This window comes from Lactuca serriola, chromosome 4, assembly GCF_051521515.1.
Source record: "Lactuca serriola cultivar US96UC23 chromosome 4, Lser_US96UC23_V15, whole genome shotgun sequence".
NCBI lineage: Eukaryota > Viridiplantae > Streptophyta > Magnoliopsida > Asterales > Asteraceae > Lactuca > Lactuca serriola.
The window spans coordinates 199,959,623-200,011,679 of record NC_136411.1 but is presented as its reverse complement, the minus strand read 5'-3'; the positions used below and the strand labels follow the sequence as shown (position 1 = coordinate 200,011,679).

At 40.2% G+C, this 52,057-nt stretch overlaps 1 pseudogene; it reads right to left on the bottom strand.

Moving 5' to 3' along the window:
- Positions 1-3,293: 3,293 nt before the first annotated feature.
- Positions 3,294-40,944, bottom strand: LOC145099116 (phosphatidylinositol 4-kinase alpha 1 pseudogene; annotated as a pseudogene).
- Positions 40,945-52,057: the final 11,113 nt, after the last annotated feature.

Genomic DNA, 52,057 nt, shown 5'->3' with positions numbered 1-52,057 from the left:
GATAATACTTTATCTTGATTTAATGACATGCTTATTTCTGTTAGTAGTGAAGCTGAAAAATCAAAATCTTTACTACTAGAATCTCATAAAAGACTGGAGTCGAAGCGCAGTATAGTAGATCATTTAGAATTGGAGCTTAAAAATGTTATTTGTGATAAGGATGGTTTGAGAATTGACAATTGTATTCTGCTTAAACAAAGAACCATATATTCTAATTCAGCTAAGACTTTATGCTAAGTTGACTGCATTACATCATTCGTCGGATATAAGCAAAGAACATCATAGGAAACTTTTACCTTTCTTGACTTTCGAAAGGGAAAAGATAGATTCGACCACCTGTGACTGTGAGAAAAAGATTTCTGAGTTTGACAAGGTCTTGAATGACTCATATGCATATGGTATTGTTAAGATAGATGAATGTTTAAATGCAAATGATCTGGTTAATATTTTGAAAAATACCTTGACCAAAAACGAATAAATGAAAATTTTACAAAAGACTTAGCATTCGACATCTGACTCTCAAAACAATTTTGCTGATATCGAAGATGATCCTGACAATATTAGTGAAACTGAGGAGGAGGAAACTATTGATTGTTCTCAACTATTTGTCATTAATGTCACTTTAATGGTTAAGGGTAAAAAAATTTGTGATGATTATTTGGTTAAAGTTAACCCTAATCAACCCTCAACATTGAAAGTTCGTGACTATGATCATGTAAGATAGTCAAACAGATAGTGATGATGACGAAAATGTTTCTAGTGAAACAACTATTCTAAGAGTTGTTGTTGATCAAGTGTATGAGGATACATAAACATTCAAAAAGGTAATGAAGGAAAAAGGTCCTCATTATCTTGAATCGAACTCTGTTCTTTATCCAAACTTCAAATATACATATGATATTGTCTTTCCAAATCAAGTGTTTGTTACCTCAGGAAATGGTGACAAAGTTAAACCGGAGATCAAAAAAATTGTTGTTGAAGACAACAAAGCAGTTTCGAAAGAAGGATTTTTCTCAACTCAAAGTACCATAGACAACAATCTTAACAAAATCTCGTCCACTTTTCAAAGGCAAAAAACAAAAAGAATTTGAGAAGTTAAGAAAGATAAAGTCAATGATGACAAACCTTCAAATGAATCAGTTTCTCAAAATACTAAAGCTCAAATGTTTTATGAACAAATTCAAAAGATTTCAAATGATGAAGGAATTTCGATGACTAAAGCAAGGAAAAAGGTTTATTGGCAAAAGGTCGAGTCTCGTAAGAAACAAAAAGTTTTGTTAACAAAATCATCCGAACAGAAAAAGGATGAAAAAGTTAAGAATTCTTCTCAAAATAAGTCTTTTGTTCAGAATAAACCCGCTCAAAAACAAAATGATTTATCCAAAAGTCATTCCAAAGTTCAAAAGCCAAGTTAAAAACCGGTTGTTCAAAAACCAAGAAATGAGAATTTTGTTAAAAACCAACAACAAAGGACTTTTGTTCCTAATCAACAAAATGAAAGGTTTTCACACAATAATTTTCAAAGAAATGGTTTTCCACAAAATAAAAAAAGATTTTTTCCTCAAGTTCAAAATCAAAGAAGATTGTCCAATGCACAACAAGTTTTTAATCGAACAAGTTTCGGTTATAATAAACTTTTTCAAAATCGTTCCTAACCACATGCACAATCGACATTTCCAAAACGAAACTTTAATAAGTTGGAAGTCAGTAGGAAGTGAAAGGAACCTTTCAAACCAAAACAACCTCACTTTCCTAATCCTGTTTCGTAGCAACAAGTTAGAGCTTTGTTTGCCAAAGGTAAATCTGATGTGAAGAATATTAATCATTGGCTCGAAGGAAAAGGAAAACCTTATCAATCTGGGAAGTTTTCTCAAGAGGAAATCCGATATGCTTATGAAAGCTACTTAAATGTATCCCAAACTCGTAGTTCTTCGTCAAGGGAATCAAATCCCTCTGTTTAAAATTGGAAAGAAGTTCTTGAAGCGAAAGTAGAGTCATAACGCGCTATGGTTGGAAAAGGGAAAGTCAATATCGACTCTAAACCATTGAATGATTTCATTTCGATACCGAAGTCTGTGGAAGTTGACTTAATCGATAGTTTGAAATCTAAAGTTCATAATTAGATTTTAGGATCCTCATTTCATAATGCATTCAGCTTTAATAACCAAGGACCCAAAAAGCCTTGGGGACCTAAATTCTTAATTGATTATAGGTGTTGAGTGATGACTAATACGATGAACAGTGGTATATCGATAGGGGTTGCTCTCGCCGCATGACAGGTCAAAAGGAAAATCTGTGAGGTTATAGAAGTTTAGACAATGTTGGTGTTGTGAAGTTTGGGAATAAAAATAAATTCAAAGTTAAAGGTTATGGAAAAGTAACAAATGGAAAGATCACGGTTAATCGAGTGGCATATGTCGAAGGCAATCCCGAGTGATTGAATGTACCCCAAGAATTGATGATAACTAAGAAGTGACTCCGATAGATATTAGCCAACATGATTAATAGAATCAATAGACATATAACAAACACAAATAAGTTAACATCAGTAATGAGATTACAAGAGAAACATCCTCGGAACAATAGGGACGCATATTGACCACACCAGATTTACTTGCACCAAATCAGAAGGGCAGGGAGGAATTAACATTGGTGGCAGAAGAACAGGCTTACTATAGCATATTTCCTTTCATGACTACCAAGGAGAACAAACTGGAGACAAAGAAAACCGAGAGAAATTAGTAATTTTTGAATTAACACATACATTACAATTCAAAGTCCTATAAAGTCAATGACTCATACCTGTGAAATTGGCAATGTGATACCAAAAATTGTGCTGCGTACAAGAAAAAGAAGCCCTAAAATCGTCGGTCGATATCGTGAGGGTGAGTAACAGTGGCAATGGTGAGGCGGATGGTGGAGTTAGTTTTTTGAGGTCCTAAGCATGATACTAAAGGTGGAGAAACCCTAATGCTGATGGATTACTCTGTTCTTCACGATTAATTACTATGAGAGGAGTAACCCTAAATCGATGAAGAAGGAATTCAGAAATAAAAAACCAACATCAATTTTATTTAAGACTACGGGCAAAAAAAATGTTGCGTGCATGTATATTTTGTTTCAGTTTTACTGTTTTAGACAATAAAATAGACGTATATTTAAGAATATTTATAAATAATGAAAAAATTAAGGCATATAATTATATGCCAGTTGTAAATCATTGAACTTTTATTGAAGTCTTTCGTAAACTATATGTGCGTTGTAATTTGTTTGTCATAGAAAGTTTTTTTTTTCTAGTAGTGAGGAAATAGATAAAGATCGAGTCCAACTTCTTCAAATATGTCTTTCAGAAGCGAAATCACTTGTAAAGCAAGTACATCTTGTCTGCAGTCGTCTCCAACCTTGAAAATACAAGCTTGTTGATCATTAGGGTCACCATTTCGATCAGCCACATCAAATGTGATCATAATTGGCACTTTTGCAGTCGACTGTAATGGTATTCCACTATTCACCTGAATACCCTTCACTAGCTTATTAGGAGTTGTAGGTAGATAAAGATCATCCCCATCCAACTGAATCTTTTCCAACTCTCTCGTTATTTCAGCTCTTCTTTCTTCTTTTGGAATAGGATAAAGAACACCCGATATAGACGTCACTTTTTCAAAAAAGTCAATCTCTCTTTAAAATATGTCACGAGCTTTTGTACCGAAACCATCGATGATGTGTTGTCTAACAAGAGGCAGCAGACCCAAAAAGGTGGTAGTCTTTGCTGACACACCTTCTTTCCCCACTTGCTCTGGTGTACATGTCTCTCCCTGTAAATGCCAAATGAAAATATGAGAGAATACATCACTTCTTTAAGCAGCTCTAATCAGGTATCCCTCAACCAATTTCTTATAGTCATATGTTAGAGCTTGAATCAGCTTATAAGCGACACACAATCTCCATAGATAGGAAGTGTATCATTCAGAATATGTATATATCAATCATATAGGTTTACCATATATACCTCCTGTAATCACTCAATTTCCTTGTTGTAAGTTGTCAATAAAAGGGTTAGCCATCTCTGTAAGAAATACACATAATTCAATTACCCATTCTCTAGTACTTTACATGGTGTCAGAGTCACTTACGCTCCTCTGAGCCTTCACGATCCTAAATTCAAGAAATTATCAACAAATCCCTAACCATGACTACCATTGTCGAAATTACCACTCATACACACTTCCCCATCAAACTTACTTCAACCAATTTCCCTGTTTGGAGAAAACAGGTCCTCTCCACACTCATCGGCCTTGATCTTGACAAATTTGTCAAAGATGGAACAGAGACACCACCATAAAAAAATCGAAAATAAACCAAATCCTCTGTATCAACAATGATATCGCCAAGATCAAATCCTACTTGGTGCTCTCCATGGCAGTTGTTCTGAAACCATTCAACCAATTGTATCTTCTGCAGAGACATCCAGTGATGCCTTCAAATGCCTCACTAAGAGTTATGCAAGTGTCTCTCGATCTCGTATCATCTCTCTGAAATCGAAAATTGCACAGAACCGAAAGGTTCTAAATCCATGGCATAACTCCTTCATGAGATGAAAGCTATTTCGGATGAACTTGCCCTAGCCCAGTCACCGGTCACTGAAGAAGACCTAATTGTGCATATCCTCACTCAATTAGGTGAAGATTACAAGCACATCACCGCTGTCCTCAAAGTGCGAGACACACCGCTTACCTTCTCGGATCTATTTGCAAAATTAATCGACTATGAAAGATCTCTCCAGGAACAAATCGCAACACCTACAATCGTTACTGTAAACTATACCCACAAGAAAACTGCATGACCCCCTGGACATGACTCACGCAATAATGCACGACCCAACACCTTTGGGCCACGAAACCCCAGATCATCAAACACTGGGCCCCACTTTAGCAATAACCGTAACTACATGTTTTGTCAATATTGTTCTATTGCAGGTTACGAAACAAAAGAATGCAGGAAATTGGCTAGGTTTCTCAAAGAAAACAACATCACTATTGCCCAGACATCCCAGCCGTCTCCAACCATAAACCACCCAGTAGCTACTCCGGCTTCCACAACCCCACCTTGGATGTTTGACAGTGGTGCATCCCATCACATAGCATCCGACTGGTCCTCATTGCACACTCTATCAGACTATGGAGGGCCTGAGGAAATCGTCCTTGGTAATGCTACTACTCTACCCAGCTCTCACTCCGGTTAATCCTCAATTTCAACTCAATCTCGATCCTTACAATTACAAAATGTTCTCTTTGTTCTCCCATTACGAAACAATCTTATCTCTGTGGCAAAACTCTATAAATCTAACAATGTTTCGGTTGAATTTTTTTCCCATCATTTTTTGGTCAAGGATCTTCGCACGGGGGCGCCAATCATGTGGGGAACGAACATAAATGATGTTTACTATGTTGCCATCACTTATCTTCGCTGTTTGTCACAAATAAACTCCACTACAACTTCCACCAGATCACTTCTCTACTGGCATCACACCTTTCGTCATCCATCTATCAAAGTTCTCAAGAATTTACTTTATATTTTAGGCATTCCTTACAATAAAATGTCCAGTACTTTATTTCATTGTGATGCATGTTCTCTTAATAAAAGTCATAAACAGGCTTTTGGTGCAAACTCCTTTCATGTATCCAAACCTCTAGAACTTATATACTCTGATGTTTGGGGACCGGTTCAAACATCCAACGATGGATACACTTACTATGTTATATTTGTAGATTTCTATTCGAAATACACTTGGTTGTATCCCATGAAACACAAGTCAGACGTTTCGGTCCTCTTCCCCCAGTTTAAAACATTAGTCGAAAAATATTTTCATACCCCTCTTGTGTCACTCTTCTTAGACAATGGTGGAGAATATATAGGTCTTCGCTCATACCTTCAACAAAATGGTATTTCTCACTTTACTACTCCTCCCCATAAACCGGAACAAAACGGTGTCGCTGAAAGACGTCATCGACACATCGTTAAAACCGGTCTCTCTCTTCTTCACCACACAAAATTGCCTCTCTAATTCTTGTCTCATGCTTTTGAAACAACAGTCCACTTAATAAATCGCCTTCCCACTAAAATTCTCGATTCTTACTCCCCATACACCAAACTTTACAGCACAACACCCACCTATACCAAACTCAAACCATTTGGCTGCCTATGCTTTCCATGGTTGAGACCCTATGCTGCCTCCAAACTCCATCCACGATCAGCCAAGTGTCTTTTCCTTGGCTACTCCAATGCCAAATCAACTTACAAGTGTTATGATCCAACTACACAACGCCTATACCATTCCCGACATGTTGAGTTTGTCAAACATGAATTTCCCTCCATATCAGAACTTGCAGACATCACTAACCTACCATCAGCAGACTCCTTCATATGTACCATCTCGGTTTCCCAACTAGCCTCTACTCCTTCATCTCCACCATCCACTACTCAACGTCCCACCACCATTAGCTTCTCGTCCCAAACTTTCATACATCAGCTTAATCCCTCACAATCATCTTCATTACATCCTAGTCCACCCAACACAATACCAACACCCTCCCCAACTCCACCCTCACCAGAGATTCCCTCATCAGATCCTCCCACACCAGACCCCCCTTCACCACACGTTGCTAACCCCCCACATCCATCGCCATACAACCTCTGTCCTCACCGCAACCACAAACAAAATTCAAAGTATTTCAATCCAAACCTCATTAACACCACCACCCTTCACCCTTTACCATCAACACTTGAACCCACTACTCCAACTCAAGCTCTTAAAAACCCAAAATGGAGAAATGCCATGGATACAGAATTCAACGCACTCATTCAAAATCAAACTTGGGAACTTGTCCCACCGCACACCCACACTCCTATTGGTTGTAAATGGATATTTGGTATCAAACAGAATCCCGATGGTTCTATTTCAAAATACAAAGCACGTCTTGTAGCTAAAGGCTTCCTTCAACAATATGGAAAAGACTACTTTGACACCTTTAGTCCTGTCACCAAACCAGTCACCATTTGAACCCTTCTCTCTATTGCTCTATCCAACAACTGGTAGTTACGACAACTAGATGTCAAAAATGTCTTTCTTCATGGGACACTTCATGAGGATGTCTTCATGACTCAACCACCTCGATACATCGACCCCAAATTTCCTCATCATATCTATAAACTTAAAAAATCTATCTATTGCCTGAAGCAAGCACCGCGTACTTGGTACATAGAACTTACCACATTCCTACTTCAATTTGGATTCCGCAAGTCTCTCGCCGATGCATCTCTCTTCATCTATCAACATAACACTATCACATGCTACTTCCTAGTTTAGGTTGATGACATAGTTCTCACAGGAAACGATACGAAATTTCTAAATCACTTTACTCAATCCCTGAGCAACAAGTTCAGTGTCAAAGATCTAGGCATGCTTCATCATTTTCTTGGTGTTGAAGTCTTTCCTACCCTTATTGGCCTATTTCTCTCCTAACACCGTCACATCCAAGACATTCTCCAGCAATTCAACATGGATGGTGCTGAGGATGTTCTCACACCTCTTAGCACCACAAAACCGTTGTATCTAAATAATCCCTCTCCATCCATAGATGCCACTCCTTACCGAAAACTTATCGGCTCCCTTTAATATCTTGCCTTCACCCGACCAGATATATCCTTTGCTGTCAACAAACTCTCTCAGTTTATGCATGCTCCTAGACAGACTCACTTAGGGTTGTTCACTATTCGGATAAAACTGAATTATCCAATTGGACAATTTGGATTGTACTATTTGGTTCAGGTATTCTGATTTTTGTATTAGTTTTCAATAAAACCGAATTATTATTTTGGATTTCGGATTGGTTTTGGTTTATAAAATAAGAACCGAATAGTCCAAAAAAACCGAATAAATATTTATTATTTATCTATTTATAATATATATCTATAATTATTTATTAATTTTGTAATTTATTTTTTCAAATACGCTCAAAACGTTTCACCCGATAAAAAAACATTAATATGCATTTTCTCTCGAAAGTTTTGTATCTATAAAATATTGAACTATAATATATATCTTCTTATTAGTTGTTTATAAATTTCAAATCACAACTAAATTATTTGTTTTTCTTCTTGTGTAAAGTTGGGTAATATTATAATTATATGTCGGTTTAAAATGTTTCGGTTTTTGAAAACCAAATTATAAAAACCGATCCAACCAAATTGTAATTGGATCGGATTAGATCGGATTTGAATTTAGTTTGGACAATTCGGATCCATGTTTTGAAAACCGAAATCAATTTGGATTTACTTGATTGGATCAGATCAAACTGATCCATTCAAACGAACACCACTAGACTCACTTCCAAGCCTGAAAGCGTGTCCTACGGTACCTAAAAGGAACTATTCATCATGGTCTATTTCTCAAACGAAACTCTCCTCTCATCCTCTCAGCCTTCTCTGATTCAAATTGGGGTGGAGTCAATGATGCCGGTCGGTCAACTACAGCTTATGTTCTTCATGTAACATCCCAAAGTCAGAATCAAGAGTTCAGGGGGTAAAAGTGTAAGTTGGAAGAAAGGAACTCGGCGAGTAGGAGCTACAACTCGTCGAGTCTAAGCGGGTACCGGGCACATGTTAAGTGACCGGACTCGCCGAGTCAGAGGCTGGACTCAACGAGTCCATGCTGGAATGAGAAACCCTAATTCCCGGGGTTTGCACCCTATATAAGGAACCTTAAGCCCCACCCCAACCTCTTTAGCACCCCCTTTGATGTCCAGAAGCTTTCCCCATCGTTTCCAAACCCTAATTTGAGAGTGAGAGGGATTTAAGTGTTTTGTGGAGCTTGGAGAAGAAGGATACTTGAAGCAAGAGTTGGTGGGATCATAGAGGAGCGAAGTGGATCTAATTTCCTTGCTTGTTGGCATCAGATTAAAGGTAAAAAGCTGTTGCCTAGGCTTGGTTGTGCTTAGATTGTTCATGAATGAAGTTTTAGGGCCAAATTGTCATATATGAGTCTATTTTCGAGTTTTGGGTTTAGATCTGTGGTTGCTACTACAGATCTAGACTGGTCATGACTCATGAATCTGGAAAGTGATAGCTTTGGGGCTTGTTTGAGGGTATCATTGCCTTAAACCTTCATTTTAGCTTGTTTAAAGCTTGTTGAACGTTGCATGCATGTAAAGTTGGAAACTTTACGTGTGAATCAGGCCCTTGGAGTCCAGATCTATGTATTGGAAGCATTGGAATGGCCTGAAATCGTCTGGTGAAGATGTCACGTCTGGACTTGGCGAGTCACATGGGTGCACTCGAAGAGTTGTATGAATATGTGCATGGACTCGGTGAGTTGGAAGAACAACTCGGTGAGTCTATTGAAGATTTCCTTGGACTCGGCGAGTCTGTTCTTGGATTCGGCGAGTCTGGTCGTAAGGTCGTAACCTTTTTGGTTGAGCGGTGAATCGGTGAGTCGAGGGACGACTCGGTGAGTTAAGCAGGAAGTGACTCAGAGTTGGTTGGTCTCGGCGAGTCTTGGGGCGACTTGGAGAGTTGAGTCGTGGATTAGGAGTTTCTGAGTATTGGGACTCGACGAGTCAGCGGGTTGACTCGGCGAGTAGAATCAGTCAGGAAGGTTGACTTTGATTGATGACTTTGACTTTGACCAAGAGTTGGCCAGTTGACTTCCAGGGGTATTTTGGTAATTATTGATATTGATTGAGTTCAGAATTTTGGTATTGATCAGTGGTGGAGTCGTGTCGGAGGTTGGAGCAGCGTTATCTTATCTTTTCAGTCAGCAGTTGCGAGGTGAGTTATCCTCACTATATCAATAGGGTCTAAGGCATTAAGGCCGGCCCTTTATCGGATGGAAATCCGGGTAGTTGTTTGTTATGTTATTGCTTTGTTATGTTTGCATCCTGGTAGTTAGGATGGTGTATCTTAGAGACCTGGTAGGGTCGGTATCCAGGTTTATAGGATGATGCTATGCTAGTGACCGGTTAGGTCGGAATCCTGGTAGGGATGTGCTATGTATGTGATCTGCTAAGATCGGTTTGATTAGTTGTGATTTGATATATGATTATATGTTTATGTGCACATGGTTGTTGGACTGGGGTTGGGTTGAGGCGGGTCCTGCTTTGTGCTGTAGGCCAACATACCCAGGGCGGACCGGTTATCCCGAAGGCCCAGCGAGTGGTCCAGATAGACTGTAGGCCCAAAGAGGGCAGACCAGACGTGCCGAGGCTCGGGAGTGGACCAGGCCGACTGAAGGCCCGGTGCAGGCGGACCAGTCATACTGTAGACTCAGAGAGTGGACCAGGTGGATTGAAGGCCCAGTGCGGGCGGACCAATCACACTGTAGACTCGATGTATATGGTTAGACTCGGAGGGTGGACCAGGTAGACTGTAGGCCCGGTGCGGCGGACCAATCACACAGTAGACCCAAAGTGCATGGCTGTTCTGTTATGTTATGTTGTGATATGTTATGCGTATGGTATATGTGGTTGGTATTTTGGGGGTATCTCACTAAGCTTTCGGGCTTACAGTTGTGGTTTAATGTTTCTAGTTCTTCAGGAGACCGTGGCAAGGCAAAGGCGTGATCGTACCGCTCCTCATGTTTATGTTTTATGATATGGTTTTGGGAATACTCTGATAATAAATGTATTAAAAACCTTTTTGTAATAGCTTGATGATATTGGGTTGCTTTTGAAAAGTTTAAATTGGTTGGGAATTTTAGAGCGTTCCAAGTTGGTATCAGAGACTTGGTTTGAGTGAATCGGAGGAACATTCGTGTGAATCCAGTCTCAAATCAAGGAGAGTTTTCAAAAGAGAATTTAAAATGGTTTTCCAAAAATGAGTAAAGGAGGACGTGGAGGTACTATTTGTCGGAGCCAATAAGTAACCCCAAAATACCATACAAGTTATTTGTTTATGAGATATGATAGAGCAACATGCTAGTACTAGGCTAGGGATCTTCAGGAATTGCATGATAGAGTTGCCTGATTTATGATTCATGCTAGCCTAGGGTTTCTTTCTGTATGAGATTTCCAGTGTTCCTCTAGGAGTGAGGGTTGAGTGTTTGTTATGCATGCTCTTCACTAGGGTGCTGTGGTGATACTTGATATAAATATGGGTAGGTGTGGAAGGTAGTATGGGCCCGTACTACTGAAAGCACAGGACCCATACGTGTATCAAGGAAGTCACAACCCCTAGGGCTGGGTTGGGAGTTGGTTCCCGGAATAGTGAGAAGCATCTAATGTTTTGCAGTAATTTTCAGTATGGTGGTTACGAGGCATGCTGGGAGCAGATCCGGGTTAGGATCGGGAACAGGAGGGGGCGGTCAGGGTGGATTAACACCACCCGAGGTTATCGGTCAGATGAGCACAGGTGAGTTGGATGCTAGGATTCGTGAGATCCTGCATGATGAGGTTGCTTCTATGTTCCAGGCCGAGTTGCCGGAGCTGTTTGGGTCGATCAAGACCGCCATGGTCGAGTATTTTGATGAGTGCTATGCAACTCTTACAGAGACGGCTGTCGTGGCGGCTACAACGGCTGTAGCAGCGGCAGGGGGAGGAGCCGGTAGAGGCTTTCAGTATCGGGACTTCGATAATACGAAGCCCCCTACATTTGATGGAGTTCAGGATCCGATTATTGCTATGCAATGGTTGTCAGATGTGGAGGGATGTTTCTTCACATGTTCATGCCCTGCTGATCAGAGGGTGAGGTGTGCTCTGAACCTGTTGAGGCTCGGGGCGAAGGATTGGTGGAGGTTGACTACGGGGTCATATTCGGATGCACAGAGGGCTGCGGTTTGTTGGGTTCAGTTTCGGGAGATGTTCAGCACTCGCTATGTTCCACGAGTTGAGAGAGAGGTTGGCTCAGGAGTTCCAGGAGCTGAAGCAGGATTCAGAGTCGGTGTCGGAGATCACCAGGATGTTCACTGAGAGGACAATGTTTTGCCCGAAGTTTGCTTCGGAGCAGGCTCAGATGTCCCGATATCTGAGTATGCTTAAGAGGGATATCAGGCAGTTTGTATCTACGCAGAGGTGCGAGACCCTGCTGGAGTTGCAGGAGGCCACTCGACGGTGTGAGTTGGAGATTGAGTTGCAGTTGAGAGAGTAGAGGCAGGCCCTGGTGCAGTCGTAGCCGGCGCCGAAATGGTCCGAGACCGTTAATTCCAGGTTGGGAGATCAGAGCAGCCGCACATGTGGGAAGTGCGGGAAGGGTCACACCGGAGTTTGTAGGTCCGACGGTGCATGTCGCAAGTGCGGGGAGAGGGATATTATGCGAGGGATTGCAGTCAGTCAGCCCCATTTTAGGATATGAGGATTTGTTATCAGTGCCATCAGGTTGGTCACATGAGGGCCAACTCTCCACAGCTTATTGAAGGACCGGTGCAGGGTCCAGCATTTGCTACTTTGAGGATTACGGGTGGAGGTTAGAGTGGAGCAGAGCCCCCAAGGGCTCAAGGACGTGCTTTTCAGCTTACAGCAGAGGAGGTCAGGGCAGAGCCGGATACAGTTGTGGATATGTTTTCGTTTTGTTGTGTCACAACTATGAATTTTGATGCCTTGTAAACATTGAAAAATGATAACAAATGTGAACCAACAATGTGAAAACATGTAAGATGCTTATTCAATAACAACAGAATTTCAATCAAACACTTCATATAAGCACTGAAAATAGTCAACAAATAATTGGAAACCCTAGAAATCCTTGTTTAAGTCCATTTTGGACTAGGCTTTCCTTATTGGGCCCAATGGACCAATAAGCTTCCAATTGGACTATCTTGGGCTTAGAACTCTTGAATGGGCTCTAATTGGACCCAATTTCATTTATTTTAATATTTTGGGCCATATTGGGCCTAGAATGAAATAAAATATTTAAATGGACCTTATTGGGCCATAACTAATCTAATTTAGCCCTAATAGGCCATAAAAATCATATTTATATTTATTTGGGCCAAAAATCACTCAACATAACCATAAAATAGACTTAATCATTTAAAGCCCAAATATTCTTTCTTTCATCTCCATTCTCGGCCCAAGCCCAAACCAAGAAGAGGAGTTGACTCTTAGGTGCCACCTCACAATTGTTCAAAGGAATTCCATGCAAAATGACTCATACTTCCATGCACCATCCAATCACTCACTCTCTTTTCTCTCCTCTCTTTCTTGCTCTCGGACGAATCCAAACCCACACACACACACTTCATTCAAAAATCCTCTCAAGAAAACTCTCTCCACTCCTCTCCATACTTTCGAGATCTAGAAGGCTTTCAAGGAAATTCTCCACAAAAATTCATCATCTAAGGTAAGATATTGCTTAGATCCATAATCTAGCTACTTCTTTTCGTCAAAAATCATCTCTTAATCCATTCAAGTTCATGATCTTGCATCTTAGAACCCTCTAAGTTTGAGATCCATCCAAGGAATTTGCTAGGGCCGAAAATAGCACCAAACTTCTCCGAATCTTCTTCAAAACCGAAACCACAACTCAAGGTGAGCTTCATACCCCTTTCTTTTCAGTTTTATGAGTTTTATGGGGGATAATACAAGAAAATGTGTAGATCTATGTGTATATGTATGCTATGTGTGATTTGATGCATGTATGTGTGTGATTTCATGCGTATTGTGATGAATATGTTACCAAAAAGGGTGTAAACCCGAGATCTAAGACATGAGAAAGGAAATAAACATAAATTAAGCTATCTTACACTAAACAAGTCAAGAAAAATAGTTTATAAGGTTATGATGAACATACTCTCACATAAAACCCATTTTTGGGCTTAAATTGTCAAAAATACAAACTTGGGGTAAAAATCAACAAGTCACGGTTTCTTGAAGGTTAAAAGGGTCAAAAGAGTTTCTATAAATATTTTTCTGAATATTAGAAATTTCAAGGGACTTGAAATGTAATTTTTTAGCATATTGGGCTAATTATGCGCTTCTCGGCCCCATAAGCCTCAAAATGCGAAATTCACAAGTTTGAGGGGCTGGAAATGTAACTTTTTGTAAAATAGGGGGTAATTAGCATAACAAAATGTTTATAAGGGTCCAAAATGCTTTTCATTATAAAAAAGGACCAAAAATGCAAACTTTTTAGATTTTGGGCCAAAACTGTAAAAGTTGTGAAAAATGGGTCCTTAACCGAGAATCACTATTCTAGAGAGGCTGAAGCTGTCAACTAAGTAAACTTTGGGTTAAAATTATGTTTTCATCAAATAAATTATACAAAAGTGTCAAGAAAAGTGTTTTAAGGACTAAGAATGAAATTCTTTTATATAAAAGGACCAAAAGTGTTATTTTTATAAAAGGAGGGTAATGAAAAGGACCAAACTCCATTTTCAAACAAATTAAGTCATTAATACAAAATACAAGATCCACGACTACCGACGAAACGGAAAAACAAATACACTCTCAACAACAAATATCGTTACAAAACGAATTGATTCGGTCTCGAATCAATAACAAAACAAAATCGATAAACCAAAGCATTTCAATAAACACGCGATAACTATGATGAACTAACTTACAAACTTTGGGCTTAGAAGTTTCAAATCATGCTTGTTGGGCCTTGCTAGCCCATTAACATGATCTTTGGGCCTAAAGGGAATATGCTTACGTGATATTGGGCCTTCTATGACCCAATTCCACGTAAAAGGACTTTCAAAAGCTCTAATGCGCTATTGGGCCCTAGTGGCCCATTAGTACTGCTAGTGAGGTCGAGAAGTCAAATGCGAGTGGGGCCAAGTGTCTTTCGCATTCCCGATAGCCTTGAATAACTCATGGAAATAAAAGGGCTTCGTACTCTCCTATCTCCTCGGTTGTTGGGCTTATGAGAAATCAAAGTAAACAGATTCAGGATGATAAACAAGACTAATCATGGTGGGTGGATTAAGTGAGTAGTAATGGCCAACGCCTTTAAGGATCGTTCATAAACTATAGTTATAAACTAGTTATTTTCTGCAATGCGTGATTATAACAACTCACAACCCTAATTAATCCAATGCCACTCGGGTAATCAAAATCATTCGACGTATTGGTATAACAATAGACAAGTCACTGTATTTTATGTGTTGGGAAAACATCGGGTTTTCCTGGGAAGTTCAACATTTTCACTTGCGTAATTTATACAAAAGTTCAATAATTATACATGTTTTGAAAATCAACAAGCATATATTCACTGATCTTCACACTTTTTATAAACAATGATCTTTTCAGAAAATATCGGATTTTCTGGGTTTTACAAACTACACCAAATCATTTTACCCCAACATTACTTATGAACTGACCAACATTTCATATTTTGACGTTTTTTTTCAAAATAACTTGTCTTCTCAGGTAACAGGTAAGCCGAAGAATAAGTACCAAGTAATGTCATGGTGTTTTGCTTAGATTATCTATCGGACAGTTTATGTTATGAAATTGTAATGTCTAAAAGAATGTACTGGATGTAAACAATATTTGTTGTAATATTTCAATGCATGGTGATGAATTATGTTATGATTCATGTATATTCATTGTGATGGTATTCAATTCAAGTCACAAGAGCCCTCGGACGTTTCTGCCGTCTGGTTCGGGGGTATGACAGGTTGGTATCAGAGCTCTGTTTATAGTGAACTAGCATATCTAACCACCCATTGATATGCAACTATAAAATAAAAGAGGGACTAACACAAATCTGAAGAAAACAAGTAAAACATAACGATAAAAACATCTTTGCTTGTATTAGGAAAAAGAACATAATACCGAACCAAACAAGATAATGCTAGCATCTCAGTTAAACCAGGACTGTTCCTAGTCGTATCAAGGAGTGGATGTAGCCTGATCAACTACATTTCCTCCAAGGTACAACTATCACATGTCCCGAGGAAATCGTGATGACTAGGGAACCTAAAAACATACCCCTTTATCACCAAGAAGAGAACATCAGCTCAATCTATACAATAATTGTAGAGTCATAGGAGTAATGATAGTTATTCGTATACCTCCTCTCAGTCGCTATGGAAGGGGAGCAGCAGGGCATTCAGTTTCATTAGGTCTTAGTGGCTCACGGGATGATTGCAGATGAGCCTGAAGAAGATCAAGGGGGAGCACACGATGTTGGGCCGGACGAGTACACAGGCACTGACTACGAGTTCGATGAGGCCGAGGATGACATGGAGGAAGGGCAAGACTTAGGTGAGGACTCCACCACATCACCTGACAGCGAGGCACAGCAAGACCATCCCACCCCACTAGTGAATCCCGCAAGGGAGAATCGCTCCCCCGAAGCTGAGATTGCCGCCCTGCGGCAACAGCTATTCGCCATGGAAGCACGTGCAGTGCGAGCTGAGCATGAGAGGGATGAGGTCATTAGAGAAATGACTGAGATGGCTCAGTTGTTGGCTCAGCACTTCGGCATATGATCTCGCTACTGTCATAGGGCGCTCCATAAAGTATTAAGAATAGACTTATCTTACTAGTACTATGATCTATGCTATGTACCATCAACTCTATGTTTAAGTGATTACACTACTCATAGAGCCGTTATGCTGCCGAACTTGTACTGCTTATGTATGCTCTTTCGAGCAAAATTTTCATGTATCAAAGTGCGGGTAATAGTAATGAAAGATTTTATATGTTTTACTGTGACGTTATAATCTGCTATGTGTTACATATCTATGATTGTATGCTAAATTGTGAAATTACTTAAGTTTGTGCCACACACCTAGATTATAGGATCACAACCTCACAAAAACCACAGATACTCAACATCTTTCCGTTCCATGACAGAAAGATGCCTCAACGACCCACCCGCAGAAACCCTGGGCCAACCCCACCCGAAGTTGACTCAGCTGCATTCCAAGCAACTGTATCTGCTGCGGTCACCGCAGCAATGGCACAAATTCATCAAGGGAACAATGGAGGAGTCAACGGACAAGGGGTTGGAAGTTCAAACAACGGGATGAATCAAGGACCTACCAAAACATGTTCCTACAAAGACTTCACCAATGCCAAACCACGGACCTTTAACGGCACTAGAGGAATGATCACCCTGAAACGATGGATCGAGAAGGTGGAATCGATGTTTGAGATATGTGATTGCCCTGAGGAGACGAAGGTGAAGTTTGCCGCATGCACTTTCGTTGACCAAGCGCTCACTTGGTGGAAAGGACACGTGGAAACCATGACACTCCCCGTAGCCAATTCCATGCCATGGGCAGAGATGAAAGAAATGTTGATGGCCGAGTATTTCCCCCGAGGCGAAATTCAGAAAATAGAACAAGATGGAATCTCACTGTCCGGAACGCTGATATAGATGCGTACATATCAAGGTTTAGCGAACTGTCTCTGCTGTGCCTTGGCATGATCACCTCAGAAGAAAAGAAGATCGAACGATTCATCTGGGGACTGACCTCCCCGATCCAAGGGAACGTGATAGCTGCAAATCCCGAAACTTTCGACAGTGCCAAGAGATTGGCCAAGAAGCTGTATGACCACAACAACAAGAAGGGTGAGAAGCCAGTGGAGGCTGAAGGTAAAAAGGAAAATGATAACAAAAAGGGGAAGAACAACAAGAGGAAGGGACGTCAAGGCTCTGAATCATCCAATAAGCAGCAAACAATGGCAGTTAATGCTGCAACCACTCAAGTTCCATCCACACTGTTGGGGTGCAAAGTTATTTATTCATGACTTTGTAAATGTTTGACTTTTGTAAAACCCACTTGCATGTGGTGCTTTAGCCTTTAGACCCATTTGTTAGAGAGTGAGAGAGAGAGACATGTAAACATCTCTATAAATAGTGGGTTCATACCACTTGTAGAGGTGTGCTTGAGAGATGTAAAAGTGAGTGTGTAAGTGTGTGTTAATTATGTAGTCTAGATCTAGTCCTTTTTTGTAACACCATATACATTCAATATATCTCTTAAACACCCAAATCACCATGTTCAATTATGCAAGCTTTAATTCCGCATGTCAAACCATGTTCTTTGTCACTACAATTGGTATCAGAGCGGGTCTTCAAGATCAAGGTGATTTTTGAAGAACGATTCTCGGTTTGGCAACTTTTGTCGCAATTTGATCAATTTTGGTGAGTCTCTCTCTATGATCTCTCTTAATTTCGTTGAAATCGTGCGTTGCATTTATGATTTTTGATCGTTTTGCCTCGGATTGGATCGAGTTTGTTTCAAGCCTAATTGGAGATCCAATCTATTTTCTTTATAGATCAATTTCTAACCAAAATCAATATCAAATTCATATTATAATTCTTAATCTCAAAATCGATATCTGATCATTGTTTACTATTCATTGTTCAAATGTCCAAGTCCAATCAAAAATCAAATTACTGTTCATGATCTCGGTTTGAAGCCCAAATGATAATAATCGAATACTGTTCATCAATTGCAAGCCCAGTTCTACGATTGTTTTAATGTTCATCGGATAAATTGGCCCAAAGTTAAATTGTATCTGAATTCATTCCGATTCCTAATATTCACTGATTGAGTACACTTTATCATACGCTTATCTTACTTGTACCTTCAGCTTCTGTGTCTTCTTTATCGTAGATTCTTGAGTTCTAATCTCAGTTTGATAAATCTGAACAATCGATTTGTTTTGAATGTTAAATTGAGTCATCTCAACTTGTGAATCAATTAGGTTAATTGTGTTCAATCACAATAATCGATTATGATCAAGTAAAAATTGAAAAATCAAAAATTGAGTTTTTGATTTGGATGAACTTGCTCAAGAACAATTGAAGAATGTTTGAAGAACAGATGAAAATTGTTTCGTATTCAGTTTTTGATCTGAAAATCGAATTGAGAAAACAGATTTTGGTGTTTGTTGATAGTCGATTTTGGAACTGGAAAATGAAATTAATTCTAGTTCATTTCTCGATTGAGAATCGAGTATTGAGAATCGATTGGATGTTGTTTGGGTGGATGAAGAACGAACAGATGAAGAGAACAGATTGTTGATTTCAAATATTTGGAGTCTGTGTTCATTGATTGTCGATTTTGGAATACGTCTCATTCATAAAAAGCGAAGAGCAAAGGATTGATTTTGGGAGTCGATAAAGATTGGTTAAGGATGAACTGATAAAAGATTTTGGAACTCGATTTTGATTGAGTATTGTTCGCATTATGATTGAAGTCGATTTTTGGAATCGGTTGGTGAATCGAATAAATTTGGAAGCTGATGTTCGCAAGTTTAATATTTGTGAGTTCAAATAGATGATGATTTGAGTTCAATAGTCGATGGTGGACGATTGATGATCATCTGATATTCGCAAGTCGATTACGAGTGTGTACACGAATTAAGGATTAATGTTCGCATGATTGAAATCAATCGATTGTTCTTAATATCAAAGGCTTGATGTGTGAAAGAATGGTTCCACTGTGATCGATGATTTGGGAAGAGGGCTGATTAAAATCAATTTCGCATATTGATCGATAAAATGTGAATGATAAATTTTTTTTTATCAAAGACGAGTTCGCATATGTGATCAAAGACAGTTCGCATATTTTGATTGCATTTGATCTTGATGGGTTCGCATTTGTGTAACTGCAGTGTACATCTTGTGTTTAATTCACATTTGGAGTTTTGTATTGGAATCAAAATGCGAATTCATCTCATTATGATTCGCATTTTGGTGATTAAAACATGCGAAGGCATGCGAAGGGTATAAGAATGAAAATGCGAAGCCTGTTATTACCAGTTCAATGAAGAAGAAAGCCAAGAGTTTCGCATTTGGTCCCTGCTCTTTTCAAGAAATGACAAAAATAATCCAACTTCGCAAGTTTGAATAACATGCAGAAATTGTCAAAACGAATACTTGTAGTTTCGCATTTTTGACAGTTTATACCCAACTTCGCAAACGGGGTCATAAAATGCTGAAATTGCAGAATTTTCAAATCTGGTTCATGCAGTTTGTGCGAATTTACACATTTTACACAGTTTTGCAAATGGGAGTGTGTTTCGCATATTTGGCTGTTTTGGGCGCAACGGGTCACTGCAGAATTTTGAAATTGACAATTTCTACCCATTTTTGAGAAATTTTGTCAAAGGCGATTCGTGAACGAAGCTAAAAATTCAATATTTTTTGGATTTTTCGGATTGAAGCAAAATGTTTATGCCACATGTTAAGGGGGAGTTTTGGCATGAAAAATTCCGAATAGAGCACGTTCTTTTTCCTTTGGAGTTTTATAATCAAATTTTGATTATAAAAAGGGGGAGAAGTTTTATATGGAAATTCGAACTTGAATTTTTCATATTACGCGGATTTGAAGACCGAAGTGATCTTGAATTTTTAAAGCTCACGAGATGATGCAATTGGAAGTTCGGAAGTGATGTATTCGAAATGGGTTTGGTATTATTGAAGATTTTTGGGGTGTGTTTTTATGCGCAACTTTGGGGTGATTATTTGAAGTTAATCATTCGTTGCTGCTCGGTTTGTATGGTCTCACATCCTAGAGCCCAAATTGAAGAGTCATGGAAGAATTGAAGATTGAAGTTCGTTTCGACATGTGTCACCTTTGAGGCTCGAACCACGTAGTGCTTGATTTTGGAAGATTTGAAGTGGGTCATTCATTCCTAACTTTGAGGGGGAGAATGTTGGGGTGCAAAGTTATTTATTCATGACTTTGTAAATGTTTGACTTTTGTAAAACCCACTTGCATGTGGTGCTTTAGCCTTTAGACCCATTTGTTAGAGAGTGAGAGGGAGAGACATGTAAACACCTCTATAAATAGTGGGTTTGTCCACTTGTAGAGGTGTGCTTGAGAGATGTAAAAGTGAGTGTGTAAGTGTGTGTTAAATATGTAGTCTAGATCTAGTCCTTTTTTGTAACACCATATACATTCAATATATCTCTTAAACACCCAAATCACCATGTTCAATTGTGCAAGCTTTAATTCCGCATGCCAAACCATGTTCTTTGTCACTACACACACCACATGCTCCAGCCTCAGCTGCTCCAAGTGCTCCTAGGCCTTATTCCACTAATCTTCCTAAGTGCAACAAGTGAGGTCTCCATCACAATGGAGAGTGCAGAGAAATGCAGTGCACCAGTTGCAATCGGAAGGGGCACACGGCAAAGTACTACAGGACCTATCCTCCTTAGAACAAACAACAGGGAAACAACAACAACAATAACCGCAACAACAACAACACCAACAATGGTGGAAACAATGAAGGACCTAGCCACACCTGCTATGGATGTGGAAGGACTGGGCATTTCCGTCGAAACTGCCCTAACAACAACAATCCCGAAAATGGAGGAACAGGAAGGGTGCTGACCATGGGTCAGGGAGAAGCGGTTCAGGATTCCGCTGTCGTAACCGGTACGTTCCTCCTAAACCACACTTATACATGCATCCTATTTGATACCGGAGCGGAACGAAGTTTTGTGAGCAATAAGTTTAAACATTTGTTAAAACAACAACCCCAGAAGCTCAGTGAAACCTTTACGGTGGAAATGGCCAATGGGAAAACAGAATCCACTGGGGAAATCTATATCGGATGTACCCTAGCTCTAAATCAACACGTCTTTCAAATAAACTTAATGCCTGTTTCCATTAGGAGTTTTGATGTGATTATTGGCATGGACTGGTTAAGCCCCCACCATGCTGAAATTATGTGTCACGAGAAGGCCGTTCGCCTTCACCTTCCAAATCATGAAACCCTAGTTATTTACGGAGACAAACCTAGCACGAACCTTTGTCTCATCTCGTGCGTCCAGGCACAGAAGCATCTACGAAAGAACGATTTGACGTTCCTGGCACACATAGTGGATAAAACCAAGGAAGAGGTTAACGTTCAAGACATTCATGTAGCACGTGAATTCCCAGACATATTTCCTGAAGATCTTCCTGGAGTACCCCCAGAAAGACAAGTTGAATTTCGAATTGATCTTGTTCCAGGAGATACTCCCATCGCTAAATCTCCTTACCGATTGGCTCCTGCTGAGATATAGGAATTGTCCAGCCAACTTAGTGAACTCCTGGGCAAAGGATTCATCCGACCCAGCTTCTCACCATGGGAGCTCCAGTCCTCTTTGTCAAGAAGAAGGACGGATCTTTTAGGATGTGCATTGATTATAGAGAACTGAATAAGCTCACTGTAAAAAATCGCTATCCACTCCCACGAATCGACGATCTATTTGAGCAGCTCCAAGGAGCTAGTTACTTCTCTAAGATAGATCTACGATCTGGGTACCATCAAATCAAGGTCTGGGAAGAGGATATTCCCAAAACCGCTTTCTGAACTCGTTACGGACATTATGAATTTGTTGTAATGCCCTTCGGTCTAACAAATGCCCTTGCCGTATTCATTGACCTAATGAATCGAATCTGCCGACCATTCCTCGACAACTTTGTTATTGTATTCATTGACGACATTCTAGTTTATTCTCGAAGCGAAGAAGAGCATGGCCAACATCTCCGACAAATCCTGGAAACCCTGCGAACTGAGAAGTTATATGCAAAACTTTCCAAGTGTGAGTTCTGGCTCCGTAGCGTGAACTTTTTGGGTCATGTTGTTAGTTAGGAAGGAATACATGTGGATCCTTCTAAGGTCAAAGCCATTGAAGGATGGTCAGTCCCGATAACACCCACAGAAATTTGCCAATTCTTAGGCCTAGCAGGTTACTACAAGAGGTTCATTCAAAACTTCTCTAAGATCACCAAGCCACTTACCTCGCTTACACAAAAGGGCATACCATTCAAATGGACGGACAAACAAGAAGTTGCATTCCGAACTCTGAAGCGTGCACTCTGCAGTGCCCCAGTACTATCACTACTAGAGGGAATAGAAGATTTCGTAGTCTACTGTGACGCGTCAAATCAGGGTTTAGGTTGTGTTCTCATGCAGCGTGGAAAGGTGATAGCTTACGCGTCCCGACAACTTAAGACACACGAAGTGAATTATACAACCCACGATCTGGAACTGGGAGCAGTGGTCTTCGCCCTGAAGATTTGGAGGCATTACCTTTATGGTACGAAGTGCACAATCTTCACGGACCACAAGAGTCTCCAGCACATCTTGAATCAAAAAGAGCTGAATATGAGGCAACGAAGATGGGTTGAACTATTAAACGATTATGAGTGTGAAATCAAGTACCACCCATGCAAGGCTAATGTGGTAGCTGATGCCTTGAGCCGAAAAGAGTACTCTAATCATCGTGTGAAAACTCTCTCAATAACCATCCAATCTCACCTAACCACTCAGATCAGGGCAGCCCAGTCAGATGCCATGAAGGCGGAAAACAAAACAAGCGAAGCGTTACGTGGGATGGAGAAGAATCTCAAGATGAAAGAAGGCGGAGTATATTATTTCATGAACCGTATTTGGGTCCCTAACCTTGGGGGATATAGGGAAGTAGTCATGAATGAAGCTCACAAGATGCGATACTCCATCCATCCGGGTTCGGACAAAATGTACTTGGATATTAAACAACATTATTGGTGGCCTAACATGAAGTTAGAGATTGCCACCTATGTTAGAAAATGCCTTACTTGCGCCAAAGTAAAGGTGGAATACCAGAAGCCCTCGGGGTTATTACAGCAACCAGTAATTCCTGAGTGGAAATGGAAAAGGATTACTATGGTTTTTGTGACCAAGCTGCCCAAGACGTCAGATGGATTGGACACTATATGGGTAATAGTTGACAGACTGACGAAATCCGCTCATTTCCTAACAATAAAAGAATCCTACAAGATAGAGAGATTGACAAGAGTATACATTCGAGAAATCGTGAGACTTCACGGAGTACCGGTGTCTATCATCTCAGATAGAGATAGTAGATTCGCTTCACGTTTTTGGCAATCCCTTCAGAAAGCACTGGGAACCCATATGGACATGAGCACTGCTTATCACCCACAAATGGATGGTCAAAGCGAACGAACCATTCAGACGCTTGAAGACATGCTTCGCACATGTGTGATAGACTTTGAGAAGTCCTGGGATACCCACTTACCCTTAGTTGAATTCTCATACAACAACAGTTACCATTCGAGCATCAAAGTTGCTCCTTTCGAGGCACTATATGGACGTAAGTGTAGATCACCGTTGTGTTGGGCTGAGGTGGGCGACACCCAGCTAGCGAGGGAACTAGCATCAGACAAGACGTTAACGGGACCGGAGATCATACGTGAAACCACGGAAAAGATAGTTCAAATCAGAGCTCGACTACAAGCATCATGCGACCGACAAAAGAGCTACGCTGATAAACGGTGAAAGCCCTTAGAGTTTCAGGTCGGGGATCTGGTGATGTTAAAAGTTTCTCCCTGGAAAGGGGTTATTCGTTTTGGAAAACGGGGAAAATTGAATCCACGATACATTGGACCTTTCGAGATCCTTTCCCGAGTTGGTCCAGTAGTGTACAGACTGCAGCTACCCGCTGAACTCAGCAGCGTACACCCAGTGTTCCATGTTTCCAACCTAAAGAAGTGTTTATCCGATGAAACACTCGTCATTACCCTTCATGAAATTGAGATCAACGAGAATCTCCTGTTCGTGGAAGAACCAGTCTAAATCCTAGACAGGGAGGTGAAGCGTACTAAGCAAAGTCGCATTCCGATTGTGAAGGTACGGTGGAACGCAAAGCATGGGCCAGAATTCATGTGGGAATGCGAAGATCAAATGAAGCAAAAGTACCCTCATCTATTCTAACATTCTCAAATCTGGCTTTCAAAAGAATTTCGGGATGAAATTCCCTCTAACGGGCGGATGATGTCACAACTAGGAATTTTGATGCCTTGTAAACATTGAACAATGATAACAAATGTGAACCAACAATGTGAAAACATGTAATATGCTTATTCAATAACAACAGAATTTCAATCAAACACTTCATATAAGCACTGCAAATAGTCAACAAATAATTGGAAACCCTAGAAATCCTTGTTTAAGTCCATTTTGGACTAGGCTTTCCTTATTGGGCCCAATGGACCAATAAGCTTCCAATTGGACTATCTTGGGCTTAGAACTCTTGAATGGGCTCTAATTGGACCCAATTTCATTTATTTTAATATTTTGGGCCATATTGGGCCTAGAATGAAATAAAATATTTAAATGGACCTTATTGGGCCATAACTAATCTAATTTAGCCCTAATAGGCCATAAAAATCATATTTATATTTATTTGGGCCAAAAATCACTCAACATAACCATAAAATAGACTTAAGCATTTAAGGCCCAAATATTCTTTCTTTCATCTCCATTCTCGGCCCAAGCCCAAACCAAGAAGAGGAGTTGACTCTTGGGTGCCACCTCACAATTATTCAAAGGAATTCCATGCAAAATGACTCATACTTCCATGCACCATCCAATCACTCACTCTCTTTTCTCTCCTCTCTTTCTTGCTCTCGGACGAATCCAAACCCACACACACACACTTCATTCAAAAATCCTCTCAAGAAAACTCTCTCCACTCCTCTCCATACTTTCGAGATCTAGAAGGCTTTCAAGGAAATTCTCCACAAAAATTCATCATCTAAGGTAAGATATTGCTTAGATCCATAATCTAGCTACTTCTTTTAGTCAAAAATCATCTCTTAATCCATTCAAGTTCATGATCTTGCATCTTAGAACCATCTAAGTTTGAGATCCATCCAAGGAATTTGCTAGGGCCGAAAATAGCACCAAACTTCTCCGAATCTTCTTCAAAACCGAAACCACAACTCAAGGTGAGCTTCATACCCCTTTCTTTTCAGTTTTATGAGTTTTATGGGGGATAATACAAGAAAATGTGTAGATCTATGTGTATATGTATGCTATGTGTGATTTGATGCATGTATGTGTGTGATTTCATGCGTATTGTGATGAATATGTTACCAAAAAGGGTGTAAACCCGAGATCTAAGACATGAGAAAGGAAATAAACATAACTTAAGCTATCTTACACTAAACAAGTCAAGAAAAATAGTTTATAAGGTTATGATGAACATACTCTCACATAAAACCCATTTTTGGGCTTAAATTGTCAAAAATACAAACTTGGGGTAAAAATCAACAAGTCACGGTTTCTTGAAGGTTAAAAGGGTCAAAAGAGTTTCTATAAATATTTTTCTAAATATTAGAAATTTCAAGGGACTTGAAATGTAATTTTTTAGCATATTGGGCTAATTATGGGCTTCTCGGCCCAATAAGCCTCAAAATGCGAAATTCACAAGTTTGAGGGGCTGGAAATGTAACTTTTTGTAAAATAGGGGGTAATTAGCATAACAAAATGTTTATAAGGGTCAAAAATGCTTTTCATTATAAAAAAGGACCAAAAATGCAAACTTTTTGGATTTTGGGCCAAAACTGTAAAAGTTGTGAAAAATGGGTCCTTAACCGAGAATCACTATTCTAGAGGGGCTGAAGCTGTCAACTAAGTAAACTTTGGGTTAAAATCATGTTTTCATCAAATAAATTATACAAAAGTGTCAAGAAAAGTGTTTTAAGGACTAAGAATGAAATTCTTTTATATAAAAGGACCAAAAGTGTTATTTTTATAAAAGGAGGGTAATGAAAAGGACCAAACTCCATTTTCAAACAAATTAAGTCATTAATACAAAATACAAGATCCACGACTACCGACGAAACGGAAAAACAAATACACTCTCAACAACAAGTATCGTTACAAAACGAATTGATTCGGTCTCGAATCAATAACAAAACAAAATCGATAAACCAAAGCATTTCAATAAACACGCGATAACTATGATGAACTAACTTACAAACTTTGGGCTTAGAAGTTTCAAATCATGCTTGTTGGGCCTTGCTAGCCCATTAACATGATCTTTGGGCCTAAAGGGAATATGCTTACGTGATATTGGGCCTTCTATGACCCAAATTCCACGTAAAAGGACTTTCAAAAGCTCTAATGCGCTATTGGGCCCTAGTGGCCCATTAGTACTGCTAGTGAGGTCGAGAAGTCAAATGCGAGTGGGGCCAAGTGTCTTTCGCATTCCCGATAGCCTTGAATAACTCATGGAAATAAAAGGGCTTCGTACTCTCCTATCTCCTCGGTTGTTGGGCTTATGAGAAATCAAAGTAAACAGATTCAGGACGATAAACTAGACTAATCATGGTGGGTGGATTAAGTGAGTAGTAACGGCCGACGCCTTTAAGGATCGTTCATAAACTGTAGTTATAAACTAGTCATTTTCTATAATGCGTGATTATAACAACTCACAACCCTAATTAATCCAATGCCACTCGGGTAATCAAAATCATTCGACGTATTGGTATAACAATAGACAAGTCATTGTATTTTATGTGTTGGGAAAACATCGGGTTTTCCTGGGAAGTTGAACATTTTCACTTGCGTAATTTATACAAAAGTTCAACAATTATACATGTTTTGAAAATCAACAAGCATATATTCACGGATCTTCACACTTTTTATAAACAATGATATTTTCAGAAAATATCGGATTTTCTGGGTTTTACAAACTACACCAAATCATTTTACCACAACATTAGTTATGAACTCAGCAACATTTCATATGTTGACGTTTTTTTTTTCAAAATAACTTATATTCTTAGGTAATAGGTAAGCCGAAGAATAAGTACCAAGTAATGTCATGGTGTTTTGCTTAGATTATCTATCGGACAGTTTATGTTATGAAATTGTAATGTCTAAAACAATGTACTGGATGTAAACAATACCAGTTGTAATATTTCAATGCATGGTGATGAATTATGTTATGATTCATGTATATTCATTGTGATGATATTCAATTTAAGTCACAAGAGCCCTCAGACGTTTCTGCCGTCTGGTTCGGGGGTGTGACATGTTGTTGTTTGATTATCTTGTTATTTTGTGGTGTTGTATTTTTATTCGCCGTTCTTCGTGTTTCATGGGTTGGTTGAAATTGATAGTAGTAAGGAGTTGTAAATGGTTAGCATCCAAGGGATTGATGGTCAAAATTTGGTTGTATGGTCTTGTTGTCGGATATAGACATTGCGATTTGAGAAGTGTTCAGCGGGGAGTCGAACTCCCTTAGAGTTCGAGATGTGCGATGCCGGAATGTGGTTTTGTGGAGGTTTCTCGTTTAGAATCAGTTCAAGTATAAGAGAATTTGTTGAGTAAGAATGTTTAAGTGTTGCCGGTTGGGTCACCGGTGGTTGGTAGTCAGTGCTCTAAGTGGGGAGAATTGGAAAATTATCAGGAGGATCGACAAGTATTTGAGGTTGATTAGCTATTTGGGATTCAACAGTGTTTTAGTCAGCCAAGAGTGTGGGCTGGCATGAGTAAGTGGTAGACGAGTGGGGCAGGATACAGACTAGGGTTGGGCCTAGGGATAGGCCGGGATTCGAGTACAAGGAATGGAATTAGAGTTCAGAACCCCTAGAGGGCTAGAACAGTATGTATGGGAGAGATTCCCATGAGGAATAGTTCGGAATGATAATTTGAGCGGTCCGGGGAGACTGAAGGCCGGTGGGCATACCAATCAGGCCGAAGGCTCGGAAAACAGTCCAGACAGGCTGAAGGCCCTGGAGGGTGGTCCAGACATGCTGAAGGTTCGGAGAGTGGTCCAGATTGGCTGAAGGCCTGGTAAGGTGGTCCAGTCATGCTGAAGACTCTGTATGGGTTAGTAGATCGGTTCGAGGAGAGTGAGAAAGACGTCACCATGGGATGATAATTGATATGGTCTGGCCCCAAGTATTCATGATGTTAGTGGAAGGTAGTGCATGGACCCGAGAGTCCTTTCAACCAGAATCAAAGTTTATGGAAGTTTGAGAATAGTAGTTGCTCTACATGGATAATGTAGAGTGAAGTTTAGCTCAGTGGCACGTGTAGGTGAAGTAAGGGTTGTTGAGTGGATTTCCTGGAAGGAAAGGCATGTAGCTCCGGAAGTAGCGTGGGTACTCCAAAGGAGGAGGAAATGGAGTAAGTGGATTATCGGCATTACTTCAGATATTGGTAGTAAGTACTGGGATGGTACCAGTGGTATGGGAACACATCCGGGTTGGGTGTCTGTTGAGGTTGCAGAAGGAATTCTGGTAGTGTAGAACCAGAAGAGTTCGGAGGGGATGCAAGGATGGAGCCTTGGATTTTCCAGTATGGTTGTGATCAGGAAGTTATGTATGTAGCGGTAATTCTTCCTGGGGATGTTTTGAGGTATCGTCAGTGTGTCAGGTTTTTCCAGCCCGAGGATGTTAGAGCAGGTTCAGCATGTGTATGTGATTACATAGGAGAAATCATGGGAGTTGCTTAGGAATTGAAGGAATGTGTCGTCCTGTCAGCACGGAAAGAAAAGAGTTGGACTCGGAAAGGAAGCAGGATCAGTCCCAGCAGTAAATTCGATAGAGTTGTGGCAAGCGAGGAAAGGGATAACAGTTGGTACCGGGTCAGGACCCGGTGGTTCCGGGTGATATCTAGTTTGTAAGAGTCAAGTAATTATTTGATTTAGAACGATGGAAGTATCATCAGGTGATCATTGGTTGATGAGCGTTGTTGTCAAAGAAAGAAGTCGGTGGCCGACTTGAAGCAGTTGTCGTGACCCTGTGAGAAAGAGTTGGACTTTATAGGGGGTTGATAGCAGTGTTTGGAGGCACCTGGGTCGGTTGAGACCAGGAGCTGTATTGTGGGAGTATTCATCTGGGATGTGTTGTTGCAGGCTTCGAGGACGAAGCCTAATTTAAGTGGGGGAGAATTGTAACATCCCAAAGTCAGAATCAAGAGTTCAGGGGGTAAAAGTGTAAGTTGGAAGAAAGGAACTCCGCGAGTAAGAGTGTCCTTGCCTCATGAATCTGGAAAGTGGTAGCTTTGGGGCTACTACAGATCTAGACTGGTCTTGACTCATGAATCTGGAAAGTGGTAGCTTTGGGGCTTGTTTAAGAGTGTCCTTGCCTTAAACCTTCATTTTAGCTTGTTTAGATCTTGCTAAACCTTGCATGCACGTAAAGTTGGAAACTTTACATGTGAATCAGGCCCTTGGAGTCCAGATCTATGTATTGGAAGCTTTGGAATGGCCTGAAATCGTCTGGATGAAGATGTCACGTCTGGACTCGGCGAGTCACATTAGTGCACTCGACGAGTTGCATGAATATGTGCATGGATTCGGCGAGTTGGAAGAACAACTCGGCGAGTCTGTTGAAGATTTCCTTGGACTCGGCGAGTCGGGTCGTAAGGTCCTAACCTTTTTGTTTGAGCGGTGAATCGGTGAGTCAAGGGACGACTCAGTGAGTTGAGCAGGAAGTGACTCAGAGTTGGTTGGACTCGGCGAGTCTTGGGGCGACTCGGCGAGTTGAGTCGTGGATTGGGAGTTTCTGAGTATAGGGACTCGACGAGTCAGTGGGTTGACTCGGCAAGTAGAATCAGTCAGGAAGGTTGACTTTGACTGATGACTTTGACTGATGACTTTGACTTTGACCAAGAGTTGGCCAGTTGACTTCTAGGGGTATTTTGGTAATTATTGATATTGATTGAGTTCAGACTTTTGGTATTGATCAGTGGTGGAGTCATGTCGGAGGTTGGAGTAGCGTTATCTTATCTTTTCAGTCAGCAGTTGCGAGGTGAGTTATCCGCACTATATCAACAGGGTCTAAGGCACTAAGGCCGACCCTTTATCCGATGGAAATCCAGGTAGTTGTTTGTTATGTTATTGCTTTGTTATGTTTGCATCCTGGTAGTTAGGATGGTGTATATTAGAGACCTGGTAGGGTCGGTATCCTGGTTTATAGGATGATGCTATGCTAGTGACCGGTTAGGTCGGAATCCTGGTAGGGATGTGCTATGTATGTGATCTGCTAAGATCGGTTTGATTAGTTGTGATTTGATATATGATTATATGTTTATGTGCACATGGTTGTTGGACTGGGGTTGGGTTGAGGCGGATCCTGCTTTGTGCTGTAGGCCAACATACCCAGGGCGGACCGGTTATTTCGAAGGCCCAACGAGTGGTCTGGATAGAATGTAGGCCCCAAGAGGGCGGACCAGACGTGCCGAGGCTCGGGAGTGGACCAAGCCGACTGAAGGCCCGGTGCGGGCGAACCAGTCATACTGTAGACTCAGAGAGTGGACCAGGTGGATTGAAGGCCCAGTGCGGGCGGACCAATCACTGTAGACTCGATGTATATGGCTAGACTCGGAGGGTGGACCAGGTAGACTGTAGGCCCGGTGCGGCGGACCAGTCAAACAGCAGACCTGAAGTGCATGGCTGTTCTATTCTGTTATGTTGTGATATGTTATGTGTATGGTATATGTGGTTGGCCCTCTCACTCACACATAGTGGCCGATTTTTTTCTAGAATAAGATCATTATATAGTTAATGAGAATTAGGGTAAACCCTAATTGTCATGGCTTTCCATTTCCTTGGATCCATGGGTTCAAATACACCATGGAGCATCTTATGGATTTTAGCCCAACTTGACAATCCATGGAGCATTAGCCCACTATATAAGTATGGATGATTTACACAATCAACCCATATATTTAATTAGTTTTCTTTTGCTCACTTAATTAATCCTAGATTAATTCTTGATCAATACTAATTAAATAATCTTATTAATATATTAAAACTTATAATATATTAACAAAACTTAAGTGTTATTTTTCTCATTATAATTTATCCAAATGTATGATGCCATGCAACCCAAATTGTCACACCCCTAAACCAAGGATGGCGGAATCGTCCGAGGGTGGAGGACTTCATGTAGTATCACAACAACGAGTATAATAGTGCTCAAAGTAAATACCACCATCATAAATATAATTGAAAAAGTTACAACAATGTATATGTTTACATATTTCAAATCAATTACATTATGATGACAAAGTGAACTGTCTGACGATTATCGTCCTATCCTCAAAACGCTGTTGATTTCCTGTTTCACTGAATTCCTGAGAATACAAGTAATTTTGAAAAAGTGTCAACACAAAGGTTGGTGAGTTCATAAGCTTTTGATAGTAAGAGTTCGAGAATCGATCTTTGTATTGAGTTGTGTGTTACCAAGAAAAATCCAATATTTTCCTTAAAGTGCAATATGTAGTCTTTAATCCAAAAACTGAAAAGTACAAGTATTTTTCCATGCTTAAAATAAATAATGCAAGTTCAAATCGACATAAACTCGTTTAATTGAAAGAAAAACCCGACACTTTATAGTTGTGCCTCACTTTTGAATAAACCTGGCACTTTATAGTTGTACCCCACTTATGAATAAATCCGACACTTTATAGTTGTGCCTCACTTATGAATAAATCCAACACTTTATAGTTGTGCCTCACTTATGAATAAATCCGGCACTTTATAGTTGTACCTCACTTATGAATAAATCCGGCACTTTATAGTTGTACCTCACTTATGAATAAATCCGGCACTTTATAGTTGCACCTCACTTATGAATAAATCCTTTGTAATGAGTATGAAAAGTAAATGGACCATAAACTATTCCTATAATAGTTCATAAAAGTTTGTAATGGTAATGTACTTAAACTATATATACAATGTAGTTTATTCAATTGTTTGAGTGAAATGGATGTACTATGATTATAACAATTGTGTTATCCTTTATATTTCATGTGTATATCAGTATATCAAAATCCGTTTATTAACTGATGCATGTTTATATACTAAGACAAAATGTCATTTTATTTGCAATAACACACATTCACATAAAGTTACACACCTTGCTCAACATGTTACAAGGTGATAAGAATTTGTTAGCATTTTTCTGTTATTACTAGTTTCGATCGCTAAAAACTTCTTAACAGGTCCAAATCAGAATCCGTAAATTCCGGGAGTTTGGAAAATGAGTCTAGTTCATTCATAAATTTTTCCATGATTTTTAGCGACCTTTAACTTGTGTGAACAAGTCCACAATCACAGACTGGTCCGGATTGGTGATTGAAATGATAGACAGTTTTGTAAAAATCGCCATAAATTGTAGACAAATCGTATGGAGATGTGCAAGTAGTCACTTTAAAGATAATAACTGGAAATACTTACAACTAAAACAGTTTTTCAAACAAAAATGTTTAAGTTGTCCAAAACAGTCCGTGAATGGAGTCTAACTTTTCTGATGAAAGCTGTTAGAAAAATTTAGTTATGTTCTTGGTGTTTTAACTTGTATTCCCCCCCTAAAAACTTGAGAAAACATGAACATGTAGGGGTATGAACTCACCTTGAGTGATTTCAGTAGATGGATGTTGAAGAAGAGAAGTGTTCAACTCAAGAACACTTGAAGGTCCGAAGATCTAACAAGAATGTGATGATGTTTGTGTAAGAAATCAATGATTTGAGTAGAATGAAGTGTAATAATCACAAGGAGGATGAATTATACTTACCAAGAGAAGAATAAGGCTTGAAAATCAGCCTTGGAGACTTGAAATGGAGAGAAAAAGTTTGAGAGAAAAGTGGTGTTTGATTCTTGGTGAAATGAGAGCAAATGAGAGAAGTGAGGAGAAAGGATGAATATCCAGCTCTAAAAAACGTGGGAATAACTTGTTAGAGAGGTAAAAAGGACAAGGAAGTGGGAGGAGTGTGGGTTAGTCATGGAGTGGGTATGGTGGTTGCTTGTGTCATAGAATAAAGGAAAGTCAACACTCCACCTCTTGTACTTCACCCACTCTTTTTGGATAAGGTTTTATCCTTAAAAACATGATAAATTAATAATTATGGGTCCTTATATGTTAAAATAAAGTTTTGGGTGAAAATACCGCATTAAAATAATTAAAAACGGGCCTTAAACGCAAAACTACTCGAAAACCAGGAGAAAATGGGTTTCCAGCGAGACCTCTCGGTCCTAGGCCGAGGTTCGGTCCTTTGCTGTGGCCAAATCCGAAATGAAGCGAAACAGAGGGAAGAGAAGGGAGTGCTCGGGTTCGCATGCCAGGCTCGGTCCGAAGGTAAGAGGCGAAGATGGTCAGACCCGAAATGTACAGAAGGTTCGGGTTCGGGTGATGTGCGAGGTTCGGTTCCAGGAGCCTTCGGGTTCGGTTCTTTGAGTGAGGTTCGGTTCAGCAGCCTTCGGCTCAGAAGGGTTCGGGTCCTAAGAGGACTTTCGGGTCCTAAGAGGGGTTTTGGCTCCTTAAGTCCGTTTTTCGCGTAGACTTCCGTTTTTGGGCTGTTTTCGCCAAATTCGAGGGTCGGGATGCCCCGAGTGACTATAGAAAGTTGAGAGAGATTCCAGATACTTAGAGAGATTTGGGAGAGATTTGACATTCTTGGAGAGATTTCTCATACAAAGAGATATTTGGGAGAGATTTCACATACTTAGAGAGATTTGGGAGAGATTTGACATTCTTGGAGAGATTTCTCATACAAAGAGATATCTAGGAGAGATTTCACATACTTAGAGAGATTTGGGAGAGATTCTCGATAAGAAGAGATAGAGTGAAAACGATTGAGAGTGGTTTCGTGTGTGACGAATGTGAGTGTCCGGCTTCGCAATGCAAGGTCCGTAAACCCCGTTAAGCCTTGCTTAAGGGTCTTGCATACTCCCGATGAGTATGCAACATTGTTTTATCGGTTTGGCTCGCAACGTACCACAATTTTTAGGTTAAAGGGATCTAGATGTACTCACTTTTCGATTTATGATCTCTCTTTAGAATAGCGAGTTGTTTAGAAATTACATAACGTAAACTCTAGTACCTACGGGCAAATTGAGTTGACCAGTTTGACTTGTTGACTTTAGTTGACTTTGACTTGACCGAAAATTGACGGTTGTCACATCATCCCCCCGTTAGAGTGAATTTCGTCCCGAAATTTGAATTTAGGCAAGGAGTAGGCACGAATAATCGAACCATGAAGTGGGGATACTTCCTAATCGACTGATTCTCGCGCTCCCAAGTGACTCCAGGTCCTTGGTTAGTATTCCAACGAACTTCCACTAATGGGAAGCGGCGTTGCTGCGTTCGCTTAACCTCTCGGTCCATGGTCACTATGATTCTTTTACGAAGGTGAGGCTCTTGTGGAACTCGATCTTGTCGAGGGGGATTACAAGAGTCTCGTCGGATAGATACTTTTGCAAGTTCGGGATGTGTCAGGTAGAATGTACTTTACTAAGCTCTCTGGAGTATATTGAAGTTGCGATTACATGGCTGATTCTTACTAGAATCTTGAAAGGCATAAATATCTGGGTTTTGGCTTTCCATGCTGTCCGAAGCGTACTAAGCCGGCCCAGAGTGAGGCTTCCAGAGAAATTTGGTCTCTTATTCTGGAGTTCTAAAGGTTTCTTCCTCTTGCTTCTCTTCCCAGTCAAGGGTTGCTCCCTTCAGGGTCAAATTCGTAAGGGGGTTCTGTAATTTACGAGAAGTTCCAAAGGAACTAAGACGGTAGGTCAACGATACCCGGAATTTTGGTGTATTCCTGCTGGCGCCTTTGGTGCTGACTGTTTCTCAATGGTTTTGATCAATTGAAAGAGTCCTTAAGGATTTCCACATTGATAATGATGCGTCTTAGGAATTTAAGTCCTTAATTCCAAAACTCATATCTAGAGAACTTCGGGTAAAGCTTCTCTGATCGTATTGCTTTCGCGGTTTGTTGCAGCTGCTCTCCTTGGTTTCCTTCTTACTACGAGGGTAGATAAGCAAGTCATTTACAATGACAATGACTAACGAGTCCTAGTAAGAATGACATATCCTATGAATATTGCGAGCAGGTTGGTCCTATCCGAGGGGTATCACTACGGACTTGCAGCGTCCGCATCGAATTTGGAGGATTGTCCTCGGAAATCCTTCTCCAATACTCGTGACTGGTGATATTTAGATCTCAGGTCCAATTCCTAAAGGGTACTTCGTTCCTCGCGGTTGGTCGGCCTATTCGTTTATGCGAGGCAGATAGTAATGGTTTTTATTGGAGATATTATCGGGGCCTCTGAGGTCAATGGGCCTTCGAGAAATTTTGTCTTTCAATTTTGAAGAATAAAACCGAAGTTCTCCAGGGTGAGAAGCTTGATTCTTTAATTTCATTGTTGGGTAGCTTGACGGTTTTGGCTTGACAGTTTATGGCAGGACTCGTACCTGGTCCATTTATCATTCACTTGCGCATATAGGTCGTATGTGCTCAAGATTGGCAAGACAGTTGGATGGGTGACTCTGCCCCAAATCCACAACCAGACATGGAACAGGAAATAGGGCGGAAGCACACATCCGATGTCTGTAGAATCTTAATTATACATTATCCTCGCGTATACACGTAGTAGTGGTAGACTAACCGTATCCATCCCAAGCTTCTGTGCTTGAACCTTGTCTGCTACGTGCGTGACATTCCCGAAAGTCTCCTGTAAATACTTGTGGTAGGTTTTCAGGAAGTATAACACTCCTTTGGTGCGTGTTTTGGGGTCTCACCACGAGAGATGGCCCGGATGTCCGTGTTGGGTTCTTATGAGAGAAGAAGGTTACGACATTCGGAGGGTTAGGTGAAGAGCCCTTTTGTAACCGTTAAACCGAGAAGATGAGGATTATACTAATTGAAACCGAATGGAGACAACCGAATCTTTTTAGATAACATGAGCCAAGTTGTACTCATAAGAAGGGATCACTAAAGTGATGGAGTATCTTGTGTTTCTTTTCTGTGTTCCATTTTGTTTGATGTTATTATTACTGTAGATGATTTATACCACAGTGTCTAGCACTGGTAGTGGGTGTGTTTCGGTAATCAGTAATGATACTTGACATCGTGATCCCTGACAGGTCTCCCTATGATCGAACGGTATATGAACATCGTATGAGAGTTGATGTTGGTGAGATTGTCGAGTGGGTGGCCCTACTTAGTTCATACTGCTAGACACGGAATAGGAGCCATGATGGAATTATTTGTTTCATGACTTCAACAATTTGATTATAATTAACCCTGATGTATGAACAAGTCATCACATCTTACAGGTAATAATCTTAAGATCATATATGAATGTATTTGGTTTGATTTGAACAAGGGAGTATTTTAAATACTTATAGAAAGACATGGGTTTTAGCAAGCATAAAAAAAATTCATTACAAGCATATGATACTTAAACGTTTTTGTCGTTGGGAAACATTACAAAAGTCCTAATATGGTTCCCTATTACCCTTGCTGGTTCATTTGTTATGCTCCTCCGCTTTCCCCGTCATTCCTCTCAGTTGGACAGTTTCTCTTGAAGTGTCCTGTTTCGCCACATAGGAAACACACTGAAATTACTTTGGTAATGGGGGTTGGTGTGATGCACTGAGTCGGGGTCCTACAGGAACGGGCGGTATGCCCTTTCCTGTTGCAGTTTTTACAGTGCATCTCTCGGCAAGCCCCATGGTGATGGAAACCACACTTGACACACTTTGGGAGTGATCCCTCATATGGTCTGGCCGACATATGGGTGGCAGACCCCGTGGCCAGTGTCGCGGCGTTCGTCGTGACTGCTGCTGCAGTGGCTGGTGCAGCTACGGATTGCTTTCTTCCAGCAAGTTTTTGAGATAGGTTACACTTCTTTTTGGTCCTAAAATTTTGCTTCTTTCTCATAGGTTTGTGGCCCGAGGTATTTTCGCTGGCAGGCACCCGTTGGTGCTCCTGATTGTTACCACAATCTGTATTGTCAGTACCGCTTCCACTCCTGCTGGCGTTGTTAGCATCAAATTGCGCCATGACGAATGTCACGGCTACCGTGACTTCAGCCTGAAAAGTTGAAAAGTAGCAGCGTCTATCTGCAGAGTTGGCGCTTTATAGTTGTACCTCACTTATGAATAAATCTGACATTTTATAGTTGTACCTCACTTATGAATAAATCCGGCACTTTATAGTTGCACCTCACTTATGAATAAATCCTTTGTAATGAGTATGAAAAGTAAATGGACCATAAACTATTCCTATAATAGTTCATAAAAGTTTGTAATTGTAATGTACTTAAACTATATATACAATGTAGTTTATTCAATTGTTTGAGTGAAATGGATGTACTATGATTATAACAATTGTGTTATCCTTTATATTTCATGTGTATATCAGTATATCAAAATCCATTTATTAACTGATGCATGTTTATATACTAAGACAAAATGTCATTTTATTTGCAATAACACACATTCACATAAAGTTACACACCTTGCTCAACATGTTACAAGGTGATAAGAATTTGTTAGCATTTTTCTGTTATTACTAGTTTCGATCGCTGTTGTTAGAACATTTATAAAAACTTCTTAACAGGTCCAAATCAGAATCCGTAAATTCCGGGAGTTTGGAAAATGAGTCTAGTTCATTCATAAATTTTTCCATGATTTTTAGAGACCTTTAACTTGTGTGAACAAGTCCATAATCACAGACTGGTCCGGATTGGTGATTGAAATGATAGACAGTTTTGTAAAAATCGCCATAAATTGTAGACAAATCGTATGGAGATGTGCAAGTAGTCATTTTAAAGATAATAACTGGAAATACTTACAACTAAAACAGTTTTTCAAACAAAAATGTTTAAGTTGTCCAAAACAGTCCGTGAATGGAGTCTAACTTTTCTGATGAAAGCTGTTAGAAAAATTTAGTTATGTTCTTGGTGTTTTAACTTGTATTCCCCCCCCTAAAAACTTGAGAAACCATGAACATGTAGGGGTATGAAATCACCTTGAGTGATTTCAGTAGATGGATGTTGAAGAAGAGAAGTGTTCAAATCAAGAACACTTGAAGAATCACTTGAAGGTCCGAAGATCTAACAAGAATGTGATGATGTTTGTGTAAGAAATCAATGATTTGAGTAGAATGAAGTGTAATAATCACAAGGAGGATGAATTATACTTACCAAGAGAAGAATAAGGCTTGAAAATCAGCCTTGGAGACTTGAAATGGAGAGAAAAAGTTTGAGAGAAAAGTGGTGTTTGATTCTTGGTGAAATGAGAGCAAATGAGAGAAGTGAGGAGAGAGGATGAATATCCAGCTCTCAAAAACGTGGGAATAACTTGTTAGAGAGGTAAAAAGGACAAGGAAGTGACAAGGTATGGTGGGGAGGAGTGTGGGTTAGTCATGGAGTGGGTATGGTGGTTGCTTGTGTCATAGAATAAAGGAAAGTCAACACTCCACCTCTTGTACTTCACCCACTCTTTTTGGATAAGGTTTTATCCTTAAAAACGTGATAAATTAATAATTATGGGTCCTTATATGTTAAAATAAAGTTTTGGATGAAAATACTGCGTTAAAATAATTAAAAACGGGCCTTAAACGCAAAACTACTCGAAAACCGGGAGAAAATGGGTTTCCAGCGAGACCTCTCGGTCCTAGGCCGAGGTTCGGTCCCTAGGCCGAGGTTCGGTCCCTAGGCCGAGGTTCGGTCCTTGCTGTGGCCGAATCCGAAATGAAGCGAAACAAAGGGAAGAGAAGGGAGTGCTCAGGTTCGCATGCCAGGCTCGGTCCGAAGGTAAGAGGCGAAGATGGTCAGACCCGAAATGTACCGAAGGTTCGGGTTCGGGTGATGTGCGAGGTTCGATTCCAGGAGCCTTCGGGTTCGGTTCTTTGAGTGAGGTTCAGTTCAGCAGCCTTCGGCTTAGAAGGGTTCGGGTCCTAAGAGGACTTTCGGGTCCTAAGAGGGGTTTCGGCTCCTTAAGTCCGTTTTTCGCGTAGACTTCCGTTTTTGGGCTGTTTTCGCCAAATGCGAGGGTCGGGATGCCCCGAGTGACTATAGAACGTTGAGAGAGATTTTGAGAGAGATTTGAGAGAGATTCCACATACTTAGAGAGATTTGGGAGAGATTTGACATTCTTGGAGAGATTTCTCATACAAAGAGATATTTGGGAGAGATTTCACATACTTAGAGAGATTTGGGAGAGATTTGACATTCTTGGAGAGATTTCTCATACAAAGAGATATCTGGGAAAGATTTCGCATACTTAGAGAGATTTGGGAGAGATTCTCAATAAGAAGAGATAGAGTGAAAACGATTGAGAGTGGTTTCGTGTGTGACGAATGTGAGTGTCCGGCTTCGCAATGCAAGGTCCGTAAACCCCGTTAAGCCTTGCTTAAGGGTCTTGCATACTCCCGATGAGTATGCAACATTGTTTTATCAGTTTGGCTCGCCACGTACCACAATTTTTAGGTTAAAGGGATCTAGATGTACGCACTTTTCGATTTATGATCTCTCTTTAGAATAGCGAGTTGTTTAGAAATTACATAACGTAAACTCTAGTACCTACGGGCAAATTGAGTTGACCGGTTTGACTTGTTGACTTTAGTTGACTTTGACTTAACCGAAAATTGACGGTTGTCACACAAATGGACCAATGCGGGCCGGGTCATGTCTTACCAATTATAGTTATGGACTTAGACATTAATCCAACACCTTCATCTTGCGGGGGGGGGGGGGGGGGTATAAGCGACACACAATCTCCATAGATAGGAAGTGTATCATTCAGAATATGTATATATCAATCATATAGGTTTACCATATATACCTCCTGTAATCACTCAATTTCCTTGTTGTAAGTTGTCTATAAAAGGGTTAGCCTTCTCTGTAATAAATACACACAATTCAATTACCCATTCTCTAGTAGTTTACACAGCTGTGGCATGAAAAAGCTCACACGGGAAGGAGGATATGACTCTAATACCCTCAGAATATAAGCCATCACACGATGGTGCCCTTTGTATGCTGGTGTAAAAATACTCTAAAGCCTAGGTGATTGAGCAAGCAGCCTAATGTGTTAATTGTTGCAAAAGTGGTGAATCTTCATCCACAGCCTTTGGGGTCACAAAGTAAGGTAAAGCTTCAGTTATGGTGCGAATCTCTAATATATGTGTCTGATCTAAGTGAGTTAGTTCTATCTTTAGAGGAGAATTTGCAGGAAATGTAGTAACTAAAGAAAAAGCAATCCGAGGGTCAACAGCAAATGTTGTTCTTGCATGTTCAATCCATTTCTCTGGGTTAATCTTAGGCTTCCAGGGTATGATGATGTCTTTGGATCCAGGAAGATGAATAGGCATAGCCCAAACATCAAGCCTTTCAGCTTCATGCGCATTAAAAGTAGCTGTTTTCTTTGGGCCCATACCAACAACATAATTCTCCATTGTTCCCCATACAAAGTGATATGAATCCTTCATATTAACCAAAGCATTCCCATTTTATTGGCCTTGTACTTTTGAATTATTTTGAGAAACACCTATTCGCTGATTTAACAACGTCTCTAGTGGGTTGTGCTTTCTGCCATGTGTTTGCTTTACAAAGTTGCTTCAGAAGAAGACCTTGGGTGGTGCATGGAGCATAGGATAATGAATCAACAATCCACTCCTTGACAACACTTTGGTACAAAGAGCGAACATAAGCTACTGAAGTGGGATCATTCACAAGAGATGAAGGTGAATCATCATTCACAGAGAACAAAAGAGAATCCAGACAAGATGATGCTCACAGAAAAAAAAAAGATTCAAAAATCTGATCATGTACTTAGATCATATCTGACCAAAAAAATCAACAACTAAAAAGAAAAGTGATGCAAGATATGGATCAAGGGAAAAAAAACTTGAGAACTAGGGATGAAGTTAGTCTCGATGATTCCCTGATGATCATAAGAGGATCATGAGATGGAGATGCACCAATGATCAATTGCTCCAACAATCAAGATTACCAAAAACTGAGGTGTTGCTGATTGAAGTTACGCAATAGAGTCAGATCCGAGTTGCGTCAATTATCAGTTACGCATCTGGGATATGGTCACGATCTAAGCAGTTATCGCGGTCCAAATTTCAATAGCGGTCACATGCCGCTATTTGAAATTGCGGTTATCGCGGTGGTATAGCATTGGTATAGCGGTTTTTTAATATTATGTATAATTTATATTATATATTTATACAAAATTTATATATTAGATTACTAGTACTATATGGAATTAATATCATAAAAAATCATATAAAAACATAACATAATCTATATATATATATATATATATATATATATATATATATATATATATATATATATAATATTCTAATATAGTTATATGGAAACTAAAATGTGTCAAAATGTCATTACAGCTCAAGTCGTTCGTGGTTTCTAAGTACTGAAACAGACGAGAAAAGGAAGTTGTCATTTGTTGATTTGTAGTTTATAATTAATCATGATTATTATTTGGACTTACTAAGACAAAAAGTGTAGTGGACTAGTTAAAAAAATAAAGATTTAATATTGAAATAACACACAATCATTTTATTCTTTGTGAAAATAGCCCAATATGTACGAAATTGTAAAAACGGGTGTAGCGTCGCTATAGCGCTGATGAGTTTCATGGTAAATAGCGGTCGATAGCGCCGCTAATAGCGTCACCGCTATTTGTAAACGCTATTTCAAAATAGCGGTTCAGTAACACCACAAAACGCTATAGCGCCGCTATAGCACCGCTATAGCACGCTATTGATAGCATAGTTCACGATGTGGATTGATGATGCGCCAAAGAGGTTAGACTGAAGATTGATCATGCGCCAAAAAGACAATGGTGCTTTCTAATAGGCAATTCTCGGCTAGGGTTTCAGAATTGAGTGTTGCGCAAGGATTGAGAAGACTGATAGTCTTGATCAGATGCACCAATGGTAATGTCGACTAGATGGTATTACACCAAGGGGTAAAGGTTTTGATGAGGTGTTGTGGTTGGCGCAAGATGGAAGTTGTGGAACGAAATGTTGCTCCAAAGGATGTTGAGCCAAACAAAAAAAGGTTTTGATGGTCACAGCGATATGATTATGATGCTCCAAGAGATCGATGGCGCAAGAAGGAGTCACCAGCGTCTGTTGATGATGCGCCAAAAACTGGTAAGGTGGCATCAAGGACGAGCAAAGATTCTCCAAAGGAAAGCCATTCTTGATTTCGAAGATTGCTAGCAGATGCGCCAAGGAGGACTTCCATGAGATGTTGCGCCAAAGGATTTGTAAGTGTGGCACAAAATGGGAATGACGCAAGAAGGTGTTGTGCCAGATGTTGCGCCAAAAACAAAATTATGTAGAGCAAGTTGGGCCAAGGAGTATGAATCACAATCAGATGCGCGAAAGTTTTGTTTCAGAGGGAAGATGCGTCAAGGGCTCCTTTTTGGTGGTTGAACTTGCGCCAAAAGAGAGAAAAAAAATGTGCTAGTGGGTAAAAAGAAAAGTTGTTTTTTTTCAATTTCCCAAAAAGAAAATGATCTTGTGCCAAGAGCTTTGAGTTGACTTCATGGCCCAAGTCAAAAAAATAAAAAATGAGAAAGGATGTTGCTCCAATAAATATGCATTTTTTTATTCAATAATATTGATGATAAAAAAAATCAAGAAGCTCATGAAAACATTTGAAGATGAACACAAAGTTTTTTCAATATGATCAGGAAAAAAATTCATGATGCTCACAAAAAAAAGAGTGCTCATGGGTTCGTGATCGTGTTGCATGATATGGACATGAATGATCAAATAGCGCACGAAGATAACGATTATGAAGGAGATGAGATTACGCCAAACAACAATGTTGTACTAGGGTTGGCGCAAGATGATGATAATCGAAGTTGTGCCTTGACTTAAGATTTTGATCATTGTGGTGTGCCAAGAGAGGCCTCGCATGATGATGTGCCAAAATAGGCTTCACACAATGTTGCTCACGAAACGGTGTTGATGCTCACAAGGGCTGTTGCTCACGAGAACTATTGATCATGAGTGGTGTGCCAAGATGGATTGATGATCGATGAAGAAGGTGTATGGAACACAAAAGGGCTGTGGCGCAAAAAGGGAACTTGGTTAGGTTATTACGCCAAAAAAAAGATTAGGTTTAGGTTTCAGAAGTGTTGGGTTGAAGATTTGTACAAGGGTTGCGTCTTTGGGCTCGGCTATTTGTTTATTTAATTTGTATTCCGGTTTGGGCCTGTCCAACCGAGAGCCCATTATGTTTATTATATAAGTATATGCTTGCATGCATATTAGGTTAATGATTTTAACGATTGATCTAGAGCATAACGATAGAATTTACAGATTTCTTTATCGTTCTTGTAACCTACCAATCCTCTACAGTTGATGTTCTTAATCGAGCTCTTCTGAGGATTTTGTTTTAATCATTCGACACGTTTGATTCACTCTTGCCTTGTTCTTATTTTCGTGTTCTTGCTGTTTTACATTTACTTACCTGTTTAAGATCTAATCGATCTTCAAAGATTAAAGTTTTAATCACATCAATTGGTATCAGAGCAGGAGGCTGTGTAATCGATACACATCTTTTCTGTGAAAAGGTTTCAATTAGGGTTTTTCCGCAATCACTGATATTTATTGAGCCATCATCTCATTATTGACGTATCTTGATATTTATTGTTTTGCCCTAATCTGATTTATTACAAGTCTGATCTTTAAACAGGTTTTTCGATCATAATGGACGAGTCACAATCAAACCCCATCAATATTTCCAACAACATCGGTTCAACCATGAAGATTCCAATCCTATATACCCATGACTATGAAGTCTGGGCGCATCACCTCGAAGACTACGTGATAGGATCTGAGGATAATGGATACCTCATATGGGAAGCTATCATTAATGGACCTTTTTCTCACTCTGCAACGTCAAGGATTATCAAAACTCAAAAGGAGTACAATGACCTGTTGAAGGATGTTAAAGATATTGCGCAAGATGAAAAGGATAAATTCCAGTGCAATATCAAGGCATTAAGGTTGATCAGATTCGCCCTTCAGTCAGACACCTTCAGGTTGGTCAGCTCATGCACAACGGCAAAGGAAGTTTGGGATAGACTTCGCGAACTGTATTCTACAGACGAGGATCTTGAACATTCTATCCAAACCTTGCTTTTATCTGAGTTTGGAGAACTCAGGCAAGGAGCCGAAGAAACAGTGACCCAAACGTTCGATCGCTTCAATCATCTTCTCAACAAGATGATCAAACATGACATCGAAAGGAAGCTTATCGAGCAGAAGGTTACATTCTTAAATGGTCTGAGGTCTGAATGGAGAGCAGTGGTTTCTACAGTCAAAGCCCATGAGCATTTTAAATCATATTCTTTGGCGAAACTGGTGGGTATTCTCAAGTCCCAGGAGAAGATTGTACTGCAGGAGAAGAACGTTGTTTCAAGCCTTGGTTCGCTGGCCCTCCTGTCAAAAAGTAAAGCTGTGATGGAGGATGAAGACCTTAACTTGGAGGAGTATGACCTCACGTCTGAGGATTATGCTATGATGGTGTCTAACCCCAAGAGGTTCATAAAGAAGAGATTCCCCAGCAATAAAAACCGAAACTGGCAGGGGAGTTATAGTTCAGAAAAAGTTAACAATGAACCGAAGGTTGAAGAGCCCAAGAAGGAACCGAAGGTGGATGGTGATTCTGGAGTAAGCTGTTACTACTGTGGTGGGAAAAACTACTATGCTAAAGATTGTGTCCTTAAAAAGATGGCTGAAAAGGATGATGAAAAGGATGAGGAAGCTGTGCTGCAGAAAAGGCTCGATGAGATGAGAAAGAAGAAGTCTACCGCTAACCCTTCCATTAATGCTCTTATTGTGCAGGGTTCGGTTGCTGATGACGAGTTCGGTAGCGTGGAAGTTTGGTCTACCGACTCAGAAGACGATGAAGTGAGGAAGCCTACTCATGGAAAGGCTTATGTGGCAAAGGAGGAGAGCAGTGGAGGAAGATGCTTCATGGTGTCTGATGTATCTCAGATGAGGGGATACAACACTGATGGTGGAAGCAATGAACCGAAGGGGCAGGAGGACATGTGCTTTACGGCCAAACCACTCAGCCAGCAGTTCAATGAACTTGATGAACTGATAAAGAAGGTACAATCGGTTTTCATTTCATTTAAAGTACCACAATCCTCATATGAGAAAGAACTAAAAAATGTTAATACAAGAATTTATCATCTAGATAGTAGCTTAACTCAAACTCAAGTCACCAATTCTAACCTAACTGATCAATTAAGCAGGGTGTCTTCGAAGAGTGAGGAGCGGCGCATGTGGATCGAGTTGAAGGAGTCTGAATTAGTTAAAATTAAAGACGAAAACATTTATTTACAAAGAGACAATTTAAAGTTGTTAAAACAGCGAAATGTTTTTTGTTTAATTGCAAAACGTCTTTATTCTAATATTACTCAGCTTCACTTGGACTGTGAAATAGGCCAAAAGATCCATCGCATAATTTTGCCCTTCCTTGAGTTTAAGGAGGATGAAATTGATGCCGAAGCTTATAACTGTGAGAGTGTGATATCATCTGATGATGTCAATCCGACCTATATGTATGGACTGGACAAAATTGAGTCCTTCATTAAATCCAAGGACCACAAGGACATGCTTAAAAACCTTTTGGATGAAAATGATAGACTCAAACTGAGAACCGAAACCATACAAAAATTTGACTCGTTAAACGCCAACTTGAGCTCAGAAAACAAAATAGATGTTGAAAATGCATCTGAGCTTAACGAGGACGACAACATGAGTGAAATTTCTATAGAGGACACGGTTGACTGCTCAGAATTTGTAAAAAGCGAACCTGAAAACCACAAGAATCTAATTTCTGAAAATTCAGTGGAGTTCGCTCGATTGTCCCAACAAAAGTCCCCGATCTTAGCAGAGAAAGCAGTTGTGTATCAAAAGGTTAGGACCACTCCAAATCAAGTATACAAGGTCACTGGAGTAACCGAACATCAGACCGCTGAACTCACAGCTATTGTGAACGAAGACAATGCTGATGGCTGTGATGAGTACTTATGGTCAGCACCAATAGATAATGCAAACGAAACGGTGGGCTTATCTGAAAGAACCTCTTGGATGACTAAAGGTAGATACATACCTGAACCCTTGAATAAGCCAGATAATTTCGATGAGCCAAGCACCAGTGGTACGAAAGACATTCCTCAGGAGAATGAAAGTTCGGCAAAAGAAAACGTTCCCTCTACTTCCTCAGTTCAAAGTGAAACTCCTACAGTTCAAAATGGACCAGCCAAGGAGAAACCGAAAATGAAAGCTAATATTCATCATCAACCGAAGCAGATGAGGAATAAGAAACGTGAAAGGAACCAAAGATACAGGAAGAATCTCTCTGAAAGGAGGCAATTCTGGCAATCCCAGAATGCATACTTCTCACATCAAGACAAGAATCTGAAGTATGAAAACAATCCTGTCGGAAAGCCTGAGAGCCACAACAACCGAAAGCCAAGGTTCGGTTCACAAGAGAATACCAACCGAAAGCCAAGGTTCGGTTCACAAGAGAATACCAACCGAAAGCAAAGGTTCGGTTCAAAGAACGATTCCAACCGAAAGCAAAGGTTCGGTTCTGAAGTCAAAAGAGATCAAAATTCTAAGGTCAGTCCCTCCAATGATCAAAAGCAAAAGGGTCACCTAGAGTCTCTAGCCAAGAAGTCCTCTCAATCTAAACCCACTACTTCTAGTTCATCTAATTCTTCTACTTCCACCAGTTCATCTCCATCTCACTCAAAAGCTCATTCTGTTCGTTCTCAAAAATCTCATTCGTCAGCTGAACAAAAAGGCAAACAGAAAGTTAATGAATCCAAACCAGAGTCTAAACCGAACGCACCTAATCCTAATAAAATAAAAGTCTTTACCATTATAAAGAAAGATGAAACAACACTTATAAAACGGACATATCTTGTTGACATCTCTCTTACTGTTCCTGTTCCCATGAAAAGCTCACGTGGACCCAAGAAACTTTGGGTTCCTAAATCTGCTTAATTTTTGCAGGTTATAAGTGACGAGCAGTTCGACGAAGAATGGTACATCGATAGTGGCTGCTCACGTCACATGACAGGGAGGAAAGAGGAGCTCAGGGAATACATATCTCTTACAAATGGTGGCAATGTCAAGTTTGGAAACAATTCTTTCGGCACCATAAAGGGATACGGAATGATAACTAATGGTGATTTCACTATAAGGAAGGTGGCTTATGTGGAAGGACTCCAACACAACCTCATCAGTGTATCTCAGCTTGTTGGAGGTACAGGTCTCAAAGTCTCATTCGATGATGAAGGTTCTGAAATTATTGAGAAAAAGACAAAGAAAGTAATTCTCAAGTCGGAGCGAAAGGGTGAAATGTTTCCTCTAAACCTTAAACCCATCAAAGGAAACCCAGCTATATGCTTGTTATCAAAAGCTCAATCTGACGAAAGCTGGTTGTGGCACCGAAAACTCTCTCATCTCAACTTTAAAGATAGCAACCGACTTGTCACTGGAGGTCATGTTAGGGGTCTTCCATTGCTCAAGTTCGATAGAGATCATTTATGTGCTGCATGCGAAATGGGGAAGCAGAGTCGTCAAAGTCATCCATCTGTAATTAACACAAAAGTTGTTGAACCACTCGAATTACTTCATATTGATTTGTGTGGTCCTTCATCTATCGAAAGCATCGGTGGTAGCAAGTATATTCTTGTTATTGTTGATGACTTTTCATGATTTACATGAGTGTTCTTTCTAAAGCTCAAATCTGAAGTGACTCATAAGCTGAAAATGTTTATCAAGCAAATTGAAGTACAGCTCAATAAGGTCGTTCGCAACATCAGGAGCGACAATGGTCTGGAATTCAAAAACAGGGAATTTGAAGAATTTCTAGCAGAAAAGGGAATAAGTCACAACTTCTCAGCTCCTTACACACCTCAACAGAACGGAATAGTCGAAAGACGAAACCGATCTTTGTGTGAAGCTGCCCGAACTATGCTAAGTTTCGCTTCCTTACCTCTTTATTTTTGGGCTGATGCTATTTCTGCTGCTTGTTTTACACAGAACAGGTCCTATCTCAACAAGCGATTCATGCTCACACCTTATGAGATACTAAACAACAGAAAGCCCAATGTGAAATTTTTCCATGTGTTCGGCTCATGGTGTTTCATCTTTAACTCTAAAGAACACCGCAACAAGTTTGATGTCAAAGCCGACGAGGGAATCTTTCTGGGCTACTCTCTCACATCCAAAGCATACAGGGTCCTAAACAAGCGTTCGAGAAAAATTGAAGAAACATATTACGTGACCTTTGACGACAGCTATGTCAAAAAGCTACAGGCCAAAGGAGACACCGCTGGGGAAATCTTTCCTCAAACTGGCCAAGTCACAGTCTCGATCGCTAATCTATACGAGAAATTTCTGGAGCTCTTTGACGAACCAGAGAAAGCTTCTCTCTCAGAAGCAGGTGCAGCAGACAACAAGGTAGACCACATGAAGCAAATTGTCGAAGAAGCTGCCAGGAGAATGAATGAAGGAGGATCGACTTCTGATGAACCTCCATCCAACGATGCTTCAGTCGAGGGGGAGCCAAGCTCACAAGTCGAGGGGGAGCCAAGCTCACATGTCGAGGGGGAGCCAAGCTCTACAACTGCAACTGAAAGTGCTTCTTCAACCGAAAGTGCTTCTCCAACCGAAAGTGCATCAACGCCTGCAAGTCCAGCATCACAAGAAACCTCTGAACCTCAAGTTTCTCAAAGCTCATCAATCGAGGGGGAGCATGATGATATGACGCTTGACTACGATAGCCAATCCGAACCAGAAGAAATGATCAACGCTGAACTAGACCCCACCTTTGATCCAAATTACCCTCCTCTTACCAAATGGACCAGAGATCATCCTATCTCTCAAGTGGTTGGTGATGTATCCGAAAAGGTTCTGACCCGATCACAACTGAAGGCAAAACAGACATCCTTATTTTCAAAGGTTGAGTTTTGTATGTTTAACTCATTCGTATCGAAAGTTGAACCGAAGACAGTTAACACTGCCCTCGATCACTCTGATTGGGTTCAAGCAATGCAAGACGAACTGAACGAATTTGAAAGGAACAAAGTCTGGCGCCTCATTCCAACTCCTCCAGATGCTTCGGTTGTTGGTCTCAAATGGGTCTTTAGGAACAAAATGGACAAAGAAGGGAATGTTATAAGGAACAAAGCTTGTCTGGTAGTAAAGGGATACTGTCAGGAGGAAGGGATTGATTATGAAGAGACTTTCGCTCCTGTAGCTAGGCTGGAATCTGTAAGAATATTTCTTGCTTATGCTGCCCACAAAAACTTTGAAGTTTTCCAAATGGATGTCAAGTGTGCATTTCTTAATGGAGAACTCGAAGAAACGGTGTATGTGGAGCAACCTCCTGGGTTCGTGAACGAAAAGTATCCAAATAAGACTTAGCCTGGTATGAAACGTTAACTATATTCTTAAAGATGTCTAAATTCAAACAAGGTTCGGTTGACCCAACCTTCTTTCGCAAAAAGGAAGGTAACCACCTTATGATAGTTCAAATTTATGTCGATGACATTATCTTTGGCTCTACGAATCCCAGCTTAACGGCTGAATTCAGAAAGTTGATGGAGACTAAATTTGAAATGAGCTCAATGGGTCCTATTAACTTTTTCCTTGGTTTAAATATTAGACAGGGACTCGAAGGCATCTTTATCAATCAGGAAGCTTACACGAAGACTCTCATAGCTAAGTTTGGTATGATGGGAGACTCCAAAGTCAAAGTCCCAATGGCATTCGGCACCAAACTAATTCCATCCCTAGACAAACCGGCTGTCGATATCACGCTCTATCGTCAAATGATAGGCTCACTAATGTATCTTACTACTAGCAGGCCTGACATCATGTTTTCTGTGTGTTATTGTGCTCGATTTCAGGCAAAGCCACGTGAACCTCATATGCTTGCAGTGAAGAACATTTTACGTTATCTCAAGCGAACCACCTCCTTAGGTCTATGGTATCCTTCCAATTTAGGCTTTTTCGTTCAAGCCTATTCAGATGCTGACCTTGGAGGATGTGGACTCGACAGAAAAATCACAACTGGTGGTTGTCAATTCCTTGACGGGAAGTTCGTTAGCTGGCAATCCAAGAAACAAACGTGCGTGTCGTTGTCTACTGCCGAAGCGGAATACATTGCCGCTGCATCCTGCACATCACACATGATTTGGATCCAGAGTCAACTTCGAGACTATGGACTCAATATGAAGAAGATCCCACTATATTGTGACTCTGAAAGTGCAATTAGGATCTGTCATAACCCAGTGCAACACTCTAAAACCAAACACATAGCACTGAGGTATCACTTCATCAAAGATCACGTGGAAGATGGAAACGTCGAAGTTCACTTCGTAAGGACCACTGATCAACTGGCTGACGTCTTTACCAAAGCTCTTCCTGAAGCATCATTCAACAGAATACTGCAAGGGCTAGGTATGATGGAATCAGAGTCAGTACCTCACACTACCTCTCAACCTCAAACGTAAGAAGCGAAACCAACCGAACGTTCGGGTTCGGTTAAACCATCTGACTCGCTCATCACTTCAAAGGTAGTTTTTCTTGGTTGTATATTTCTTGTACAAAAATTGTTTTTCTTAGTGTTGAAAGTATTTTCTGATTGCATGTCTAAATTCCTTGGTTTCTTAAAATTTTCCAAAACCGAAACCTACCGAAGGTTCGGGTTCGGTTTCTCAAAATTTTCTGGAACCGAAACCAACTGAACGCTCGGGTTCGGTTTTTCAAAATTTTCTGGAACCGAAACCAACCGAACGCTCGGGTTCGGTTTTTCAAAATTTTCTGGAACCGAAACCAACCGAACGCTCGGGTTCGGTTTTTCAAATTTTTCCAAAGTTTTTTTTACTCTTTCTAAGTCTTATTTTTTTTACTTATTTTTTTCTTACTATTTCTTTCTTTTATTTTTTTAATATATCTCAAAAACTCTGAAAATATCTTTCTCTTTTAATTTTGTTTGTGTGTTCATTCGTTTATGGGGATATAATTGATGAATTACTTAAGTGTCCCTAGAAGCATGCTGCTGTATGTGTCCCAAGCCTCATAAGATTTTGAATAATAGCCTTCATGACCTGGTATACACAAACCTTGTCTTCCCAATAAGGCTAACACATTTATTCTAATCGTGAGCTACCTCACTCTCTTCTCACATGAGTTAAGAGTTTTCTGCTTGGTCCTTTATTTCGCAGCAGAGGTACTATGTTTTCTTACACCATCTCCATTACATTCGTTTCATCAACGTAACCCTTGAGACTCTCAGAAATTACCACTGAGGTTTATGGTTACATAATATCTATGTTTACGATCTTAGTTTCGTGCCACTACGAGCTGAGTGAAACCCAAAATTCAACACCAAATCTGAATTGATGGTGAACAATTAATTTGCTCAAGTTTTCACCAAAGAATTGACGAATGTACCTTAATGAAATCTCAAATTTTATTTTGT